Below are 72,089 nucleotides of genomic sequence, written 5' to 3'. Positions count from 1 at the left end.
TATAAGGGTGCACTATAATTGTGAGAACAATATTAAGAAACACTACCTCAAGTTATTGTAATAGGGAGCACTAAAGAGGAGGAACATGGAATGAAAGGTTAAACAAGGAGGCCGTTACAGTTAATAAAGTTTTTAACCACACATTCTTTTAAGAACAATGCCCCATGCAAAATAAATAAATAAAACTCCCTCTGCTAATATAGGGGTTCCCTGAGATCCAAAAAAAATATTTCAAGGATTCCTCCAGGGTGAAAAGATTAAGACAGCTCTACAGGGTGCATGAGGCTCTACAGCAGGAGTGTCAAACTCAAATACAAAGTGGACCGAAATTGAACACTGGGACCTAGTCGCAGGCCAACCCTTATTGTCTTCTGGACACTTTCCTCCATTATAAAGTTCCCTGGTGTTTAATGCCTCCTCTCCAACCCCTATACAGTTCCCCGGAGTCTAGTCCTCCCCAGTACAATTCTCTGGTGTCTAGTTGTCCTCCGTCCCCTATACAGTTCCCTGGTATTTAGTGGGCCCCAACGACCCCTATACAGTTCCTTAATGTTTAGTGCTTTCCCCCTACATCCCTCAAATGGCTTTCCTGGTGTTCTAAGGCTTCACCACAATTATAGCTTCCCTGGTGGTCTAGAGTGGGCCAAACACAATGCAAAGTAGGGAAACCATTTGGGGGCCAAATTTAATGACTCTGAGGGCCATATTTGGCCCACGGGCCAGAGTTTGACATGTATGCTCTACAGGTAATTATCTTTGGCAACAAACATCTAGGGTCTCTGTGTAGCTAAAGGGTAAGCAGCTGGGGGAATAAGAACAATCTGACATCTGCAAAGTAGTGAGGATCAGTTTTACAAGATGCAATATTTTATTAGATCTGGACCTTGAGGCAATAAGCTTTTTTCTTTATTTTAATCAATAAAATACCATTTCCAACCAGAGCATACAACATTTGCTCAAAATAATTGTCATTTTTTTAACCAACATCAATATTAACATTAACATTGTAATATTACCTTTATTCATCTGTGGAATTATACTACTGTAAATTGTAGTTCTGGTGAATTGATTCGAATGTCTGGCCAATTTCTGATTTGACTTTGCCCGCTGGAAGTCTTAACTAGTTACTACATCAAGTGTGGTATATCTATGTCCCGCAGGACTTCCTCTGAAGTCCCAGGGACATAGATATTCATCTTCTGCCGCTGCACACTCCTACTCGTTCCCGCACTCACTCACGAGTGCTCTCTCATCATTTCCCATTAGGGGGGAGATCAGTGAAAAGGAAAAAGCAGTTTCCATTCATTGATCCAAGTCCCCATGTCAATGATCGTCGACATCAATCAGGTGCCTGTGGTCATTGTAACAAACACGGTAACACATACACCCGTTACTTCCTGTTCATGTACTAAATAGTAAAATTACACCTACATACATTTTTTTTATAAAAATTGCATATATCTCCCACTACAATTAACCCCTTACCACCCCCACTCTCCCATAGTGACTAAAAAAATAATAGTTTGCATATTAAAAAAAAATGACATAAAAATAAAAAAGTTACAATAGGGACTCAAATTTAATTTAAAATGTATGTCATGAGGGTATATTATATTATTACATAATTATAACATCATTTAAATGGTGGAATGACCGAGACAAATGGGCAAATAAAATATGTGGGTTTTAATTACAGTAGCATGTATTATTTTAAAATTATAATAGCTGCAATCTGAGAAGTAATTAATTTGTTCAATTTTTATTATTATTAAAATGCATGTAGAATAAAATAATTCTTAGCATAATGTACCACCCAAAGAAAGCCTAATTGGTGGGGGAAAAAAAATATAAATCATTTAGTTGAGATAAGTAGTGATAAAGTTATTGGGGAATGAATGGAAGGAGCGCTGAAAGGTGAAAATTGCTCTGGTCCTTAAGGAGAAAAAACCCTTCAGTGGTCAACTTGTTAAACATTATGCCCCGTTTGAGCAGGCAAGTCCTAATTGATGGGCCCCTTTAGAAATAAGTGACGAGAAGAGTTCATACATAGCACAAATGCTACATGACGACTAAAGGACAAACTAATTGAAAATGATTAAAAACTGGCTGCCATAAATAGATTCAGTTTTCTTTTAATAAACGTTTATATAATACTGCGTTTGACTTCCTGTCCATTTATAAGCCTTGAGATGGATAACCATAAAACTATCCATATGCAAATGTAGACCAAGACTTTAGTGTCCCGGCTGCGTGTTTGATTGATAGGTCTCTTCAGTGTAATCAGAGTTTATTGTAGTGTGTGCAGTAATGAATTTCAGGAATAGTTATAGCGTCAAAAAGTGTTTCCGCCATATTTCTTCTAGCCATTAATCTTTTACACAGGACTGCACCGCGTTCCATGTCACAATGTCACTTTTCAAAGGAAAGTCATCTCCGGCAAACATGAAAAGAAATGCATTACTTCTGTCTGAGTGGCTGATGACCCAGACAGGTTCGGTGTACAAGGCTGTTGTGTGTTTTGCTGCTGATATTTTTCAGCAAGACAAACAGGATCATAGAGAAAGTAAACTGTTTATCATGCAGCTTTTCTTTTACTCTCAGGCTAGCGAGCGTGTGGCATGTCATTATTTTTCCTTATGTTTTGCCAATCCTTGTTAATTGGACGACTGGAAAGTATTTTGCTTTGGAACGCGGGGTAAAAAGTTTATTTATTTGGTGAGCTGTTTGACAACTTTTCATCAGTGTCTTAAGCTGGCCACTAACGGTCCAATTTCTAGCGAAAAATCGTTCGAGCGATCAGAAATTCTGATCGGACGAAAAATCGTTCACTACACCATCAACTAACCAATCATTGCTTCCTATCTATCACGATCACCAAGAAAATCCAAATTTTCGTTCGACGAAAATTCATTCGGGCGACATTTTTTTCACTCGTTCATAATCGATTGTGTCCACCAATGGAGATTATTTACAACCAATCCGATCAGAATTTCTGATTGCTCGAACGATTTTTCGCTAGAAATTGGACTGTTAGTGGCCAGCTTAAAGGTGACCACCGATGCTACAATTTTACAGTTTGAGCTTACTGCAATTCAATGATGAGCAAAAATGCCGATATTCTTTTTGCATTCATTGTAATAAATAAAATAATGTAACATTCGACTTTTGAGTGAAAGTTGTCATTAAAAAATTTTTTGTAATGAGCTTGTGATTTTTTTATGAATTTTTGCCCTGAGATTAATTTACCAGTAACAATTTTCATAATTTTTTTTCACGGTAAAAATAAAAATTTTTCATGTTTTCTGTGAATTTTCCATATTGCAAAAATACAAATTTTTTATGATTATTTTCACAAAATCAAAATAGTGAGAATTCACAAGCAACATTTCTGCAATTCAATGAAAACTATCGGTAGTACAGAAAGCTCAAAATGTTTTTTTTTTTCAAAGCGACCAAGAAATCTGATCGTTTTTCCTGTTTTTTTTCTTAATTTTTTTTTTTAAATTAGACATCTTGGAAAATTTAGACAAATTTTACCAATAGTTGTGTGGAGTGGGATAGGTTGTCAAATCGTATTCAATCTTAATACATTTTATGTAACTATTCAGTACATAGTATAAAAACAAGGAACACCAAGAGCCCCAATAGTGTAATATGTACTGGTAAATGGTTACTAGATAGAGTAAATATTAACACTCACAAACCATAGTTCCCATTAGGCAACCACTGTAAAGGCAGGTGGGGAGATTTTCCTGACCCCACTCAGGAATAAGAAGTCGCTCTCTGTAGATGAGAAAAAAGGGGGTTCAACCCTCCACCCAGGATGGACTCAATATTATGCAGGAGAACAGAGGCGCCAAAGGGATAAAAGGAAGCTAAATGAGCTTAAAAACCAAATTACTGTATTAAAGACAGTCAATATATTTTATTTATGAACTCCAAATATGCAAAGGCAATAACAACTAGAGATGAGCGTAATGACCTAATTACGATTTCGCGAAATTTCGCGTAATTAGTGTAATTACGATTATGGCCGTAAGTACATAATCGTAATGAAGAAGGATTTCGCGAAATTTCGCGTAAGCGTAATTTTCGCGTAATTTTCGCATTACAATGGTTATTTGTTCATGCCGTAATTTCGCATTAAACGCTACCGTAATTTCGCGTTAAACCGTAACGCTCCGTATAATATAAAAAAGCCGCCGACTTTAAGGGTTAATAGCAAAGCCCCCTTAAATGCTAAGAGCCTCAAATTTGGAGAATATATTAAGGAGATCAGGAGGAATAAGAGGAAATTTTTTTTTTCAAAAAGACCTTATAGTTTTTGAGAAAATCGATGTTAAAGTTTCAAAGTAAAAATGTATACATTTAAAAACCCGCCGACTTTAACGGTTAATAGCAAAGCCTGCTTAAAGTTTAGGAACACCAAAATGAGAAAATCGATTTTTAAGTTTCAAGGACAAAAATGTCTTTTAAATGCGGAAAATGTCAGTTTTTTTTGCACAGGTAACAATAGTGTATTATTTTCATAGATTCCCCCAAGTGGGAAGAGTTTTACTTACTTCGTTCTGAGTGTGGGAAATATAAAAAAAAAACGACGTGGGGTCCCCCCTCCCAGACCTCTTTAACCCCTTGTCCCCCATGCAGGCTGGGATAGCCAGAATGCGGAGCACCGGCCGCGTGGGGCTCCGCACCCTGACTATACCAGCCCGCATGGTCCATGGATTGGGGGGGTCTCGGAAGGGGAGGGGCAGCCAAGCTTTCCCCTCCCCCTCCGAGCCCTTGTCCAATCCAAGGACAAGGGGCTCTTCTCCACCTCCGATGGGCGGTGGAGGTGGAGGCCGCGATTTCCTGGGTGGGGGGTTCATGGTGGAATCTGGGAGTCCACCATGAACCCCCCACCCAGGAAATCGCGGCCTCCACCTCCACCGCCCATCGGAGGTGGAGAAGAGCCCCTTGTCCTTGGATTGGACAAGGGCTCGGAGGGGGAGGGGAAAGCTTGGCTGCCCCTCCCCTTCCGAGACCCCCCAATCCATGGACCATGCGGGCTGGTATAGTCAGGGTGCGGAGCCCCACGCGGCCGGTGCTCCGCATTCTGGCTATCCCAGCCTGCATGGGGGACAAGGGGTTAAAGAGGTCTGGGAGGGGGGACCCCACGTCGTTTTTTTTTTATATTTCCCACACTCAGAACGAAGTATGTAAAACTCTTCCCACTTGGGGGAATCTATGAAAATAATACACTATTGTTACCTGTGCAAAAAAAACTGACATTTTCCGCATTTAAAAGACATTTTTGTCCTTGAAACTTAAAAATCGATTTTCTCAAAAACTATAAGGTCTTTTTGAAAAAAAAATTTTTCCTCTTATTCCCACTGATCCCCTTAATATACCCTAGGAATTTGGTGTTCCTAAACTTTAAGCAGGCTTTGCTATTAACCGTTAAAGTCGGCGGGTTTTTAAATGTATACATTTTTACTTTGAAACTTTAACATTGATTTTCTCAAAAACTATAAGGTCTTTTTGAAAAAAAATTTTTTCCTCTTATTCCTCCTGATCTCCTTAATATATTCTCCAAATTTGAGGCTCTTAGCATTTAAGGGGGCTTTGCTATTAACCCTTAAAGTCGGCGGCTTTTTTATATTATACGGAGCGTTACGGTTTAACGCGAAATTACGGTAGCGTTTAATGCGAAATTACGGCATGAACGAAACGCGAAATTTCGCGTTGAAAATTACGCTTACGGTATTTTCAATTACGATTTTAATGGCAATTTCGCTACGCTAATTTCGCATCGTAATCGCAAATTTCGCATGCGTAATTATAGTAATGCGAAATTACGAAAATTTCAGCTCAACTCTAATAACAACGGAGCAATAGCATATGTGGTCAGTAGAAGAGCCAGGCACCTCTGAGAGAGCCAGGCACTTAAGAGGTGCCTGGCTCTTCTATTGACCACATATGCTATTGACCACATATGCTATCCACATATGCTACTGACCACATATGCTATCCAAGTAATGACAGGATAACTACGCCCACTATTATTTGGCTGTATGGATCAAGGGGTGAGTGGATATGTACTTGTCAGATTTCTTTCCTTTTAAGCAATTCCAGTTACCTGGCTATCCTGCTGATCCTCTGTCTCTAGTACTTTTAGCCTTTCACCCTGAACAAGAATATGCAGATCAGGTGTTTCTGACATTATTGTCAGATTTGGGAAGATTAGCTGCATACTTGTTTCTGGTGTTATTCAGACACTACTGCAGCTAAATAGATCAGCAGGGCTGCCAGGGAACTGGTATTGTTTAAAAGGACGTTATATATACCTACATCGAATAAACGCACACCGAAATTTGGGTGCCAGATATCCCCAGATTCCGCAATACCATAGCAAATATCAGTAATTATACTGACATTCTACTACACCTAATTCTCAAACGAAACCCTCCCCTATCTATGCCTAAAAATAACCACCCCCACCTACTCCTAACACTAACCCTATATATGCCTAACACTAATCATCCCCCAGAGTTCAGCTTCAATGTAGGCAAACTCTGGTGCACTACTGCTCCTAGCGATCGGCTATACAGCCACTCAACCTCTGCAGCAGCCCAATAATTAAGACGCTCAGTGTTCAGCTGTAGTGTAGCCGAACTGCAGTGCAACACTGGTTGCACTCTTACTATAGGCACCATCCACCACTGCTGTAGTGTAGCCGAACTGCAGTGCAACACTGGTTGCACTCTTACTATGGGCACCATCCACCACTGCTGTAGTGTAGCCGAACTGCAGTGCAACACTGGTTGCACTCTTACTATGGGCACCATCCACCACTGCTGTAGTGTAGCCGAACTGCAGTGCAACACTGGTTGCACTCTTACTATGGGCACCATCCACCACTGCTGTAGTGTAGCCGAACTGCAGTGCAGCACTGGTTGCACTATTACTATAGGCACCATCCACCACTGCTGTTTTTGGGCCACAACAGTAAACTTAGGCACCATAGTTCCTCCCCACAAAAATAAAAAAAAGAAATAGCTGGCTCCTCTGTCAACAAAAACAGTGGCTGTAGTGTATACATCTCTTATTTGTAGCCACTGCTTTAGGTGCCAAATAGGCTTGATTATTGACATAAAAACAAAAGTTTGCTTTCTTAAAACAGAAAGAATTTTCGATAATTCAGTTTGGAGTGAGCTTGAGATGTCTCCCAGGGCACCAATGCTGAATATATGCAAATTAACCATTGTTACCCTTAGAAGATTGGGTTATTCTGGCTCTGTACAAATTAACAAGCTGAAACATCATTGCATTCCAGCGGTTCTGGAGGTGTGTTTAGCTTCTAAGGGTAGAATGGTTAATTTGCATATATTCAGCAGTGTTGCACTGGGCGACATTTCAAGCTCACTCCAACCTGAATTATCGCAAATTCTTTCTGTTTTAAGAAAGCAAACTTTTGTTTTTCTTAGCATCGTAGTAAGGGGGCTTTTAGGACCATTGTAGTCCCTTACACACTCCAATGAGTTCTTGGTCACCATGAGCTTGCTGGTTAGTCTGTACCTCTCGGTGTTACAAGCCCTACTCCATAGAGCCAAATGAATACATGCCATGCACTGATGAGGATCAAACAATCTAAATCAGGCTGTGCATCACTGCTCAGCTTTTTGGCTAGGACCAAGTGTGTTGGTACTTGCTTGGTTTTGGCCAGAGGGTTTAGTGTGGGGTCTCCTTTTGGGGGCCCCAGGAAGATCAGAGAGGCGAAGGTGGTCTGGTGTGCTGTGAAAATGACAGACTTTAAAAAGTCGCTGAGGATTCGTTTCCAAAAGGAGATCGGGATGAGAATGGTGGCTGTTGATGTCGTGACGGAGATTCTTGGTGTCCAGGTAATGAATATTTATGCGATGCTAGATTTTTTGGATATGGGCCAATACGTTATTTCCTTTTTTTCAGAGGAACGCTGCCTGGCTGTTTTTGAAAATTGGAAGATGGTGAAGGCTGAGGGGAGATATCCTGTATTGGAGAAGATTGATGTGGATTTACTGTTTGATGCAAGGGTTAAATACCTGACTGTTCACCTGTTTAATCCTTTCTTGGAGACTCATGTTATTAGGTCTTTCCTGAAGCAATATTTGCAGTGAGATAGGAAATACTGTGAAGCTGAAGAATTTGTATGGCATGTATTGCAGTAAATTGAAGTTTGAGGTGAAGTTGAAGCCAGATCCGGATGGTTATGGTGGTACTGTACACCCCCCTGCAGCTTTTACAGTGGCGGGTGAAATGTGCACCATAAGCTACCAGGGGCAGCCAAAGTACTGCCGTTATTGCTATATGTACGGGCATATGAGGGAGCATTGCCCTAACGAGGATACCTGCAGGTTCTGCAGACAGAGGGGTCACCAGGCTTATCAATGTTCAGCCCCCCCCCCCCCCGTATGTGTGATCTTTGTGGGGCGGCTGAACATCTAGCCAAGGACTGCTCGCTGAGTAGGGGAGGAGTCTCTTCTCCTATGCTGAGGCTGCGAAGGAGGGGAGGAGTTGGTTTGGGAAGTGGGGTGAGCGTTCTGTACCTACCGATGTTACTACTGTAATTACAGAGGATATGGAGGTGTCTGAGAAGGTGGCTGAGGAGAGTGTGGGTGTGGCTGAGCTGGCTGCAGAGCCTGTGGAGTTGCGTGACAGTGTTGTGGGGAGTGGAGTGACTGTTGGGGGGATTGGTGAGGGGACGAGTGAGTTAGCTGCTGATTTCAGTGTGGCTGCAGTGAGTGAGGAAAGCAAGATGGCGCCTGAGGAGTCTGGAGATGGCTGGGGGTGGGGCCAAGGCCCGTGTGTTCTGGTGATTGATTCTGTGGCTGTAGAGCGAGTGGAGAGTCCTGTGCGTGGTGAGGATGTTGGGGTGAGTGGGGCGAGTGGTGGAGAGAAAGGTGTGGTGGATAAAACTGTGTCTGACAGTGTGGAAGTCTCTGTGAAGCCGAGTGGAGATGGCGGGGGCGTGGTCTGGAGCGAGAGGCGTTTCCTGATATGCAAAGTGGTGGGCGTGGTGATGTGACGGTCTCAGATGCTGGTGTGAGCAGTGTGGAGGCATCTGGTGAGGGGATGGCTGCCCGGAAAGCTGGTGAAGATGACAGGGTGGTTGCAGGTGCTGAGGAGTCTGTAGAGAAAGCCAAGATTGAAGTGCAGCAGGTGGGAGTGCTGGGACTCATAGTTCCACGGAGGAGAAGGGGTTGGAGCTAGGTGTCAGAGTAGGCAGGAGAAAGGGAAAGTGAGTGATAGTGATCAGCAGGGGGCAGGAGAGGGCTGATCTGGTGTAGTGAAGGAATCTGTGCAGATGGAGGAGGTGCTTCCGTTCTCTAGCAGCAGGGCCGGCCCGCTCATGAGGTGGGGTGAAACATTTGCCTCAGGCGGCAGATCTGGGGGGGGACGGCACCCGCCTGTCCATGGATGCTGAGGGCCGCCCGCCGAGCTGGAGGGGTAGCTGGCAGAAAGGGGGTATTGGGCCGAGTGGTGGGGTGGGGTGTGGTGGGGTGGGGTGGGGTGGGGTGGGGGGGGGGGTCGGACCCCCCCCCCCTCGCCTGGGTCCCCCGATCTGCGCTCCTCCTCCAGCATTAAGTACCAGCCTGCATATGATGAAGAGGCAACGGGCGGGGGAATCACTCACCTCTTCCGCGTTCCATCGTGTGCTCCACTGACGTCACTTCCGGCAACACCGCCCCCTGTATTGTAAGTGGACGGCCTTGCAGGAAGTGACGTCAGTGGAGCGTACGATGGAACACGGAAGAGGTGAGCGATTCCCCCGCCCATTGCCTCTTCATTATATGCAGGCTGGTACTTAACGCTGGAGGAGGAGGAGCGCAGATCGGGGGACCCAGGCGAGAGACCCCCTTTCTGCCAGCTACACTCCAGCTCAGCGATTTTTTCTAATTTTGCTTCAGGCGGCAAAAAGTCTAGGGCCAGCCCTGTCTAGCAGTCTTGGAAGTCCATCAAATTGAGGAGAGATTATGGAGTTGGTAGAAGCTCAGTGTGTTGAGGCGGAGGTGAGTTTTATGGAGTTGCAGAAAGATTTGGAGGCGAGTGATTCTAGTGAGCAGGAGGGGTGGCAGAAAGTGGGAGGGAGTCAGCTGACTCCGGGACAGAGAGGGAAAGTGAGAGAGCAGGCTCAGAGGGTAGAGACTAAAGTAAAGAAAATGAAGGTGGGGGAGGGGAGTGAGGTTTTGTTTTCTCCTAATCCCTTTGAGGTGCTGTCTTCATCAGAAAGTGAAATGGAAATACAGCAATCACCGTGTCTGAAAGTCCAGCAGCAAGTCCGGCTAGTGTGGTGAGGAAGACTGTGAGAGTGAGGGGGCGTTTGTAGGGTGTGTGGAGAGTTGGTTCATAAATCTTGAGGGTGTCCTGTCCAGAAGCATAGATACAGGTATGGGCATGAGGGGGAAGTGGAGGTTTTGATGAATAGAGCAACAGATTATTTTAGAATTTTGAAGCCTGAACAAGCGAAGATTATAAAAAAAGAAGTTTTGGAGAGGGTTAGATATAGTGCTGAGATGTTCTTGAGGGGTGTTGGTGTTCCAAGATGGTTAGAAAATAGAGTGAAAGAATATGAGTCAGAGGGGCGTCCTTTCTATGAAGTTGATACTTCATGGTGGATCTTGTTTATAGTGTATAATGATTGGCTTGCAGAAGAGAGGAGGAAGAAGTGATTCTTCCTGTGTATTCATGTATTATTGTAGTTTGTGATGTATGTAAATAGTTTTTCTTTTAATATGAAAAAAAAAAAAGCCGATGATGTGTTGGTCCAGTACGCTGAGTCTTGGTGAACAACTTGGAGGTTCAGGCTGTCTCGCCTTTTGGGGTGGAGTTAGTCTGGACCATTACTAAGGTAAAAAAAAAAAATCCAAAACAGTCTGTATGCATGTTGGATTATTATGGCTCTGTACAAATTAACAAACTGACACATCATTGCATTCCAGCGGTTCTGGAGGTGTGTATAGCTTCTAAGGGTAACGATAGTTGAATTATCGCAAATTCTTTCTGTTTTAAGAAAGCAAACTTTTGTTTTTCTTAACATTTTAGTAAGGGGGCTTTAAGGACCATTGTAGTCCCTCACACACTCGAATGAGTTCTGGTTCACCATGAGCTTGCTGGTTAGTCTGTACCTCTTATTGACATAAAGACAGCCAATTGTGACTTTTTTTTTTTGTAGGTAATTATGTAAACCATTACCTTACATTTTTTAATGGTTTCAACTATTATATCAAATATTGGGCTCTATTCTCAATGATTTTCCGCATGCGGAAATGCACTTGCGGTAAATTCCTGACTGAAAAAAAACCATCTTGACATTCACAAATGTTTACGCATGAAATTTACCGCATGCGTAAAATTTTACGTATTATATACCCGCATGCGTAAAAAATGCGATAAAAATTCCGCAAAAGTCGGTAGTTTCAGCAAAAAAATCCAAATTCACGAAAAAAAGAGGCGCCTTATTTCTGACTTAACTACCGAATTTTTATCACCTACTAGTACTTGGTGATATATTTCGCTTCCCATTGACTTAAATCAGAGGTCTCAAACTTGCGGCCCGCGGGCCGTTTGCGGCCCTCGCTACAATATTTTGTGGCCCTCACCGGCAAAAGCTTCCTTATAGTTCGCTTCAGTGCTCCCAAGTAATCCGCCGCATCCCCGCCGCTAAACGAGGGCTGCAGAGCCCCCAAATCGCCCGGGGGGGCAATCCGCCGGCATTTCCTGGAAGGGGCAGAGCTTTCAGCTTCAGCTCTGCCCCTCCTGACGTCAATCGCCGCCTCTCCCCTCTCTGTGAAGGAAGAGTGAGAGGGGCGGGCAGAGGCGGCGATGCGCCGCGATTGTGAAATTCCTTATGCGGCCCAGCCTCATACTGACTTTGCCTCCTGTGGCCCCCCAGGTAAATTGAGTTTGAGACCCCTGACTTAAATGGAGTCTGGAGCCTTGAGTGCTGTATTTGGTGGACTTAAATTTTTTTTTTTGGACAAGTTGTTTTGTGCAACTTTTTTTCCGCATGGTCTCCGCATGTTTACTATGTAATTACGCATGTTTCCCAAATTTTTTTACGCATGGTTCCCGCATGCGGGAAACATGCGGAACATTTTTAGTGAATGTGGAAATTTTTCGGTGTTTTCCGCAGGCGGTAAGTTTACGACCAAAAAAACATTACCGCACATGGTTTTGTGAATAGAGCCCATTGTCCTTGTTTTGTTTTTGTTTATACATGTTGTACTATGTTGAAGGTCCTTAAGGATTATTACTACTGCCATTAACATTAATTACCACAATAATTAGGTTCATGTTTTACAGTATATTTTTTCCTGTTATTTTTCTTAATTGGTTGTAAGTACATATTTGAGTGTCTGAGAAAATGAAAATAAGCAGCGAATAAAATCAACTTGATATTTGTGCGCAAGTTCCTTAAAGCTGTGAAGCTTACAAATCCGAGTCTGCCGAAGCTTTTACTGAAGATCAACAGCATTAAGATCAAAGCCCCCCATTCCCAGCTATGTACTCAGCGAAGTCGCTAATTAGGAACAGAAGGGTGCTTAGCTTATGTTTCTAGTGAAGTGTGAGTGATAATGTAGTAAGCGAGAGGTTGCTTCATACTTGAGTTATTCCACCCTTTTGTCATCTGGTCTATTTGCTTACAACTTTAGGCTTTTGGTTTAAAGTTGATAAAAGCAAAGCACTGCAAAAAAAAAAGAGAGAGAGAAAAAATTAAGTAAGGTATACTGACAGTGCAAACTCTAAGATCTAATAAAAGAAATATTTTTTAGTTAAAGATCCAACCAAGGCTCCCATTTTCCTTTTTGTGTTTAGGCAATTGATTTGTAAGCTGCAAGTTGTATACTATTAGCGGTTTGCATTACGTGATACTCGGCTGAGCTCAGGATTATAGATGAGATGCCCCTTTTTCTGCCTTGATGCCAATTTTTGTTGTAATTTGTATACAGTTTGAAATTAAACCAATCAAATGCGATTTTGGTTGGGATTTCGATTAGGTGGTGATTTCCGGACCTAGGCAATCCTTCACTCCTATTCACTTTGTGTACGCTATTAAGTTCACCTTTGCAATGTTTTTTTTTTCTTGACTTCTTGAAGCACATGGTACTTTACTCTTCTGTGTGGCCATTTCAAACTTATGGGTTTGTTTTATGAATTCCAGAATATTTTTTTTTTAGTACCTTAATGCTGACTGCATTATGCATTGAACATGGTGTCAAGTTGCCACTTGCCAATCTTTAGATTGTTGAACCTGTAAGGAAAAAAGTGCCCTGGGGAAGGGTGGGCGCTTACTTCTAGAGGGAAAAGCCTCTGGATCCTAAAGAGCCTCCCCCCATTGGTTGCAGCAGAGGGGATCCAGTGCTTGATCCCCCAAAGATCTCCTTTTCAGGGGCTTGTCGGTGCACGCATGCACACTAGCGGCTCTCCTCTTGAGGTCCAGTGGAAATAGACGAAGCTCGATTGGGTATGCTCCACTGCACATGCGCATACCGGCATTGGCTGCAAGTGTTGTTGTTTTTTTCAGGGGCTGCCAGTGTTGAATTCCCCACGTGAAGAGGACGGGGGAAGCCTCATTGGGATTGAGAGGCTTTTCCCCCCAAAGGCACTTTTTTCCGTACAGATTTTCTTTAAACACCCTCTCCAAATGTACTGGATATAAGCATCCCTGGACATCCGCCGATAACTCTGTAATGTAATGAATGTAATGATTGGACATGCTGGAAGACCATACATGGCCATTACTGTTCTACCAACTGCAATGGCTGCTTGCTCCAACATGACAATCCCCTCCATAGCACAGTGCACCCAGCTTGACCAGGAGTTGAGCATTGTGTCTCTACACCTCTCCAAATCTGCCACCCAAGATGATCTGTAGAGATTATTTCAGAGGAGAAATGTTTAAAGCATACATGTCAAACTCTGGCCCATGGGCCAAATCTGGCCCTCTGAGCCATCAGATTTGGCCCTCAGATGGTTTCCCCACTTTGTATTAAGTTTGTCCCACTTAGGATCACCAGAGAAGCTATATTGGAGGGCAAGCCATAGATCACCAGGGAATCCATTTGGGAAAGGGGGAAAGCACTAGACTCCAGGTAACTGGTATAGATGAGGGAGGTGGGCCACTAGACACCAGAGAACTGTATAAGGGAAGCAAGGGGCACTAGACATCAAGGAACTGTATAGGAGATGGAGGACCACTAAACTGTATAGGTGATTAAGGGAGACTATTAGATACCAGGGGACTTTATAAAGGAGAGATGTGGCCACTAGACATTGAGATTGGCCTGCAACTTGATCCCAGAGCTCAATTTTGGCGCACTTTGTATTTGAGTTTGACACTTCTGGTTTAAAGTGTGTAAGGACCCTTTTTTATAAAGTGCCTCCCCTGGCCCCAGTGTAGCACCGCCATTGTTTTTATTTATCATACAGATGTCAGTGGGGTGGAGGTGTGGGGAGTTGGAGAGAGGTGTAAAAAGTTTGGAAAACTGCCCGCACTCTTTATACAAGACAATGTTTAGAGCAAGGGATAGCTGTCTTTTTTATCCTGCAATTTAACTTTCTAGAAGGCTCCTCATTACTTTTTAATGTCATTCTGAAAATAGGAAAAATAAAACAACAATGAATGTCAGGGAGATTAAATTTGTCAGAGTTAGTGCCAGCCATTTGGTGTCACAGCAGCGTTGCTAAGAAAGGAACATTATGCACCAGGGAATATTTATTGCAGGAACCAGTAGAATACTCTATCTTTAGTGCTCCATTTTCCAATCATTTTCTCAGTGATGAAGTCATTTGCGATGTTTGGAAATTATCATAATGTCATCTAAAAGTTCTTTGGGTCTTGCAAATTAGCTGTTATCTGAAGATAATTATAATGCTGTATACCTGCGGATAGAGAGAGAGAGTACCAAAAGAGCAAATACAACTAGCGGGCATACTTTTTCTGTTTTGTTTTCTAAAGCCAAAAGTACTAATTAAAACTTGAATTTCTAGACTTTTTTTTTGTAGAATGCCTATGGTTCTTTTTCTTTAAAATTGAATGTCATCCTGAGCTCAACATGAAAGCCTAAATGTTTTCCTGGACCTTTGTAGGCAGAACTTGCTCATCATCTGTGTAGACTTTTTTGCCAGGCTGTAGAGATAAGCCAGGCAGCAGCAACTGCTTATACATACCTGGGGCTTCCTCCAGCCCCCTGCACACCGATCGCTCCCACGCCGTCTTCCTCCATCTCCTCATTAGGCTGGAGGAAGCCTGGTTAGCTAGGCCAGTTGGGGCCAGTCAGTGCTGGTGCAGTTCGCCCACGCCCACCCATCTTGCTCCTGTGGCTGGGAGTGTTCTGCGCCTGGGCAGTAGTAGCCTTGGGAGCACGGTGGGGTGTGAAAGTTGCCGGGCCACGCATGTGCAGTATGCCCGACTGGCCTAGCTAATGGGGCTTCTACTGTCCAAATGAGAAGGCGGAAGAAGACGGCGTGGGAGCAGTCGGTGTGGAGGGGGCTATAGGAAGCCCAAGATATGTATAAAACTTTGATATCCTTTTATCTCAGGTTTCCTTTAACCCCCCTGGTGGTATGATTGCTGCGGCTGCGCGGCCGCCAGGGTTTTTTTTTAACCTTTTTTTTTAGCATGTAGCTAGCCTAGCGCTAGCTACATGCTTCCCCCCTCCCTGCGGCGTCCCCCCGTCACCTCCGATCACCGCCGGCGCCGCTTGCCCATAAGGAAATCCCGTTCTGAATGGGATTTCCTTGAGGGCTTCCCCCGTCGCCATGGCGACGACCGGAGTGACGTCACACGGAGTCCCGATCCACCCCATAGTGCAGCCTGGCGGTGATTGGCCAGGCTGCGCAAGAGGTATGCGGGGGGGGGCCTGTTTAGCGGCGGGTAGCGGCGCATCTGCGGCGGGCGGCGGCGATCGGACCAAACACGCAGCTAGCAAAGTGCTAGCTGCGTGTTTGAAAAAAAAAATTATGCAAATCGGCCCAGCAGGGCCTGAGTGGCACCCTCCGGCGGCTTACCCTGTGTCCAGCACAGGGTTACCGCTAAGGAGGTTAAGGCAACTCGAAAAAAACATCTGAGACTTTTTCAGAGGCAGAACTAGAATGCACAGAGCCCTAAACCCTCCTGGTGGTGCCTAACCTTAAAGGACAACTAAAATGAGAGGGATATGGAGGCTGCCATATTTATTTCCTTGAAAACATTACCAGTTGCCTGGCTGTCCTGCTGATCCTCTGCCTCTAATACTTTTAGCCATAGTTCCTGAACAAGCATGCAGCATATCAGGCGTTTCTGACATTATTGTCAGATCTGACGAGATTAGCTGCATGCTTGTTTCAGGTGTGATTAAGACACTACTGCGGCTAAGTAAATCGGCAGGGCTGCCAGGCAACTGGTATTGTTTAAAGGGAAATAATATAATATGGCAGCCTTCATATCACCTCTGGTTCACTTTAACCTTTTTTTCCCCATTTTAACTACCTTTTTTGTCATGTAAAAAATATTCTATACTAGCCGTAGTACATCTTGTTGAATGATGCATATTAAAATGGTTACCACAGCCTCTACAGTTGTCTATTTGCACTTACTGTATATTCATCACTTTACTGAATGGTTGACAAACAGAAATAAAGAATTCTGATCTACTTTTAAAATACAAAGCAAACCTGTAAGGAGAAAAAAGTAAAAGTTAGATACTTACCTCAGTAGAAGGATAATCCAGAGAATTCCTGAGTCTTCCTTGACCCCTTCACTGCTGACTCCACCACTCCAGTCCATGTACGAGTGGGGCTGTAATATGCAAGCATGAGTAGCACAAAGTGGCACAGACCATACTCATGCATGCACAGTATGGCTTCAGTCATATATAGATGGGATCTCAGCCACAAAAGCATATCCAACAAGCCCTTGTTGGATTGGTTAGAGGGTTTCAGTGCTAGATTGGTGGGATCAAGGATGATGGGGGAAACATCTAGACTATCCCAGCTCCTCTAAGGTAAGTATCTAACTTTTAATGCTTGACCCACTTCAGGTTCACTTTAAATGGATTTAAGCATGTGTATGCTAGTAATGGACCAATGAACGTTTTAAAATGCCCCCCCCCTCCCCTCGCCACCGCTGCCGTTCCTGCCCCCCCCCCCCCCCAACACCACCACCACGCTTACTGCCTGGGAACAGCAGGGCCATGATTGGGGAAAGGGAAGAAGCCTTCCCTGAACCAATAATAGTGTCCATAAGCAAAGATCATGGCTTCAATGAGAAGCCATTGAGATCTACTCTTCCAACACCCTCTCTGTCTCACAGAAACAGAGAGTATAAGGACATCTAGTGGTGGAAAAAAATCCATGCAAAAATAGAAAAAAAACACATTTCACATTTATTAAATTAAATAAAAATAAATTAATACCTCCTTCCCCCCTCCCTGAACACCCCCATAGTTACTCCACTTTTCTACTATGTATGGCATGTTGTAATAACCGGGACAAATGGGCAAATAAAATATGTGGATTTTATTCACAGTAGCACATTTATTTTAAAACTAAAATGGCTGCAAACTTTTTTTAATTTTTTCTTTATTATTCCTGTTGAAATGCATTTCAAATAAAATAATTCTTAGCATAATTTACCGCCCAAAGAAAGCCTAATTGGTGGCGAAAAAAACAAGGTATAGATCGTTTTGTTGTGACAAGTAGTGATAAAGTTATAAAGTTATTGGTGAATGAAAGAGAAGGGCACTGACGGGTGAAAATTGCTCTGGTCTGTAAAGGTAAAAACCTTTGGGGGTGAAGTGGTTAAAAAAGGACAGAGACAACATGGTTGAGTAAGAACCAAAAGATGGAGGTGGAGAAGGAAGCGTAGTCACAAAATAGGGTTACTGAAGGGAGTAAGAAACCAGTAAGTCAGGTGGAGATTTCGAACCCATCCCTACTTGGGTAGTCTTGGAGTCTTCCTAATGTAGTTGCTCTATTGTGAAAGAATAAGGAGCCCATCTGCAGCATAAGGGGCTGGGGACTGGTGTCCCTCCAACAGAGGGTGCAAAATACAATGGGGTAGAAGAGGCAACCAAATGTACATAAAACTCAATTAGGAACAGATAAAATATCAAAAGGAAGAGGGGGCTTACCTCAAATGATGACACACAAGGTATTTACTCTATTTAACCACTTCAGGTTCCCGGACGTGAGTATCACATTCAAATTAACTACTCTAAAGGTTCCTGGTCGTAGGATTCACGTCAAGCAATAAAAGCCACCACTGCCATTATGCATGCGCACATACCTGTACACCTGTGTGTTTTTGTGGCTTTTTTTGTGTGAACTGTTAACCTTTACCAGACTAATTAACCTCTTGCATCACCTATACGTGGCCTCAAGATTCTTGGACATCTGTAGTGGCTGCCGCCCATAGCGATCGAATGCGATCATTGGGCCACAGCTCAGGGACCCAATACTTTATAGATGCATCAAATGTTGTTGCCTAGCAATATGCTAGCAAAAATGGTTGAACAGTGGCTCTAGACATGTTTCTGCCACTTCCTCAGGCCAACAATTGTGCCAAATTTGTAACAACAATGATGAGCTCTGAGCACTTCCAAATAAATACCTTTTTGCATTACCTTTTGCATTATTTATTTGCATTTCCATGTGGGCGCCTCTTCCCCATTTTGATCTACTGTTGGAGGTTAAAATAATGACAGTTACTACATTACCTTTATAAACAATTGGCACAACAGTTGGGACAGTACAGTTGCCAAGGGAATTCCTAACTGGGGCAATTTCAAGCCCATTACATCCCTAGAAACCACAAAAGTTACCCTAATAGTGTCTTGCCCATTGACTAGAATGCATTTAAAGTTATTTCCATGTTATCCTTAAAAGCTATATTTTTTTTTCCTGAAAGTACGGAAATCAAACTCATCATCTTCTTAGATCAAGGATCCAAAACTATTAACTGTTAGGATCCAAAACATTAATTATTAAAGAGTACTTGAATTCAGTTTACATTTTTTAATGTAAGCACCATTTTTTTGTAATTGTTTTCTATTGTGTCCCCACCCCGCAAATTATCAGTACTTATTTTATTTGACTGCTTTCTTCAGCAGTGCTCTAGTACCACAGTCATGAGTCTTTGTACTGAGCATGCTCAAGTTCACAAACTGAAGCATGCCCAGTAAAAGGAACCGCTCATGCACACATCTACTTTCCTTCATGCACGAGCGGCTTCTTTTACTGGACATCAGTGGTTTCAACTTCAGTTCTCGGACAGCACACCTATCTTGCTTCAATGGCTGTGCAAGGTCTAGTCCGTGTGGCTACTGGCTAGCACAAACTTGATATAGACCAAAAGCAAAAAAATTACCAGCACTTGCCAAATTCTTAAAAAGCAGATTATTTATTCACAAAAAAAATTGTGAACAAAATGTAGCCATAACATCCGGTCTTCCAGAATGTAATTATAGCTCAGTAGTAGTAGTAGCTCTTAGCTGCATACAGATGCATGAAGACCTCCTCAGGTATAGGTTACGCCTTCATTGCAGCCCAATTCTGCTCACACAACGGACTGTCGCTGTTTCGAAGACCGGATGTTATGGCTACATTTTGTTCACAATTTTTTTGTGAATAAATAATCTGCTTTTTAAGAATTTGGCAAATGCTGGTCATTTTTTTGCTTTTGACTGGACATCAGTGGTTCATGAACTAGCACGTCCACAGTACAAATATACTCCTTCACTGTCCCCAATGCCTTGTAATAGCCATATGTATTATGGGATACATTTTGGGGGTCTTTTACACTTCAGGATTGCTTAACCACTTTACCCCCGCCCGTACGAATTTCTCCGTCCCTTATTCCATCCTTCAACCCCCAGGGACGGAGAAATACGTACTTTCCGCGCTCCCGCCGCTGCCTGCGCTCCCGCTCGCTCTAGCGCGCACTCCCGCCAGTAAACACGCTGCCAGCCGCCTGCCCGGAGATCAATGAACGGGAAAATCCATTCCCGTTTGTTGATCTAAGCCCCACAATGATCCGCTGCTTATCCGATAAGCAGCACGATCATTGTGAAAAAAAAAATCCCAGCCTCCTAGTACTTCCTGCAAACGTCCGGAAGGACGCTTGCAGGTTGTATTAAACAAAAAGTTACTATTGCCATCTTGTGGCCAAATAGTAAATTACACCCTAAAGCATTTTTTACATAGAAATAAATTAGTGTTACACAAAAAATTAACTCCTTACCTCCCACACTCCCCAATTTTATTTTTTTTGTAATTAAAAAAAAAAAAAAAATTTACTATTAAAAAAAATACATAAATAGTTACCTTAGGGACTGAACTTTTTTAATATTTATGTCAAGAGGGTATAACACTGTTACTTTATAAACTATTGGCTTGTAATTAGGGATGGACGCAAAACTGAAAAAAATGCACCTTCATTTCCAATTAAAATATTGGCACCAAACATTGTGATAGGGACATAAATTAAACGGTTTTATAACCGGGACAAATATGCAAATACATTTAATGGGTTTTAATTACAGTAGCATGCATTATTTAAAAACTATAATGGCCGAAAACTGGAAAATAATTAATTTTTTCCCACATTTTTCCTACTTTCATTGCAGCCCAATTCTGCTCACACAACGGACTGTCGCTGTTTCGAAGACCGGATGTTATGGCTACATTTTGTTCACAATTTTTTTGTGAATAAATAATCTGCTTTTTAAGAATTTGGCAAATGCTGGTCATTTTTTTGCTTTTGACTGGACATCAGTGGTTCATGAACTAGCACGTCCACAGTACAAATATACTCCTTCACTGTCCCCAATGCCTTGTAATAGGCATATGTATTATGGGATACATTTTGGGGGTCTTTTACACTTCAGGATTGCTTAACCACTTTACCCCCGCCCGTACGAATTTCTCCGTCCCTTATTCCATCCTTCAACCCCCAGGGACGGAGAAATACGTACTTTCCGCGCTCCCGCCGCTGCCCGCGCTCCCGCTCGCTCTAGCGCGCACTCCCGCCAGTAAACACGCTGCCAGCCGCCTGCCCGGAGATCAATGAACGGGAAAATCCATTCCCGTTTGTTGATCTAAGCCCCACAATGATCCGCTGCTTATCCGATAAGCAGCACGATCATTGTGAAAAAAAAAATCCCAGCCTCCTAGTACTTCCTGCAAACGTCCGGAAGGACGCTTGCAGGTTGTATTAAACAAAAAGTTACTATTGCCATCTTGTGGCCAAATAGTAAATTACACCCTAAAGCATTTTTTACATAGAAATAAATTAGTGTTACACAAAAAATTAACTCCTTACCTCCCACACTCCCCAATTTTATTTTTTTTGTAATTAAAAAAAAATAAAAAAATTTACTATTAAAAAAAATACATAAATAGTTACCTTAGGGACTGAACTTTTTTAATATTTATGTCAAGAGGGTATAACACTGTTACTTTATAAACTATTGGCTTGTAATTAGGGATGGACGCAAAACTGAAAAAAATGCACCTTCATTTCCAATTAAAATATTGGCACCAAACATTGTGATAGGGACATAAATTAAACGGTTTTATAACCGGGACAAATATGCAAATACATTTAATGGGTTTTAATTACAGTAGCATGCATTATTTAAAAACTATAAAGGCCGAAAACTGAAAAATAATAAATTTTTTCCCACATTTTTCCTATTTTCCCATTAAAACACATTTAGAATAAAACAATTCTTGGCATAATGTCCCACTTAAAGAAAGCCTAATTGGTGGCAAAAAAAACAAGATATAGTTCATTTCATTGCGATAAGTAATGATAAAGTTATAGACGAATGAATGGAAGGAGCGCTGAAAGGTGAAAATTGCTCTGGTGGTCAAGGGGTAAAACCCCTCAGTTGGGAAGTGGTTAAAGGAATTGGTAGAAACTCTGAAATCGGACATAAGTAGAGCATAAGTGCTTGTTTCCACCAGCACCCAGCATGCATTTCTGAATCTCATGCCGCAACTTGTTACAATGCTTGTACACATGTGATTCCCTCTAGTCATGCCATAAATGGCTATAGGGAATTGCATGCAGGATGTAAAATTATGCAGCATGCCATCTGCTTTTCCCTTTACATGCAATTCTGACGCAGCCTATTAATTTCAATAGGGAGCGTTTTTCCTGTCCAAATTGCATATGGGGAAAGGTTGCAAATTCTTTGCTATGGAAATGGGCTGTAATGCATTGCATGTAATGTATTGCATTCTGCTCTACTCATAGCACGGTAAGACTTTAGTACATATCCCCATAGTTCACAATTGCTCAGAATAAATCTTGAGGGAACGATTTTAGCAAGGTAAAATGACATTTACGCAATCTATGTGAAAATAACCTTTTAACCACCAGTCTGGCTTCTCATTTGGGCCAATACCACCCTGCCTGGTTGACTGCCTCCCACGCTTACCACATTCAATGCTGGGGATTTAACCCATACCAGCCGGGTACACACCTCACCCAGTACCTTTCCATCTACCTACACTGGGTCTGAGGATGGAACATCTTCTGGGATTCCTCCAACCCATCACTGAGGACATCGCTTTAGGCCAACAAGTCCCCGCTGCAAGTGGGACAAAAGTGCAACAGCTGAAGGACTTCCACGTGTTACCTCAGTATTAATCACCAGGTAAAATCTATTTGAGCCTCATTTGGGTTAATCTTCAATCACATTTGTTTTTTCAGTAGTGTATCAGCAGCACCAGAGATTCCCAAAGGATCCTGTTGATTGCTCGTTGATTGCTTGCTAAGAGTTAATCTCACCATTCATACTCAGCTAGCATGATAAAATGGCATCAGTCGGAGCAAGGTATTATTTTATGTTTCCCCCCTGTATTGATAGTGTTAGGATCAAAACATCAAACATTTCTCTTGCCCAACCTCTGATATCTCATCTACATTACTGTGTCTTTGAGAAAAGCCTGCCGGGTCTGTCCCTGCGCCAGCTACGAGTTACAGTTGTGATTACAGACTTGAAATAAACTCTTCGGGGCAGGTGTTTTATATAGATAATGTTAAACATGACCAGCCAGCTAGAAACAAATACACTTTCGGTGAACCCAATCATTTCTGACACTGTGACCTGTATAAAACTTCCATTACCTTAGAAAGCCTAAGGGTTCACTTAGAGAAACCATACAGTTCCCCGTCACGTAAATAAGCCTAATGATCCTAATACAAGTGAAGAGGTAGCCAAAGTCATTAGGATGTTTAGTACTAAACCAGCAGGACCAGATGGTCTTCTGGCCAGCCATCGTGAATCATTTTCCTCTTGCCTTCATAGCTCATGTAGCAAATATTTATTTTGAATTGCTTGACTTTGTTCACATTAAAGTGCTTTTCAAACACAAATAAAACTTTGAGAAATGTTGATAACTGTATTTTTCGGAATATAAGACAATCTTTTCCTCCCCAAAATTGGGGAGGACACAGGGAGACAGAAGAGGATACATGGTGGACAGAAGAGGACACAGGAGGGCACATGGGGACACAGGAGGACAATGATTGGGGTTGTAAATCTACAAGACGCTCCTCAAACATGGACGCATCAGGTTTAGTATAATTTTTTCCATGGTTTTTGCCCTCTAAGTCTAGGGGAGTCTTGTATTCTAAAAATATGTTACTTTTCAGACTCTTATTTACATAGTCACATAGTTATTTGGGTTGTCCACTGAGTTCAACCAGACAAGCTACAACACTAGCCTGAACCCTCACACATCCCTGTTGATCCAGAGGAAGGCAAAAAACCCTCACAAGGCATGATTCAATTAGCCCCGAGAGGGAAAAAATTCATTCCCGACTCAAATGACAATCGGATAAAATCCCTGGATCAACACCCCCGGGAATTACCTCGTAATTATAACCATGGATGTTTTTAATTACAAGGAAAGCATCTAAGCACCCCCCCCCCCCCCCTTAAAAGCAGGTATAGAATTTGCCATAACTACTACTGGTAATACATTCCGCATTTTAATCTTAATCTTTAAGCCCTTCCTGAATAAATGGCCAAAATGTTTTTCCTCCATGTGCATATCATGTCCCCTAGTCATTTGCACAAGCATAGGGACAAAAAGCCTATAATTATTTTACACCTTTTTTTTATTAAACTGACACATACAAGGACTGACAGCAGCAGGGATTAGGACTCATTTAAGAAATTACTTTTCAGTACAGAAATAAAAAAAAAAAACTACTAAAAAGTAGGTAAAAGATAATACCAAACTTGTTTTGAATAGTTTTTTTGCTTGGTGGGCGCTTTAAAAGGTTATTTATTGGTACCGATTATTATTACTGTATTTTTTGGACTATAAGACTCACTTTTTCTCCCCCAAAAGTGGGGAAAAAGTCACTGCGTCTTATAGTCCAAAAGCAGGGAGTTCCTGATTTGTGAACACCTGCAAATACCAACCTCCAACCCACAGCAATGTCATGGACTCCCTTTTATTGTGCCCATGTAGATGAGGACACAGGGGGACAAATTGAGGATACAAAGGGGCATAGAGGAGGACACAAGTAGGACACAAAGGGGCATAGAGGAGGACAAAGGCAGACACCGGGGGGACACAGGACACAAGGGGGGAACATTATGACACAAGGAGACATGAGAGGTACAAGGGGGCATGATACACAAGATGCCACTTCACCATAGATGCATCAGGTTTAGTATATATTTTTTCCCATAGTTTTTGTTCTCTAAACCTAGGTGTGTCTTATGGTCAGGAGCGTCTTACAGTCCGAAAAGTATGGTATTTAGTATTTATGTAGTGCCTTCATCTTCTGCAGCGCTGTACAGAGTATATTGTCTTGTCATTAACTGTCCCTCAGTGGGGCTCACAATCTCATCCCCACCATAGTCATATGTCTACCCCTACCATAGTTATATGTCTAGGTATGTATCGTGTAGTGTATGTATCAAGGTCTAGGGCCGATTTAGGGGAAAGCCAATTGAATTATCTGTATGTTTTTGGGATGTGGTAGGAAACCAGACGTCCTGGAGGAAACCAACCATAGACACGGAGAAAACCTATACAAACTCCGTGCAGATAGTTCCCCACCTGGGATTCGAATCGTGCGGTCTCATTTCAATTGTGTTAGGGCCAATTTTTCACCAATTTTCTGGAGCACTCCAGAAATGGGAAACATTGGATGCTATCCCCAGCTTCAAAAAAGGACATTTTCATAGGCTCAACCATGCACTTTAATCATAGGCTCCATCCATCTCCTACATACCTTCCAATTGAAAACAAACTCGCTCCTCCACGAGAAGCAAATGGCGCACCCCATATGTTAGCACTCTGTGTACATCTGCTAAACTGCGCACTAAACTGCTCAAATGAGCAGGAACTCACAGCAAGCTTTATAGTGGGTGAACAAAATTACATTTTAATTAAAGCTGCTTTAGGATTGACAGTCTTCCTAGCACTTTCTTTCGGTGGAAACCAGAACAGACATTTCGTAATGAATGGGTCCGCTTCTTCGCTTACGCAATCCAACAGATGTACGAGTGAAGATCATTCCAATTTCCAGTTTCCACCCCACTAAAGTTTAGCAATTTCTTTGAGAAGAATAATTAGTCCTCTTTCTTATTATTGTTTCTCGTGAGCTGGAAGAAGATCAGCAGAGTCCACGTCGTTCATCAACAAAAGCAAGCTGCACTATTCCAGCAGCCACCATAACTGTCTGTTTCCAAATGTCCTGTGTTCCGTCTCAGAAATAGCTTTGTCCTTCCAAATGGCTGGCTTGCATGCCCGTCTCCTAATGCTGCCAGAAGGGTCAAAGCAATAGGCTGGCTGTTGGATCACAACTGGTATTTGATTAAACTGTCTCTCTACAACAGACAAAAGCTCATAAATTCTTCAGCACACATTAACCTCACTGTAGCTTACAGAAGATGGATCCTGGCACTCACAGCACAGGGCTACTGGCTGATCGATGCACTTCTTGCTTTCTAGCTGCTCCTGCGCTTACACCTTTTCCTACAGAAATGTGCTGGATAATAGAATATATGACAGTTGTTGATCTATCCTCACCAAACTACTTCATGATTGCATTTGTGGATGCAGTGAGGAACTGTATTTACAGACAGTTGGGATTCAATGCAGTGCTAAATGAGGGTCTGAAGACTGACCCAAAAAATGTATGTATAATAATCGAATGGTCTAGATGGAAAATGGTTTGGACAAGTACAACAGACTACCCAAGTAGTTCATGGTGAATCAGAACAACTAGGAAAGTATAGGAGACTAAAAGAGACCGAAAAGCCTTCCTACTAAAAAGCAACGCTCAGTGTAATTTGTCTTCTTTAAAGGACTTCTGAGTCCAAATTTACAAAAAAATAAATAAAAAAAGTTAGATACCTGCATCACTTTGGAAGACATGGAGGACGCCGTCCGTGCTCTCCGTGCCGTTCCGCTGGGTCTCCGCCGCTCAATAGTCCCCCGAAAGGCTCCAGACCGCACGGCCCGGGTCGGGCTCTCCTGCCTGCACAAAGATGGCCGCCGGAGCTGGCCGCGGCTGCGCAGTCCGCATAGCCACGAGTGCAGCTGCGCAGCTCTAGGGCCAACCCCCTGATCCACTCTACAGGAAACAGCCTGTAGCGTGGATCGGGGGGGGGGGGGTTGGCCCTAGAGCTGCGCAGCCGCACTCGCTGCTATGCGGACTGCACAAGCCGCCGCCAGCCCCGGTGGCCATTTCTGTGCAGGCAGGAGAGCCTGACCCGGGCCGTGCGGTCGGTAGCCGTTCAGGGGGCTATTGAGCGGCGGGGACCCAATCAGAGTGTTTATTCAGGCAGAGGTCGGCAACAGATCAGATAGGCAAAGGAACAGAAACGTGAGGCAAGAGAGTAGTGAGTAATCAGGCTGAGGTCAGCAACAGATCCGATTGGCAAAGGTACAGAATCGTTAGGCAAGAGAGTAGTAAGAGACAAGGCAGAGGTCAATAAATACAATCACAATAATATGTTTTTCCTGAGCTAAGTGCGAATCCCCGGGGTCCTGCCGGTTCAAGCACACACGGATCTGACTAAGGTCTGAAGCCTTCACTGTGAAGTGTTAGCTAGAGCAAACAGTGAGCAAGTGTCAGCACAGCTCTTAAATAGCCCGGGTAAGCAGGCAACCACGCCCCTAAGCCGCTTGGCCAATCAGGAACCAGAGGTGGAGCCATGCGTGTCAGCTGACAGGTGATCAGCTGACACGCTTCCTTAGAGTATAAGAAGGGCGTCGCCAACAGCGCATGTGTCCACCCTCATTTGCAGTCTGAGAATCATGCGGCCGGATCTCCGCATGAATGTTGCTGACACCATCACTGACAATGCGGGCAGCCGCACCAGAAGTCCCAGATGCGCTGCCAGCGGAGGAAACCGCGATTGAGCTGGTAAGCGCAGAATTACTGACAGTTTGCTTCCATAAATCAGGAAGTAGAAACAGTGCAGTTTTATTTTAGGATTTGTATAAGGTGTAACAAAGAAATGTTTTTTGTTTAAAGGTTATTATGCTGTTGTGTATCTTTTAGAGCAGAAAAGACGGTCTGCGTTCAGATCCGCTTTAAAAATAGTTTGAAGTGAAATTTAAAAACATAAACAGATACTCACCTAAGGAGAGGGTAGGCTCTCACAGTCCCCTCACGAGCCCAAGTGCTCCTGAAGATGGATGGCTAAGTACTGCACGTGCACGAGCACAAGAGAGGAGCAGTCCGTCTTTGGGAGCACTTTGTCTCCTAAAGACTTCGGAACTCCCGCAGCGGCAAAGAGCAGTCTCCAGCTCATTGCACCGAGACTGCTAATGGGGGGAGCCAGCGCTGGAACATGGGGGCCAGGAGAGGAATGGGAAAGATCTATAGGACCCAGAGCCTTCCCTCTCCTTAGGGGACTGTCTGTTGTTTTGTTTTTTTTAGTTTCAGGGTGCGTTTCCACTTGTGCGGCGTGATATGCTCGCGGAAAACGCGTCAACGAATCCACATACGGTTGCGGATTCGTTGACGTTTTCATGCGGATTTTCACGCGGAATCGTTCACGATTTTAACAATGCGATTTTAACCATGTCAATGCCGGCAAACATTGACATGGGTTTTTAAACGAAATCGCACGCGGAAACGCCGGGAAAACCGCAAGACTCAAGTGCTTGCGGTTTTCCTATTTAGTTACATAATCGACGATTCGCGTGCGGGTGTGCGGCGTGCGAATTCTGACGGCTCTGCTGTGCAGATTTTTTCTGCAGAGTGAGCCGCACAGAATTCCTGACAAGTGGAAACGGCGCCATCCACTTGTATTGGTTGAGCGAATCTGCATGCAGGAAACGCATGCAGATTCGCTCTAGTGGAAACGTACCCTCAGACTCACTTTAAGTGAGCAACTGTGGCTTCCCATGATGCAGAAGCTTTCTTCTAAATTAGTAGGCATACATTGGCGTGACTTCAGTAAATGTGAAATCTGTTACAGGGGTGGTGTTTAGGGCACTCGACCTTCTTTGCCTATAGGCTCATCTGACCCTGGAAATGAAAGAACGTTTTATGCTCCCATCCTTTTTAAATTACATTTGAACCGTTAAGCTTTTGATCAGCTACTCCGTAAAGCCGACTTGTCACTGCACAGAGCTCGTTTGTTTAAAGAACCTTTGACTTTCCGACTCATTATGTTGTAACATTGCATTAACAGTAGTAACAAGTTCTCCTATTCATTCACAAAGGTTGAGTTATTCTATGTGCTGCGCTATCAGCCGGTTTCATCAAGTTCTCCGATGGACTATTATTTGGAAACAGCTTTGCCACTTTGTTAAGAGCACAGCTGCAGACAGAATGAATCCCTTGTTTGCCCATATTTGAAAGGAGGTTGAGGCATTCTCATGTAAAATATTTTATATCACCGGTTTGTGGTGAAGATTATTGAAGCTTATGTCGATATTTTTGTTCTGCCTCCTTGCACGCAAATTTTGAATCATTTACATGAAAATAGTAAGCAGGGAGCTATTAGCATTTGAGAGCCTGGTTACCTGCTTGTTCGGGATCCTTTGTTCCCGACAGCTCTTGCAGTATCAGTTGACCATAAAAACATCTTACAAAAATATTAACATTTCCATGTTCTGGTCTCTGAATAGTGTTTAAACCTGTGAAACCAATTTCCATTTTTGTGCAAAAAAAAAAAAATCAACCTTTTTCAAAGGAACCCGAGGTAAGAGTCATATGGAAGCTGTAATATGTATTTCCTTTTAACCCTTTAGCAGCCAATTTATTCAGAGGCTTGCTAGTGCCAGGCCAATTTATTTTAGCTCATTTTTTATTTCTTATTTGTTACATTTCCTTTGCTTTTAATTACCGTAGTACTGCTGTAATGTGTGTTTATGGCCACGTGTCACTAGGGAGCAGTGTGAGACAATAACAGAGGACTTCTTCTTTCAGTTTCTATATGTTCTGCTAGTAGAGAGAGATCAAAGCATTCCAAGAATTTACAGCACAACGAGTTCTGCTGGCTGAGGTCAAAAGCAGTGCATATATCTCAAATGAGATAACTCTATTGGCGCTGTTAATGGGTTAAACAATACCAGTTGCCTGGCAGTCCTGCTGATCTTTCTCTTCAGTAGTGTCTAAATCACACCCTTGAAGCTAGCATGCAGCTAATCTTGTCAGATTAATGGCAGAAACATCTGATCTGCATGCTTGTTTATGGTCTATGGTCATTTTACCGAGTTCACTGTTCTTTTTGCATTTTTAAAATTGATTTTTTTTTTAAACTACAAGGTCTTTTTGAAACAATTTTTTTTTTCGTTTTTCTCACTATTCTCCTTACATACATAGCGATTTTGATGATGATGGCATATTTGGGGGCTTTGCTATTAACTGCTGGAGTCCACACAAAATTGCATGAATTTAGCTTTGCTATGAAATTACGCAAAATTACATAAAAGAACGAATGAAAAAAATGAATAAGAAGTCTCAAGCCCCATTAACATGGGCAACTGACTGGCAGTGAATTCACCGCCTGTCAGCTGCTGCCCTGAACCGGCCGGGCACTTGATAGCGCTCAACACCAATGGAGTCAGATCTGAGTGTGGCTGCAGCGTGGCAATGTGGTATCACTACCGCTGTTATTCAGCTGCATTTAAATTGCACCTGAATTGCAGAGATGTCGCCAACACCAAATCTTGGGTTCGCAAACAGCGAATGCAAACATCCGCAAATATTCGCGAACATGCGAACCACCATAGACTTCAATGGGCAGGCAAATTTTAAAACCTAAAAAGACTTTTGTTCTGGCCACAAAAGTGATGGAAAAGTTATTTCAAGGCGCCTAACACCTGGACTGTGGCATGCCAGAGGTGGATCCATGCCAAAAGTCTCACCAACAATTACGGAGTTGGCGTAGTCATGATTTAATTACTAAAGGGCAGAAATCACACTACATTCCTACAAATAATGCACATGAGTGATACTCTGTGCCTGCAACTTAATGTGGCCACAATAGAAGTAGTGAGCACAGCTCTGGGTGTCAGTTGGCTGTGGAGTGTCACTCACAGATAAATGCAATAGTACTATTAAAATACAGTGAAAAATAATGCACTGGAGTGGTACTCTGAGCCTGCAACTTAATGTGACAACAAATAGCAGTAGTGTACGCAGCTACTGTATAGGTGTCAGGGCTGTGGAGTGTAACACACAAAAAAAAGAAAAAAAAAGAAAAGGAGACTGATGTAATAGCCCTCAAAATGGCTATTTTGGGTGCTTTCAGCAAGTAGTCATTGAGGAACAAGAACACACACAGGCCTAGCTAATGCTTTCCCTTCCTATCTGCAGCAAGTCTGACCCTGCTCTCACTATAACTGCAGCCAAAGAATGAGTCCAATATGGCCACCGCAACTGCTTTTTAATAGAGGGGTGGAGAGTCCAGGAAGGGGTGCTAGCTGATTGTCTGCCATGTGTCTGCTGACTGTGAGGTAAGCAATTAAAGTTTAGCTCAATGATGATGTATAGGGGGCGGGTCGAACACACCAAGGGCTTTATTCACAAAAGCGTGATAACTCAGTTATCACGCCTAAAAGCTTTGCACGTAGAAACCAGGGTGCTAAGTAGTTTGCACGTGCAAACTACTTAGCACCGTACTTAGCACATGAAAACTGCTTAGCACCGTAGTTAGCACGTGCAAACTACTTAGCACCCTAGTTAGCACATGCAAACTACGGTGCTGACATGCTTTGTATGTGCTAACTAGGGTGCTAAGTAGTTTGCACACGCTAACTACTTAGCACCCTAGTTAGCATGTGCAAAGCATGTTAGAATGTGCTAAGTGGCTTTTCACTGGCGTGCTAACACTTTTTACGCTTTAGTGAATGAAGCCCCTAATGTTCGAAGTTCGCCGAATACTCTCCGCCAACGAACAGTTCGGGCCATCTCTATTGGTGAGTGACAGACGGGAAAGTGAACTGCTCGACAAGACCAAAGTTCAGCCTCCCATTCGAAATAGGCCGTAGGAGTCTTTAGACCCTCGTAGGAGTAAACAATGTTGCCAATAACAAGAGCTGAATGGAAAAACCTTTCTTTGTAACGTGTTCTATGGTTGCACGTGCTGTTATTGTTACAGGAGGCATTGAACACTAAGGAATCTCACTTATAAAGGGATTATTAAAAAAAAGGAGCAGCCAGCCATCAATTCAAATCCAGCTGTCTGCTTTTATATGCATAACAAACAACCTACCAGATTCTATAGCTAGGCATTAAAATACCTAAAGCTCACTTCAGAAAAGTGCAGTTTTCATCTGTGAAGGTTAACCCCTTGCTGACAGTGGTGGATATACCATATTTTTCCCAAGAAGACACACTTTTTTGGACCAAAAGTGGGAGAAGAAGTCGGTGCATCTTATGAATCTAATTCAGGGAGTTCCTGTCTTACAAATGGACGCCGATATGATAAGCCGCCGATCCGCCGTGATTATTTGACGAGGACTTTCTGCTCTGAAGTAAGAGTAATGCACAGGGAAGCAGAAGCATGTATGTCACCTGCTCTGGACATCCCCAATGAGCGGCTTATTTCTCTCCCTCACGGCTTCCCCTACTGCATGTCATGTGTAATTATGTGATCTGGGAAGCCAGCGTTAGAGGAAGCTGTGAGGGAGAGAACACATTGTTTATTGTGTTGAGGTGCCCGGAACAGGTGAGACACCCACTGCTGCTTCCCAGGGCATTATACTCGGAAGTGTGCATGGGGAGAACAGGAGGGGAGGAGGACACAAAAGGTACACGGGGGATACAATGGGTACACAAGAGCTACAAGGGGGACACAAGAGCTACAAGAGGGACAAAAGAGGTACAAGGGGACACAAAAGGTACAAGGAGGACACAGGGGACACAAGCAGTATAAGTGGGACAGGGGGACACAAGAATTAAAAGGGGGGCACAAGGGGAACGCAAGAGGTTCAAGGGAGATACAAAAGGTACAGCGGGGGGAGGGGGGGCACACAAGTTACAAGAAGGACACAGGAGAACAGAAAAGGTCCAAGAAGGACACAAGGGGTACACAGAGGGATACAAAAAGGTACAAGGGTGACACAAGAGGGACATAACAAGGCACAAGGGGGATACAAGAGAAACAAGGGTGACATAATAATTGGTGGGGGATTGGGAGCACAGTGATTATTTATTATTAGTATTTATATAGCACCGACATCTTCTACAGCGCTGTACAGAGTATATTGTCTTGTCACTTAGCTGTCCATCAGAGGAGCTCACTATCTAATCCCTACCATAGTCTTATATCTAAATATGTATCATAGTCTAGGGCCAATTTAGGGGGAAGATAATTAACTTATCTGTATGTTTTTGGGATGTGGGAGGAAACCCACTCAGACATGGGGAGAACATACAAACTCCTTGCAGATATTGATCTGGCTGGGTTTCAAACCAGGGACCCAGCACTGCAAGACGAGAGCACTAACCACTACACCACCCTGCTGCCCAAACACTATGATGAAAAGTTATTTTAAGCAGAAGATGAAAAATGATCTCCTAGGAGAAAACTCAGAAGAAAATGTTAATTGAATATGTCTCTTAAAGTGCTCTGGGAGGAGAATTCTAAACAGCCTACATCACTAGGAGGATAGGGTTACATGTATGTAAGACGTGTTTCTGATGCTAAAACTAGTGATGAGCAGGTATTTAGCATAATAGTAATTTTGCATCGTAATTTGCAATTGTTTCTAACCATAACCAAGACCAGTAATTTCGCAATTTTGGAAAACTTCGATTAGCCCTCATGCATGCTATCATTGCCAAAACAAAGTGTGTTAAGGGGACTAGTGGCAACAAGTTAAAAAAAATCAAAAAGAGCTTGTAATGTTTTTTATTACATTTTAAAAATGCAAATGAAAAGTGTTTTTTAAAGTTTAATTTTTCAGAGTTTAAAAAAAACATTTTTCTTTTGCATTTTTCTACATTCTGCTATATGTCAATTTTTTTCTCTTCAAGTTGGGCACCAATCACTTGTTATTGCGACTCACCAGGCAGGAGGTTAGGCACCATCCTAAAAATAAGCACTAGGTTAAGGAAAAGTTTGAAGCAAGAGGTACAACATTAGGTTTGGATAAAGCAGATTAACCTTTTTAAGTTTTAAGCAGTTACCTTGTGAAGGTAGCTTAAACCAATAAGGTAGGTGAAACTCTGTCTCTGAAGTACTCAACAAAGATGTGAACTTTACATTTTTCCCACTTAGGCCCGGTTCACACTCTATTTTGAATTCAAATGGCTCCACTAAAGTGGATCCGGTCCAGTGGCGTAGCTAAGGAGCTGTGGGCCCCGATGCAAGTTTCACATGGGGCCCCCCCAAGCACTCTATACATAACAATTGATACGGCACACCAAAACCTGCCAAGGACAACTACAGTGTCAGAGGTGCAAGAAGGGGATGTGGAACAGTGTGTTAAGGATTACTACTATTCAAAGCATCTATAGAAGTGATTATTACCAGCACAGGACCAATAGCGAGCTAATACTGTGATAGAGGGTGGACCCTTCGGGGCCCCTCTGGCCCAAGGGCTCCGATGCGGTCGCTACCTCTGCACCCCCTATTGCTACGCCCCTGATCCGGTCTCTGCTTCACCGGATGGCTTGGTCCACACTGGCAAACGAATCCGTGAAAATGGATCTGATCATTGGTCGATCTGATCTGTTTTCACTCCATTGCCACCCGTTTTGCTGAGCGGTTGGGGGAGGGAGGCTTTCTTACCCAGGCTTCCGACTCTTCCCATTGCTTCACGTGTACAGCCTCAGAGCCGCTCGCTGCCTGCTAACAACCATCCGAGTGAAGGAGGAATCCAGCTGCCTTTGTGCCTGATCCCTGGCTAGAGGGATAATAGCCTACACGCTGGCTACTCCTGTCCAGGCTCGCCAGCAACTTCTAGAGGTAAGATTATTCTGAATTCACCCAATCTACTGCTGTACTGTTCCCCTGAGTGCGCTCTGTCTCTTCTTGTCTCAAACACAGATTCATTGAAGTATACCAGAGCTAAAATGTAAGAACTATTGACCCTTTTTATCTGTTTCCTGCTCTCAGAAGCCATTTTCTGCTAGGAAAGTGTTTTATAGTTGGAATTTCTTATCAGTGAGGGTCACACTGTAGTCACTTCCTGTCTGAGTCAGGACTTAGTCAGCCACTTACATACCTCATAACTCTTTCAGGCAGAGAAAGAAAAAAAGGAACACAGCATAGTTATTTGTGTTCTGGGCACTGTACATTTATTTATTTATTATTTATTTATTGTATTTATAAAGTGCCAACATATTATGCAGCGCTGAACATTAGTTTAGGTTACAGACAATATTTAGGGGTGACATACAGCAATATAACAAGACAGGAATACAAGAAAAACAGATCACACAGCACAGTATGAGTACAAGGTAATGCTTAGTCAGTCACTGGATGGAGCATGGAGATTAGACAAGTTGAGTTTGCTCAGATGCATAACATGGGTGCACAGTAATGGAGATGCATGATCAGGTAGGACACAAAAGGAGGAGGAGAGGTAAGGACACGAATGGTAGGGGACCAGAGTTCAGCTGTAGGTTTAGAGCACTTGTGAGGGGTAGTAGGCCAGAGTGAAAAGGTGAGTCATCATGTCACATGTCCCCTCGGGTATCCTATAACATCCTGTGTTTAGAAATTAGATCCTTTGCCAGACAGCCAGCTGAGGGATCAAATTACAGTTGTGGGAGGTCACAGATGAGGGAGGAGATGAAAGAGAATTGGACAGGCTAAACTCTCTAAATAAACACAGGGTGCATTTCTCTATGTTTTCTTCAGTCCCATGCAAGAGTTCAGGTCCACTTTAAACTTACCTACATTAGTTACATTTGAAATCCAGCCACCTGATACCACACAAAGCGCCTTATCACATCTACTAGAGAGCTGTAGCTTACTTAAAGAGACTCTGAAGTCTCCCTAAAATGAGGTTTTTATTTTAAAAACCTCATTAACATTACAGTCTCTCTTAAAACGCCGCAGAACCGCGGCTGAAACCCCCTCAATCACCCCAAACTCACGGGGGTACACGGCAGTCAAAATCCACGACTTTCTTGGTCGTGGATTTTGCTGCCGCCTCTATGCTCGTCAATCAGCACGTAACTCCGCCTCTCCCCCGCCCCTCTCAGTGAAGGAAGACTGAGAGGGGCGGGGGAGAGGCGACGATCCGTGCTGATTGACGCGCATAGAGGCAGAGCTGCGCTGCCCGTACCCCTGTGAGTTTGGGGTGATCGAGGGGGTTTGCAGCCACGGTTCTGCCGCGTTTTAGGTGAGACAATAATGGTAATGAGGTTTTTAAACTAAAAACCTCATTTTAGGGAGATTTCAGAGTCTCTTTAATGACTCTGCATGTCACAGCTTACAAACTCCACTAGATCAATTGTGTGAATTTGCATTTTGTGTCAAAAAGTTTGGTAAGGATAAAAAGAGATACTTGATATTAGGCAGACAGCAAAACACGCCATTGAATTTACATAAACAAACATATTTCTAATAAACTATCTCTTTATGCAAATCCTGCTTCATGCAGATCGCTCTTGCTTCCCATAAGGACACTTAAAATAAAATCTGAAAGCTCCTGTCAACATATTTTGTTTATTATACACTTGTGCCTAAATTATGTATAATCTTAGACTTCCTGAGAGTAATATGGATACGAAGTGGAGCAGTCATTGGTATAAATATCTATATTTACTGCATTCAATATATATCCGTCAGTAAAAGTAAAGTAACAACACCAGGCGTGTTGGTACTTTACTGGCCAGGAGCATCCTAGGCAGATGCAGTACGAGAAAACCTCTACTGCGCTTGCGCAGTATGCTACCGGTGACAGGAGTGTGAACAAGGACGGTCGGCCAGGGCTGCACTGGTGCAGTGGACGGTAACTGCCAGAAGAGAAAGTGAGCCACGGCGGGGGAACGGGGGAACGTTTGGTAACTTAGTGGGCACAGGTCGGCTGCAGGAGTTTGGCAGAAGCAGGTAAGTGAAACTTTTTTTTTTTTTATATGTTCAGGTCCACTTTTAGTATGAACCAAGGTGGTCATGGGGACTGAAAATTAGGGACAGAAATAACAACTTCAAAGAGGTTCTAAATATTCCACTCTCTGCAATAAAAGGTTTTGTTTGTTGATGTCTTTGACCCTGCTGGAAGCTGGAGAACCCCCCCCCCCTCCCCTTCCCTGGTCAATGCCCCTTTCCTCTCTAAAAACAGCATCCTTTCTCTTGTACATGTGCTATGGTTTCTTGTGGGTTTGGGTTCAGGATATTGCTGAAGTTTCTTTCTTTGGAAATATCCTTTCTTTTCTAAGCCAAGTGCACCCTACCTACATAAGTCAAGTAGCCATGTTCACTAGATAACAGAATTAATCTGATCTGAGGTCTGACTGGCGGGACGGCAAGGGCCAGACATGGCGGTGCAGCACAGTTGAAGGCATGGCGTCCATGGTGCTGTGGCACCCATGGCATGGTACATGGCTGTACCCCTCTAGATACGCCACTTGCTGGAAGTATTTATCCACTTCCTGTTAAGAAAGGAAGCAAGGGAATTATTACCAAAGGGGCAAAATCTAGAAGGGGTTCTAATCCTTCTCTGCTTTATAGAAAAATAACATCACATTGCCTGGAATGACTCAGAAATAGTATGTCCAAGGAAAATCAAAAAGAAAGGACAAGACCAGGAAGATATCTATAGGGATATTGAGGCTGCAATATTTATTTCCTGCCTGGCTGTCTGGCGGCTTGGCTGATCCTGTGCCTTTAAAACTTTTTGCCATAGACCCTGAACAAGCATACAGATCAGATGTCTATGACAAATCTGAAAAGATTAGCTGCATGCTTGTTTCAGGTGTGTGATTTAAACACTGCTCACCAGATCAGCAGGACTCCCAAGGACAGCTGCAGTATCAGAGAGGTGTATTTAGGCTGGGTGCACACATAGCAGAAACGCTAGCGTAGCGGGAAACGCTGCATTTTATGCAACAAAGGTAGTCTATGGGACACAGAAGAAGATATGTTTCACTGCGTTTGTACAGTATGCGTTTCGCAAACGCCGGTAGTGTTGCATAATATTCAGGCTGGCTGCCAAAACGCACATAATGAAAGTCTATGGTAACGCACATGCATTGCGTTTTTCATACTTTTTTATGCGTTTTTAATAAAAAATTTAAGTGCTCTGATGTGTTTCCTTTTCCTATTGTCTTCCTAGTGATTTGCATAAATAAAAAAAAAGCATAAGCGTTTGACATTTAGTGAATTGCAAACACATTAAAACGCACGCAAACCGCATGAAAATCGCATCTACTTAAAAAAACGCAAGCGCAAAATGCACCATACAAAACGGCTACTTTTTCACGCTATGACATATGAGAACCCAGCCAGAGTAAAGCAACAGTTTGTTAAAGTGTACCAGAGACGAATATTAGTCAAAGTTTTATACATACCTGGGGCTTCCTCCAGCTCCATCTGCACGGTTCGCTCCCACGCGGCCGTCCTCTGCCTTCTCCAGCTCAGGTACCGGGTCCCGTAACTTCGACCAGTCGCGGCCAGTCTGAGCAAGTGCAGTGCTCTCCCTCTGTCTCTCTCCAGCGGAGAATAGTACTGCGCCTGTGCAGTACTATTCTCTGCTGGAGAGAGAAGGTGAGAGCGCACTGCGCATGCTCAGACTGGCTGCGACTGGCCGGAGTTACGGGAAATGGGGCCCTAGGCAAGATAGCAGTCTTTTCCGATGACTGATGATCACCTGGCTTTTTTTTTTTTTGAATAAGATTTGGTGGGGGATAGCATCCACCAGGCACCTAGACTCTCTCCAGGCCCTAGGCTATAGTTCCCCAACCCTGTCCTCAAGGCCCACCAACAGTACATGTTTTGCAGGAAACCACACACAATCACAGGTGGGGTAATTAGTGTCTCAACAGAGCTGATTAACTACCTCTGTGGATTTCCACAAAACATGCACTGTTGGTGGGCCTTGAGGACAGGGTTGGGGAACACTGTAGGCAACTGCTTAGGCTTGCCTTGTGGATGATCCAGCTCTGTTTGGGGGCAGCTGGAATGGATATGGAGCAGACATTTTTATGCTTAGATGGCCTCTACATTTTTTGAACAGACTGCTACTGCTAATTTGCTTTCAACATCACAAACAGATTACTAGTGATAAGGATATGCAAGCAACTGCGAAGTAATACTATAACAAAACGTCAAAGTAATTTCATTCTAAATGAGGAATTAACACTGCAGTGAAAATCACATGCGCTGAGGTGTTTCAGGTGAGAACGTTCCATCATAAAAGCGTTTCTGCTGGAAGAGTCTCAGCTCTCCATGGCTGTAATAGCAGCAGCTGCATTCAGTGCTCCTCAGTGAGGGACCCTCGGAGCAGAACCTGCGGCCTGCCTTCAGTCAGAGATGTGCGCCGTTATTACGCAGCTCCTCTGTCACTGTGTGCTGCTGGGATGTGTGGGGCTGTGCTGGCCTATAATGCACAATACCAGTTTCAGTTCCACACGGAACGCATGGCGGATCTGTAATACGTTCGGTAGTGGACTGCGACAAAGAGACGGCTTGTGAATAATAATAAAGGTCGTTTACTAGAACACTGGAAACTGGGCTGAATCCTGCCACAGGCGGTGCAATTCTTCCCATAAGGCACTTTACTCAGCAGTTCCAAGAAAATCATATAAATAAAATAACGTATGTTGATTGTATGATTTTGCCTAAACTTAGATGAAAATTTGATCAGAAAGATCTACAATGAGAGGATTTTATGTTTAAAGAGGAGCTGTCAGCACTACTATCTCAGGAAAAAAAACACATATATAAGTATATAAATACTTGCTCTACTTACATAACATATGTATTGCACTGTCCACGTTATGATTCCTGTGAATTTTATAAAGGAAAAGTAGAGAATCCTATTCTAGACAGTTTCCATATTTACTGTGGCTATTTTGAAGCCAGTCATGATGTAATATCCGCCCTCAGTCTCCTCTGCCTGATTTGCCTGCCCTTCACTATAGAAAGTGCATTGTTTCAGCCTGAGAAATTTTGGCCAATCAGAGAGGAACAGAGGTGTGGGAGGGGAGAACAAGAGGGAAAGAGACTTCAGCCAATCAGGCTGCATTAGTTAAGTCTGAGGGTAAAGTAGAGAAGCAAAAAAAGACAACCCAGCATGCCCTGCAACTTCTCTTTTGTGTACCAAATTTTCTGTGTACCAAATAAGAGTCATGTAAACTGGGGAATTATCATTTATCAACAAGAAAAGTAATAGTGATTTTAACTTTTGGATTGCCTGATTAGCATCCTTATTACTTGTTTACCAGATAAAAATAAAGAATTGATTTTTGATTTTATGCCTGACAGTTACTCTTTAAAGAGGTCCTGTAGTAGTATATGAAAGCACAATTGTACCCAGGGGCGCTTCTTCCTTTTATAGACGTTGATCATGTGCTTAAGGGCAGCAACAATTAGAGGACTGCAAGAGGCGGCTACCTTCCCCAAATGTCCCCCTCCTCACACTCCCCATCTCCCCCTCTCTAGATGCGCTGTGCCGCCTCACTCACCTGCTCTCAGCGTTCCAGCGATGGGATCTCCATCTGCCATCTCCATGATGAGCCTGTCTCATTCCCCCTCATCTGTGACTAATCACCCCTGTAAGTTGATCTCTTAGCTGTGTCAGCTGGTTACCTTGGCAAAGCAGCTACTTTGTAAACACAGGATGTTAACCCTATGTCTGCTTCCATGAAAGCAGGAAGTAGACACACTGCAGATTTATTGCAGGGTTTATATTAGCTGTACCAAAGAATTGTTTTGCCTTAAAGTTTTTTATACTGTTGTTTATCTTTTACAGCTGAGAGGAAGTTCTGAATTCAGGTGCACTTTAAAATGGAGAAGTGTTGACTCAATCTTGTTTTTGGTTGCCTGTGTGTACCACACTGAGCGTGGAGAAAAGAAAAAAGAGTAAATAATCATCAGAGGATTTGAGAATCAAAATTGAAGAAAAACATGGACAATCCCAAGCTACAAGTCTACAAGTGCAGGAGCGCCAATATTTTTGGCCATGGCAGTAAATAAGAGAGTCTGTCTTTAAATGTGGGCAGCTATCCAATCAGCATTAATCAAAGCAATCAAGCAGTCTGCAGGGCAGGGCTGGATCTTGAATGGATCATTGATGAAATCACTGAGTGGAAAAAAGGCTGAGAAAATAGCTCACAGGAAGATAAATTGAGTAGTATTTGTGTTTGTTCACTCAACTGCATAGTGGAGCCATTAGGCATCGTGCACAAGCGTTTTTTTTTTCTTCTTCACGACTTTATGAGGTATTTCACCTTAAAATAACTAATTTAAGGACATGGATGCTGGGAGCACTGTGGGGACTGAGGGTTGGTTGTGTTATGTTATTATATACATATAAACAAAAGAGAGGGAGCACCGTTTCCAAAAAAGAGTATGCAGCGTGCCCAAGGTCTCTCCCCAGTGCCTCCTGGGAAGTGCAGTCCAGATAAAACAGAAAGGACCGGCACCGCTGTCTTGTATCAAAGCTCTTTTAATAGCACCAAAGTGGCAGCAGACTGCTGCCACTTTGGTGCTATTAAAAGAGCTTTGATACAAGACAGCGGTGCCGGTCCTTTCTGTTTTATGTTATTATAGATGCATATGCTCACAATGTGGTTACCAACTTGCCAGGCTACCTTTTATCTTTCTATGCCAGCCTTTCTCAACCTTTTTTACCCTGGAGGAACCCCTTTAAATAATTTTTGAATCTCAGGGAACCCCTACAATAACGGTGGGAGAGGGGATTTATTTTATAGTAGAACTGGTCATTAAAAAGGGGTGAGGATAAACACTTTCTACTATTGTAATAGTCCCCATTCCATACAGGGCAGCTATTTCATGCAGGGCCGGATTTAAGCCAAGGCCGCATAGGCCATGGCCTAGGGCACCCTAGGATCAAGGGTGGGTAAGCATCAGGCTATACTAGGGGGAAGAGAAGCGTCGCCTTGCTACCTATACTTAAGGGGGTGGTCATCAGGCTATCTATATGGAAGGGGGGGTACATCTGGCTTCTTATACTAGAGAGATGGGGGAGCAGGGCTCACCAGGATACCTATACTGGAGGATAGGGAGGGTCATCACAGGGACGGATCAAGACCAAGTTGTGCCTGGGGCAAGGTCAGGTTTTGGCGCCTAAACTGCCATTCATTTTGCTGCCTTTTTAAGAATTCAACAAACTGCACCTGGGGCAAGATACCCGCCTGCCCCCCCCCCCACCTAGATCCGTCCCTGGGTCATCAGACTATCTAAACTGGGGGATGGGGGTAGGAAGGGACATCTGGCTACCTATACTGGGGGGGCTCATCTGGCTATCTATACTGAAGGGGGGCGGCTGCTGACAGTGGCCTTGGGCGGTAAAAAGTACAAATCATGCCCTTTATTTTTGCACTCCCCATTGTAGTTGCCCAGTGTTTTGGTTTTCTCTCTTTCCTCTTCATCTGCTGCACACACATCCTTAGTTCTGGCATCCCAAGTGCCACAATGTATTAATCCCCAATCTAACGTGTCATTGTGTCAAGGTCATTGCACCAGTGATGAACAAGTATGGAAGCTAGAATTCAGGTGGGCAGAAAATAAGTGGAGAGGACATTGAGAAGCTAGGGACATCATTTTGAAACTTTCTCAACCTGCCAGCTGAGACAGCTCACTAGGGATGGTCGGAATTGCTGATTTCGGATTCTGCGGAAATACCGCATTCCGCCATTGCAGATTTTTGCTACCGCTGTATTCCGACAGTATTTAGCAGTATTCCGACGGTATTCCGATTTCCACGGATTTACGTGGAAAATTCTGTCTAATGCTTACCGCATTACAAATCCTCATTCTCTGATTGGCTGATTCATCCCGAGTCTTCTGATTGGCTTAAAATTACCAATTATCGGTATAGCGGAAATTTCCGTGATTTCCAATGAATTCCGCACACTAATTTCCGCGTGCCGCATTCCGATGCGAAACTGTGATTTCTGATCGGAAATGCGGAAATTTCCGTTCTGTGGAATTGGCATGAGCTCACCTCAAAGGGCAAAAATGCCAGGGACCCCCACAAAGTCCTCAAGGAACCCTGGTTGAGGATGACCGATCTATGCAGTATTGGGTTTGAAAACCCAATAATGCATAAGAGATTTCCTCCTAGGTCATATTTCACATCTTATGAATAAAATGCCTTTTAAGCCACCAGTAATCAAGAAAATACTCAGAATACTTTTGGCAGTACTTTTTCACCTACTATTTAGTACTTTCTGTGCTAAAAAATTAAAAATGATCTCCTAGGGGTAAAATTAGGGGGAAAAGTGAATTGGATTGGGCACAATGTGAATATCCTTGGATGGCATAAGTAATGAAAAAGTTATTGCTGTATTCAGTAGCAGCGTGTAATGAATAGCGGAGATGCCGCCGTGCGGTCTGGCGGCGGGGCGGCTGTCTCCGCGTTCAGACCGGCGGTTTCCGCACAGCAACATGTGTCTGGTTTGCCTGGGCCTTCTAGTTCACGGAGATGGAGAGCTACGCATGCGCACGCCAGAAGACAGGACCTTTATGCCAGCAGGAGAGGTATCAGCTGATCAGGACGATCAGCTGATCCCAGCGGAACCCCTGAATGGCTGAGTGGCTGGGGACGGCGCTGCGGAGCGCTGTAGTATATATAGATCTTCTTTGTCAGTTGCTGGTTGTCTGCCGTTGCAAATACTTATGTGTGAGCACTCAGACCTCAGTCAGATCCTACAGTTTGTTAGAACTAGTTGGAACTGGGAATTCACACTTAGCCAGATTCCGCTCTTGATGTTTTCTTTCTCATCACTGTGTTATACTTTAGATCAGTTCCAGGGTGTTGAGACCAAGGACCTCACACCCAAGCATAGGATTACTGTGTCATTACTGCGTTATACTTTAGACCAGTTCCAGGGTGTCGGGACCAAGGACCTCACACCCAAGCATAGGATTACTGTGTCATTACTGTGTTATACTTTAGACCAGTTCAAGGGTGTTGAGACCAAGAACCTCACACCCAAGCACAGGATACTGTGTTATTCTTTAGACTAGTTCCTGGGTGTCGAGACCAAGGACCTCACACCTCAGACTAGGATTGTGCTTGTTATCCGTTATGACCTCTGGCTCTGCTGACCTCGCTCTTGCTTTCTGATTTGGTACCTTTGCCTATCTGTCTACTAGTTGCAAACCTTGCCTGTACTCGGTTACCGAATCAGCCTTCTGTCTCTGTACCTTATCTGCTCGTGTATTGCCGACCTGGCCTGTCTGACGCTTCTGACTGTAACTCATCCCTCGAGTGATCAGTCTGTCTGTACTACCTGTGACACTAATCCACCAGGTGTCAGTTAGCTGCAAAGACCTCCTGCTCCTCAGGGAGTCCTTCCTGCAGTTCAGCCAGTGGCCTCTACCCCTTAGGAGTCCACTGGCTGCAGTACAGTCTGATTCCCAATCCACCGGGGAATCACTGGCTGCAAGACTATCTCTATTGCCTCCTCTTAAAGAGATAGTTCCTGCACAGCCCGAGGCCACCTGCCCCTCAGGTGGTCACTGGCTGCAGTAGTATCTGTGTCTCTTGCTCCACGGGAGATAGCCTACAGTTGCACCAAGCACTTACACTTCATTAGGTGTCCAGAGGTTAGTCATACTTGTATTATTGGTGATTCTGCAGATCATCCATAATCAGATTCTCTCTGTGTGCTGACACCAATCGTTACACAGCGCAGGTGAAATGTTAAAATCGTCTGGGACATCAATGGGTAAACAACAAGAAATACAAAGTGGGTAAAGTTAGCCAACTAATGGTATCACCTTGATCCAACACTTCCAAAGCAATGTTATGTAAGTAATCATATTTCATGATGCTGAAATAATTTATCTTAGATACATTTTTATGTTATGAACATTCCTAGCTTCACACTGACACAAATTGTACAAAATAATCTGTAAAGTGCTGCAGAGAATATGTCAGTACTTTCTATATGAACAATATTAATCTGGATATCTTAAAGGGAACCTGAAGCGAGGAAAATTATTTAAAATAAACACATGACAAAGCTGCAAATGAATATTACATACTTGCCTCACTGTTAGTTCCTCTCAGAAGCTCACCATTTTCTTCTTACAGTGATCCCTTCCAGTTCTGACAATATTTTGTCAGAACTGAAATATACCAGTTGCTATCAGTTATATATCAGCAGCTGTCAGTTACAACTGAATGTGCAAGGTAATGTCCATGTTTCCCTATGGATCAAGTGGGTGATATTACAGTTTAATAGTGTGCTGACCAGGAAGCTGGTAGGGGGTAATGGCTATTTTTAAAATGGAGGACCGAGAAATCCATGGATAATAGTGGACAAATAGGATGCAGGAGAGGAGAAAGAGACTGAGTAGTAGACTACACAGGAGGTAAGTATGACCTGTGCATGATTATTTTAACTTTTTATTTTTAGTTCAGGTTCTCTTTAAAGTGACACTGAAGTGAAGAAAAAAAAAACTTATGATATAATGAATTGCACAAGTAGTACGGATAATAGCTGGTGGATAGTGTAAGGTGGCTGGATAGTGTAATGGTTAAGGGCTTTACCTCTGACACAGGAGACCTGGGTTCGAATCTCGGCTCTGCCTGTTCAGTAAGCCTGCACCTATTCAGTAGGAGATCTTGGGCAAGTCTCCCTAACACTGCTACTGCCTATAGAGCGTGCCCTAGTGGCTGCAGCTCTGGCGCTTTGAGTCCGCCAGGAGAAAAGCGCGATATAAATGTTCTGTTTGTTTGTTGTTGTTAATAGAACATTAGAAGCAAAGAAAAGTCTCATATTATTATTTTCATAGTTTTTTTTATAACATTTCATCATTCTGTCATATTTGCAGTGTACAAACTACACTGTGTATTGTAAACTATGAAACAGAGCAGAGCTAATGGCCCTTTAAACTCTCCTGCAGTAAAACCTTATCTGAAGCTGTCTCTCACTGTTTCTTTGATGTATACGTGCTTCAGAAAGCAGCACTGTATTTGACCCAAGCTGGTTCAGAGAGCTCAGAGGAGCTCTTTTGCATTGATAACAACTGCAGTTTCTTAACTTTACCTGTACTGGAAACAGTATGAGATTTCTTTATTTGCTACTATTGTTCTACAATATTTCTTAGCTGTACTACACATACAATTCATTAGCTCATAAGTTTATTTTCACTTCAGATTCCCTTTAACAGACAAATAGCAAGATTGCATGAGATACTCATGACGTGACATATTTTGTATATGAGGACACTCCTTTCTGAAGCAGCAGAACAGGTACTGTATATGTAAAGTGACATACCGGTATTACATCTCTCTACATCAGAATCAAATGACTACTAAAGATGTAACCGTCTCACACATCTGCCCCGGACTTATCCCAAAACTGCCGCCTTACACTCATGAACCATAAAGACAAAAGTTTGCATTACTTTCTTTAAGAAAAGTTCACCAATAGTGGAGAAACCCTATGTAAGCAATCTCTGCTCATTTGCATTCATGGGGAATTAGGAAGAGTTGTAAAACATTTAAGCTTCAGTCAGATCTGGAGGGAATTGTGGTGTAACAAGCAATGCCAAGGTGGCAGAGACAAAGAGATGAATATTTCATGGATTGGTTTTGTTTCATGTGTTTTAGGAAATGAGCGGAATATATAAAAATGACAGGCCAGCACGCACCATTTAAAATGCAGTAGTACTTCTTCCTCTCATGGGAGAGCATGTAACAGTATAACCTTCCAGCAGTGGTCAGCAGTTACTGGAGGATGTGCAATATCGGAACTTCTGCTAACTTTCCATGGTCCATCTGTTTTATTCAAGAAATTCTCAATGTATGATAAGGCTGCAGTGTAATGCAGAGGAGTAGCTATGGGGGGAAAGGGGTACACCTGTCCCCGGGCGCAGCATCTGGTGGGGGGGCGGCACAGCTACAGGTTTTACTTTCCCTGATGCGTCCCCGAAGAGTCTATGAAAGACAGCGGAAGGATGCAATCTTCTCCCCTGCTTCCTCCTGCTCTGTGCCCCGGAGTTTTGTTTTACTTAATCTCCCTGCTGTAATCAGTGCTTGCCATGTTTGCATCAGCAAAGCAGACCACGTGTATTTCTGTGTACCTCCCAACTTTCTAATGCCTGGTACACATGATGCAATGTCCTGCCAGGTGGATGGGTAAAATTGATCATTTCCAACATGTCTGATCTGCTACTCATGGAGAACAGGATCGATTTCGTGCAGTGCTGATCTGAAAATCGATTCTGTTCTTAATCGATGCAGATCGGAGATGCAGAAAATTATTCTAAATCTCAAACATCTCTGGGAAAGCATGATGGACTCCTTTATGGTTCACACCTTGTCACGGGGGGAGGGAACGCAAAAACTGACTTTGTCCTCAGGTGCTGGAAACACTAGCTACATCTCTGGTCTAATGTTTCACATACCCTAGAAACTTAAATACGAACTGTGATTTTTGTAACGAGCGAATATGGCCATTTTGTTTTACCACCATTGTTAAAGGAAACGTAAAGTGAAATAAATCTGCCCAGTTTAACTCATCTGGGGCTTCTTCCAACCCTCTGTACTCCTCCTGGTCCTTCACTGTTCTGTTCAGCCGCTTGCTAACTGGGCTAGTCACAGGGTACAGCATATGTATGGCCCCGACGCTTCCTCTATCAGGCTCCTGCGGCTGGGGGCGTTTGGAGCTTGCGCAATTGCATTTCATACAAACTGCTCAAGCATATTATAGCAATGGGAGCACAATTGAGGAGGGGCGTAGCCAAGGGCCTCACATGCCGCTCCACTTTACCCCTCCTAAAACTGCACCAGGGCTGGATTCATCATAAGGCACTGTAGGCACGTGCCTACAGGCACCTGATGATGGAAAGGCGGCCCACTCCCCTTCCCAAGTGCCTACCTCCCTCCTTCCCTATGCATAGTCCTGATGATAAAGTAAATAAGAGATTACGTAACCTGCTCTCAGCATTCAACTGATTAGAATTCCCTTCAATCAGGGGCAATTCTAGCTACCTAATACTGGGGGACAACTCTAGCTACTTAATATTGAGGTTCCTTTAGCTACTTAACCACTTGAGGACCTAGCCTTTACCCCCCCCCCCCCCTTAAGGACCAGCGCTGTTTTTTCAGATCTGTGCTGGGTGGGCTCTACAGCCCCCAGCACAGATCAAATGACAGGCAGAGCGACCAGACCGCCCCCCTTTTTTCCCCACTAGTGGGATGATGTTCTAGGGGGGTCTGATCACTCCTGCATGCTGTGGGTGGCGGGGGGCACCTCAAAGCCCCCTCCACCGCAGGATTCCCCCTCTCCCTCTCCTCCCTCCCTGCCCCGGAGATCGGAGGCTGCACAGGAACGGATCTGTCCTGTGCAGCCTCTAACAGGCTCCTGCCTGTCATGTGACAGCGATCCCCGGCCGCTGATTGGCCGGGGATCGCTGATCTGGTACAACGCTGCTACTGTAGCAGCGTTGTAAAAATGTAAACAAAGCGGATTATTTCCGCTTGTGTTTACATTTAGCCTGCGAGCCGCGATCGGCGGCGCGCAGGCTATTCACGGAGCCCCCCGCCGTGAAATGACAGGAAGCAGCCGCTCGCGCGAGCGGCTGTTTCCTGATTAATTCGCCTGCAGCCGGCGACGCAGATGTGCGTCGCTGGTTCTGCAGCTACCACTTTGCCAACGCGCGGTATGAGTGCGCGGTCGGCAAGTGGTTAATACTGGGGGGCAATTCTAGCTACGTAATGTTGAGGGTACCTCTTGCTACCTAATACTAAGGGGCACCTGTAGCTACCTGGGCAAGGGAAGTAAGGGAGAAGTGACGGCTGGGGCAGCCAGCACACTTGCGGTGCGGTGCCGTTCAGCAGGGGTTTGTAGATTCCTAAAGGGCAAAGACTAGGGTGCCAGGACATCTGTGCCTTTAGGCTCCTCCGAGGTAAATCCAGGCCTGACTGCAGCTGTTGGATCGATTGATCTTCCCAGTGTATCACTGTGCTGGAAACTGTTCCCTATCTACTGTTTACTTCATTTTCAACTTGCACTCCTGCTTATTCCTAACTTGCACTCCTGTGGCATCGATTGACCTATCCAGCATATCACTGTGGTGGGAACTGTACTCTGTTCACTTCTTTTATTTTAATTTGCACTCCTATTTATGTAATTTTTGATTTGCACTTCAGTTTATGCTTATCCTGTTATCTACAATTTCTATCCCTACCCTGGGCAATTGTATGTTCATGTTTTGGGTTCAAGGTATGTTTTGGGTTCAAGGTGCGTTTGTAGTTCCTGGGGGGGCTCAGCGCATCTCTGATGGAGGCCATTCGGAGGCGGCCTGGTGTTGCGCTGATCCACCTTTTGCGCAATTTTCGATTTTATTTGATTAGCCGCACCCAGGCTATGCATATACATAGGTTAGGATTTAGTTAGTGTTAGGCCCCTCCCATGGAGGATTGACTTCTTCGCAGTGGGAGGGACGAGTACTTAATAGGTTGCATGCAAGCTGTTAATGGAAACCAACATCCTCCTCTAGTGGTAGACTGGTCATGTGTATGCTCGGTGTGTATTCGACCCCACAAGTGGGGCTTGCACTCTTTTGCAGGTAGGCACTAGACTGTTTTTAAGTAGCTATGCTCATTTCCTTGCTATGTACTAATGTAATTCGTTTTTGGTCAGCTGCTCCCACTTAACAGCCATGCTTTTAGTGTATATGCAGAGCTTCTGTTTGGGTTCAAGGTGCGTTTGTAGTTCCTGGGGGGGCTCAGCGCATCTCTGATGGAGGCCATTCGGAGGCGGCCTGGTGTTGCGCTGATCCACCTTTTGCGCAATTTTCGATTTTATTTGATTAGCCGCACCCAGGCTATGCATATACATAGGTTAGGATTTAGTTAGTGTTAGGCCCCTCCCATGGAGGATTGACTTCTTCGCAGTGGGAGGGACGAGTACTTAATAGGTTGCATGCAAGCTGTTAATGGAAACCAACATCCTCCTCTAGTGGTAGACAGGTCATGTGTATGCTCGGTATTTATTCGACCCCACAAGTGGGGCTTGCACTCTTTTGCAGGTAGGCACTAGACTGTTTTTAAGTAGCGCTGCTCATTTCCTTGCTATGTGTTTACATTTAGCCTGCGAGCAGCGATCGGCGGCCCGCAGGCTATTCACGGAGCCCCCCGCCGTGAAATGACAGGAAGCAGCCGCTCGCGCAAGCGGCTGTTTCCTGATTAATTCGCCTGCAGCCGGCGACGCAGATGTGCGTCGCTGGTTCTGCAGCTACCACTTTGCCAACGCGCGGTATGAGTGCGCGGTCGGCAAGTGGTTAATACTGGGGGGCAATTCTAGCTACGTAATGTTGAGGGTACCTCTTGCTACCTAATACTAAGGGGCACCTGTAGCTACCTGGGCAAGGGAAGTAAGGGAGAAGTGACGGCTGGGGCAGCCAGCACACTTGCGGTGCGGTGCCGTTCAGCAGGGGTTTGTAGATTCCTAGAGGGCAAAGACTAGGGTGCCAGGACACCTCCGAGGTAAATCCGGGCCTGACTGCAGCTGTTGGATCGATTGATCTTCCCAGTGTATCACTATGCTGGAAACTGTTCCCTATCTACTGTTTACTTCATTTTCAACTTGCACTCCTGCTTATTCCTAACTTGCACTCCTGTGGCATCGATTGACCTATCCAGCATATCACTGTGGTGGGAACTGTACTCTGTTCACTTCTTTTATTTTAATTTGCACTCCTATTTATGTAATTATTGATTTGCACTTCAGTTTATGCTTATCCTGTTATCTACAATTTCTATCCCTACCCTGGGCAATTGTATGTGCCAAACCCAATTCCGGGCACAACCCAGTCGTGCTTGGTAGTTAAAATTATGTTTTTCTGATTTTGAACTGATGTACAGTCCAGTGTCCATGTTTCCCTATGGCCTCTTACACACTATACGCTGAAAAACTGAAGCTTTTTCACAGTGCACTGCTATGGAAGAAAAAAAAACACATTACTACACAATGCACCACAATGCATTGAGTATAAAAAGGGTCCTAATTTTAAAGGTCATGCTGGGCATTTTAACGAAAGTTTGTCGCCAGCAAATGCAAGTAATAGCCCTTGAACTCCAGCTGTTTTGAATGCGCAGATTATGTTGCAAGCGTGTATTGGTAAACACGTTTGCTGGGGCGAACGCCATCCATAATCTATTGCAATATTTTATTTTATTGACATGCTGAGCTCTTATGGGCTAAGTTCCCTCTCCTCTTCTATTGTGTTTATGTAATGATCCATATTTCAAATATATGCAGGCCCGAATTTACATCACAGGAGCCTATAGGCACAGATGCCCTGGCACCCTAGACCGTGCCCTCCATGAACCTATAAACACCCACCAAACCACACCGCCAGTGTGCTGGCTGTCCCAGCTGTCACTTCTCCCTTACTTCTCTTGCCTGTCATAGCTACAGGTGTCCCTTAGCATTAGGTAGTGAGAGGTGCCCTCAGTATTAAGTAGCTTGTGGTGCCCCCGACTGAAGGGAGATGTCATTACTGGAATGCCAAGAGCTGGGTGAGTAAGCTCAATTTATGCTCTGCTTGGGACTCTGAATAGGGAAGGAGGGCGCAAGGCACTGGAGGAGGGGAGTGAGCTGCCTTTCTATCATCGGGCGCCTATAGGCACATGCCTACAGTGCCTTATGGTAAATCCGGCCCAGAATATACGTGTGCATGATCATATCCTTTGATTTGTTATCCTCACATTTTAGCCTCACAGGAGAAGCTGCTATTTATTAAAATAATCCCATATTTTATAATAGACATAAAACTACAATAATAATATTAATACGAATAATAATATAAAATTAAGAGAAACAAGTCATTAAGATGTAAAGCGCACATTTGATTTTCAGTTGCCTTTAGTTACTTTACCACTCTGCTAAAATGATGTGTAATTAACTGCGAATGATCATTAGGAGGTGGAATTATGGGATCCTTCTGCATAATTGCACATAATGTGAGTTTATATTGATTCAGCACCAACTTACGGGCAATGCGTCATCTGAGAACAGAATGTTATAAAAGTTTAACCCCCGAGACACTCTTAATTGCACTGATCTGACCCAAAGTGACCTTAACGCTTTAGATTAACATAACACCACCTCTTACACTAACCTAATACCGTACTAGCTCCCCAACTGTTTTCCTTACATTGACCTTAAAGAGGAGCTGTTAGCCATACTATCTCAGAAAAAAAACACATATATTAGTAGATAAATAGTTGCTCTACTTACATAACAAATGTATTGCACTGTTCACATTTTGATTTCAGTAAGTTTTATATCGTAAATAAAGAGAATTCTGTTTCTGTTAGTTTCCATCTTAGAATCCCTGTGTTTGAAGCCAATCCTGGTGTCATTTCCTCCCTAAGGCCTCATTCACATCAGGTCCGTATCTGTGCGCTTTTCACAGCGCACTGCCCTGTGCGATCAGCAAGGTATTGATTTTCCCATGTAACTAAATGTAGCTGGTTCACATCTATGCGCTGCGCTGAGCAGCATTACAAAAACGTAGTGTTGCATGCATTTCTGTGCGCTGAGCTGTAAAGCGCACATCAATGCAAGTGAATGGGTGCGCTTTTTTAGCGCATAGAAGCGCATACAAGCGCATAGAAGCGCATGCGTTTTTTACCCCTAATTGGAGAAAAAAATACATGTACATAGAAAAACAAAGTTTTATTGACAACTACTGCTACAATAAGAAAAACGTGCTTTAAAGAAGCGCAGCGCAACACACAGAAACATGCACTAAAGCACGCACAAGGGCATGCGTTTTTTTACCACGTGCTTTCACACGTTTTTCAGCGCAGCAGATGTGAACGAGGCCTTACTCTGTTTCTTCTCCTCTGCCTGATTGTGTATGTATGTATGTATGTATGTGTGCAGAGCCGGCCTTTGTGGGGGGCAAGTGGGGCAATCGCCCCAGGCCCCGCTCCTGAAGAAGGCCCCGCACCCTCTGAGACCGGAGAGCCTAGATATACACTTATACAGGGAAAGTTCTGCCGCACATTGATTTTACATCCTGTACTCTCACAGGCACAGATGACCACAGGCAGCGCAGCAGTGAAGGGAGCCTCTAGCCAATAAAAGCAGCATAAGCTTCCCTCAGCCAATCGTAGTGCTGCTGAGGTCAGCCACTGCGAGACCTCCTCTCTCAGTGGCTGACCTCAGCAGCACTACGATTGGCTGACAGCGTTTGAAAACAGTGCCGGGAATGTCAGGCTCACTATGGCTGCGTGTCTCAGAAGAAGCCTTATGCAGGGCTGAAGATTCTGAAACATGCAGCTGCAGGGAGGCAGAGAGGAGAGAGGCTTCCACTTGTTATCAGCCCGCTCTCTGCTATTAGACAGTTGGAAGGAGCGGCTCCAGCTGGTCTGACAGAATCATGATGGCTACTGAATGCCAGGAGCAGATTCCTTCACAGGTCAGGTAAGAGGATCAAGTTCATCAGAGTGCATCGCAGTGTGCAGGGACCAGCCTTTGAAGTGGACACTGCAGGAGTGACAAGTTGCTGGAGAGTGGTGAGGTATACCTTGTGCAAACAGCTCTGCTAAACTATTATTTGCTCCAGATTGTTTTTTCTACCTGATGTTATCAAAGCACAATTTAAATTCCCTCACATGCTAACTAACTACATTTACACTTGATCCATGTGAAGTCTGTACCAGGTTGTTCACATCTGTGGTAACGGTTTCTTTATCTCACATCCGTGGCGTTACATTTCTGCACCATACATCTGTGGCATAACTATTCTGCATCTCACATCTGTAGCATAACTATTCTGCATCTCACATCTGTAGCATAACGATTCTGCATCTCACATCTGTGGCATAAGAATTCTGCATCTCACGTCTGTGGAGTAACGTTTCTGCATGCTACATCAGTGGTGTAACGTTTCTGTTTTGTACATCTGTGGAGTATTTGGAGCAATGTTTGGAAATATTGCCTTATTATATGTGGGTTTTTTTTGGGGGGGGAGGTAAATGTCTTATTGCACTATCTAACCTATACTGGGGCACCTACCTATCCAACCTATACTGGGGGCACCTACCTATCTAACCTAGTGTGTGTGTGTGTGTGTGTGTGTGTGTGTGTGTGTGTGTGTGTGTGTGTGTGTGTGTGTGTGTGTACACAACATGTAGACGTGTATCTACAGCATATGTCTCTAGGCCCCGCATATGACACTCGCCCCAGGCCCCGCATACTCTAAGGCCGCCTCTGTATGTGTGTACAGTATGTATGTATGCCCCCCTTATGCTAGGCATACACGGTTAGATAGTTCTTATCAATCGAGCCGCTGATGGCTCCATTGATAAGATCCAACCTGTCCAATCACCGCGGGCGTAAAATAGAAAAAAGCGAAGCGCTGATAAGAACCGCCCGCGGGGACGAGTGGGAATCGATACGCATGGGTATCCTCACAAATCATTGTGTGACTTTGCAGACCTGGTTTATCTGTATGGATCGGATTTCACTTTCTCAGCTTCTCAGCACAAGAAATATTGGCCAATCAGAGAGGAACAGAGGTGTGGGAGGGGACATCGGCAGTGAAAGAAACTTAACCACTTGAGGACTGCAGGGCTAAACCCCCCTAGTGACCAGGCCATTTTTAGCAAAATTGGCCACTGCAGCTTTAAGGCCAAGCTGCAGGGCCGCACAACTCAGCACACAAGTGATTTCCCCCCCCCCCTTTTCTCCCCACCAACAGAGCTCTCTGTTGGTGGGATCTGATCGCTCCCCCATGTTTATTTTTATTTAAATAAATATTATTGTTGTTTTTTTTTCTAAAAACCCCTGTTTCTTTAAATGTATTCCCTCCCTCCCTCCCTCCCCACAGCCGGCCAATTATGGCGATCGGCTGTCATAGGCTTCTGCCTATGAGAGCCGATCGCTCTCTTGTCCCCCATGGGGACAGCCGTGTCACACGGCTGTCCCCAGTGCTGCGCTGCTGCTCATCGCAGCGCTGCAACAAGTAAATAGACGGCGTGATCGCCGTCTAACAGTCTCTCGAGCGGCAATAGCCGCTCGGAGACTGAAGGCGGGGCGGAGCTCCGCCCTCCGTGCATGAGATGCGCGCACACCATGCGCGCGATCTTATGCAAAATAGAGCCCCAGAACTTTACGCCAATTGGCGTTAGGCGGTCCTGGGGCTGCCGCCGCGGCCACGCCCACTGTCGTGACGCGGGCGGCAGAAGGTTAAGGCTGCATTAGTTATGTATGAGGAGAACGGGAGGAAAAAAAAAACAACCAGCATGCACTGCAACTTATCTTTTGCAGCAGATGTACCAAATAAGAGCAGGGGACATGGTAAATGATATCCTATTGAGAAGAAAATTAAGTGAGATTTTTAACTTTTGGATTGCCTGGTTAGCATCCTTATTATTTGTTTACCATATACAAATAGAGAATTGATTTTTAATTTTATGCCTAACAGTTACTCTTTAACTCTGTGCTAACCACCACACCCTAACTCTAATTCTCACATTACAACTGGGCTCAACTTCAAACCTAACCATTTAAACAAGTCATAACTCTAACCTATAGATGCAGGAATGATTCAATTAAACTGTACATAATCATTCTACTTAACCTCCCTGGCATTCTGATTCGGCGCAGCCGCACGGCCGTGGGTTGTTTTTTAAACCTAATTTTTTTTTTAAATCATGGAGCTAGCCTATCGCTAGCTACATGATACCCCCCTCCCTGCCGATTCCCGCCCACTCTTCCGATCACCGCCAGTGATCATGCCCATCAGGAAATCCTGTTCTGAACGGGATTTCCTTCAGGGCTTCCCCCATCGCCATGGCGACGAACGGAATGACGTCATCGACGTTGTGACGTCATAGGGAGTCCTGATCCACCCCTCAGCGCTGCCTGGCACTGATTGGCCAGGCTGCGCATGGGGTCTCGGGGGGGGGGCCCTATTACGTGACAGGTAGCAGCAGATCGGCGGCAAGCGGAGAAAGCTGCGTGTTTCAAACATAAAAAAAAATTATACAAGAGCGGTGCCCTCCGGCATCACTGGACGAGCTCAGCTCATCCAGAACGCTAGGGAGGTTAGAGTGTACCTGAGGCGATACATGACATGATGAGAGAAACATGGGTATGTACTGTACAAAACATATTAATAACCAGGCTCTTTTACTTGTTTTATATTACTGCCTGTAAGAGTTAATTTCTAGGCATGGAAAGTGACAGCTTCTGTCTTGTTCGTACCTTTTCAGGAACATAGTAAACATCACCGATAAGCAGCCATAAAAATTTTCCTGGCAGAATACAAGTTCTGAGGGCAAAGAGAAATAAAATACATGAACTATTGGCCTTTTTCTTGCTCTGAGACACTTAATAGGCTGCCGCTAACTGGAAAAAGTAAAACATTCAACCTACTTTGTAAATGTTTAAAAATAAAATAAAGCCATGAGATATCTTTAAAAAAGTTAATTTATAGGAGTAGTATGATACATTTAATTGTTTATCTCATCAGTTTATTTTCACCTCGGGTAAACTTTAACACTAACTGACAAACGCTACAATAACCCCCAACTGGTTGCCAACACTAATAAAGAAATCTTCTGTAACTCTAAAGAGACGAGCAGAAATTGCATAGCCATGGCTTACCTGAAATAAGGGTGCAGTTAGTGTGGGTAAACATTTCCCTAGATTGACTTAGGTGTTGATCTGGTGCAATAAGACCTATTCAACTCTGTATACATTTTTAAACCTGTCTGCTACAAAAGCCTCACCACTATGATCTACAAGCCACACCTCCCAATACAGAGGTTTCTCTTGCAAAGTTTCAATTGTATTATATTTGGATCAATAAGAACCATTAGCAGTAATACAAAAAAGCCCTAGGGGGAACTTATCTGAACATTGTACCGTGTATTACCACTAGTTCATTCATATTAAAAGGTTTACTATGCCTCTTTACAAGATAGACCACCCCCTTTTTTTAAGAACCACATAGGTTGGTATTTAGTTAGGAGGTAGTCAAGCAGCGAATGAAGCAGTGCATGTTGAGTGTGAGGCCTATCAGGTATGCAGAGGTCCTGGCTGCAGGCTACCTTAAAAACCACTTAACGACCGCCTAATGCCGATAGGTGGCGGCAGGTCGTAAGTGGATTTGCATGGAAGTTCACAAAGGGTGTCTCAGTGAACAGCCTGCAAGCCTCCGATTGCGGCTCGCAGGCTAAATGTAAACACGCTGCGCTGAAGCCTATCTGAGGCGGTACAGGATGGATCGCTGTCCTGTACCGCCCATAGGAAGGAGGGGAGGGAGGGAAAGAGAGGGAGGCCGAATATCGATCCGGAGGGGGGCTTTGGGGAGCCCCCCGCTAGGCCACACAGAGCGGCGGCGATCAGACCCCCCCCCCCAGCAGGACATTCCCCTAGTGGGGAAAAAAGGGGGGAAGTCTGATTGCCCTGCCTCAATCCTGATCTGTGCTGTGGGCTGAAGAGCCCCCCAGCACAGATCTGTCAAAAATAGCCCGGTCCTTAGAGCAGAACTGTGAGTGGAGAATGATAGAAGGATAACACAACTGTCCTGCAGGCACATTTCTCTTTCCTCCAGTCAGATCAATGTCTCTGGTCTCCACAGCTTTCAGCATGTGTGTCACTCTTCCCATGACCTCCTAGTATAGGCCTGGGCAAACTTTACACGGCCCGGGACGCATTGTGTGGACTGCGGGCGGCATTCCTATCATTTTTGGCCTCCTCCCATTCCCTCCCTGCAGTGCACGTGATGCCGTTACCATGGAGTTCATAGGAGTCAGATAACCTTAGACTTTTACCGGCAAATGACTTGCCGGTAAAAAAAATTCCGGCGCCGGCTTTCTAGTGGAATTTCTGGCTGAGCCGGCCAGATTCCGGCTGGGTGGCAACCCTATGGAGATGTGACGCAGGAAGCCGAGAGTGCGTAAGTATTAACCCCCTCTAATCGCCCACTCACAACTCTGCAGGGAGGGAGAGGGGAAAGAGAGGGATCTGGCCGCCTGTTGGTGGGCCAGATGAACAGCACACGTGATCTGGCCCACGGGCCGTAAATTGCCCAGTGCTGTCCTAGTATGTGGCATGGATTTGAACATGTCAGTTGGAAACCTGTGACTTTGAGCAGCAATGACACATTGGGGAGACATCGGGAATCCTGGGAAAATTGACAAGACTAGAAGAGGGACAAACATGGTAGTAGGAGGCTTGCGTGAACAACTGTTACAGCAAGTTCTGCTTATGGCATTACTCTTCATTTGGAGGAGGTAAGGGCTGGAGATGGGGGCAATACAGGCCAAACTCGAAAAATGAGAATATCGTGGAAAAGTTTATTTATTTCAGTAATTCAACTTAAAAGGTGAAACTAATATATGAAATAGACTCATAACATGCAAAGTGAGATATTTCAAGCCTTTATTTGTTATAGTTTTGATGATTCTGGCTTACAGCTTATAAGAACCCCAAAATCAAAATCTCAGACCATTAGAATATTATGAAAAGGTTCAATATTCTAGGCTCAAAGTGTCCGACTCTAATTAGCTAATTAAACCAAAACACCTGCAAAGGGTTCCTATTTCATATATTAGTTTCACCTTGTAACGATTGGTGTAAAGGTGGCCACACACGATACAATAAAATGATCCGATTTTACAGCAATTCGATGAAAACGATCCTATCTCTCGAAAAAATCAAAAGCTTTTTTTTTCATTCGACTGAAAAATCCGATCGGAATTTCCGTTTTTTTTATTTAAATCGATCCGGAATGCCAGATATTTCTGTTCAATTTCTCTAAAGATTGTATGGGGTGTGTTGGATTGCAAGTTTATTAATATACACACCCTAGCAATTTTCTCAGAGTTTCCAATCATTTTTATCATAATTGGGGAAAAATTGAACATAGGTGTGTGGTACATTGGTCATATTTTTTAATTTGTTACAATCAGTCAGAAAAATTGATTGCAATTCTTAAATTGAACAGATATTTAAAAAATTGTATGGTGTGTGGCCACCTTTAGACAGAGAGGATCTGATTACCGGTGATCTGCAGTATCACCGAGAATGCAGTTATATACCCGATTATTGATGATCTGCAGTATCACCGATAATCAGATATATCTCTAACCTCTGGACACCTGAGTGATGAGAGTGTTTTGGTGCAACAGTAATACTTTGAGGACCGCACCTGAATATCAGGTGCTAGAGCAATAAGGAGTACTGCTCCGCAGCAAGTTCCTTCCGTTGGTCTGAAATCTCCACATGGAGGAGTCAGGCCAAGAGTGGGAAGGACAGAACGTGAGTGACACCAATGAGGGAGTGTCACTGACAGATCTGTGAACTGAATCTCTCAACAGGAGAGATAGTTCTCGAGGTCGGGCAGGCCAGGTCGTTAACACACGGACAGATAAAGTACAGAGACAGGAGACAGATGCAGAATCCTAAGACTAGCCGTATCAGAATGACAAAGGTACAAAATCAGAGATCAGAAGAATGGTCAGGAAAGCAGAAGGTCATAACAAATAATCAACAATTCCTAGACTAAGGTGTGAGGTCCTTGATCATCAACCCCTAGGAAACTGGTCTAATGTAACACAGATACTGACAGGGTCTGAGTGCTACCACGTAGTGATCGCAACGCCAGACACCAGAGGAATGACCAGCACCCAGTATATATACACCAGCGCTCTCCTGCGCCTCCCCTAAGTGCTGGACCAATGAAAACTGAAAGAATTGTCAGCTGACCAGCCTGGTCAGCTGACACCCTCCTGGCTATCATAAATGCTCTGCCTCTCCGCGCGCGCACGCGTCCTTCTGAACCTGTGTTGACTATCAGTCCCAGCCACACCAGACATGTGTTGTAATGCCTCTGTTGTTTTGGATGCGGAATCCGCCGCACCGCTGTCCGAGTGTGCGGCGTTTTCTCCGCGTTCAGCAGTACTGACAGAAGTAGGCCTATGCGTGCAAACCGCCGCGTCGGACGAGGAATCCGCCGCCCTGTTCTCTGGGAATGCGGCGGTTTCTCTGCGCTCCGTCAAGCCAGTGAATGCAGGTCTCTGCGCGCAAGCTGCCATGTTGAACGCGGAATCAGCCGCCTTACTCTGAGTACTTGCAGCGGCTTTTCCGCGTTTTCTCACACACCTTTTAAGTTATTTCTGAAATAAATGCAAAATATTATAATTTTTTGAGTTTCACCTGTAATTGAAGTCTTAAAGTGAACCTCCGGACTAAAAATCGACTCAGCAGCACTAAAAAGGCCTGGTGTTTCTTTAACAGTTTCACAGCATCAGAACTTTGTTTCTTTTATCCAAGCCTCATTTTTAGCTGCACAGAAGAAAACTGCCCGGACTTTTTTCCCCTGATGCTGTGCAAAGCATGATGGCATTTTTGATGTTGTTGCTCTCGTCCTACTGTTTTGGTGCACATTTTTTTTTACACATTTTGAATTTGACATTTGAAGCCTAGCGCGTGCATCTGGGAGGGGTGAACAGGACACAGGACAGTTGGAACTGTGTCTCCTGCTCCTTGTCACCTCCTTTCAACCAAAAAGATGGCTGCCCCCATGACAAAGATGGCAGCCCCCATGAATCACAAACATTTGCCTGTTCTTTTAAAACAGGGTGGGTAAAATAATTATATTACCCATCTATTCTAATTAACATAACTAATGTAACTTAATGACAGTATGTTTGTTTAGGCTGAAGTTCCCCTTTAAGGGGTGGGAATAACTACCTTATTTTTTTTTATCTGCGGCACATGGTTACTTGATCCTGGTACCAGGGGAGCACATAGCGGCTTATTTTTTTTTTTTATCTATAGTCATGCTACTATGCAATCAGTCTAAAAGTGGCCACACACCATACAATTTTTTAAATATCTGTTCAATTTAAGAATTGCAATCATTTTTTCTGACTGATTGTAACACTTCAAAAATATGACCAACGTACCACACACCTATGTTCAATTTTTCCCCAATTATGATAAAAATGATTGGAAACTCTGAGAAAATTGCTAGGGTGTGTATATCAATAAATTGACAATCTAACACACACCATACAATCTTTAGACAAATTGAAGAAAGGTGTTCCGGATAGATAAAAATCGGAAAAAAAACTGGAAATCTGATCGGATTTATCAGTTGCATGAAAAAAACCTTTTGATTTTTTTGGGAGATCTGATCGTTTTTATCGAATTGCCGTAAAATCGGATCATTGTATTGTATCGTGTGTGGCCACTTTTAGTGATTTTACTTGTTTAACGTTCGCTGTTAAGCTTTACACAATATTGTGCAGCTATGTATGTAAATGCTGGAATGAAATACCTGCAATGAATAAAAGTAAGAAATCTACTTACAGTCCTCTCTTTGTAGCAACCTTACCTTTAAAAAAAAGGAACTACGGTAGTTGTATTAGGTATTCATATATAAGAATATATTGCTTTTACACCATAGCTGCAGAAAAAAAAACCTTAATAACTACGGTTTATTTCTCATTATAGGATTCCTCACATCCTAGGGTAAATTACAAAATAAATCCAAAAGGTTACATGCCGCACAACTCTCCTGATAGCAGGGGAAATAATGGACTGTGTGCCCTTAAATATACATTTCACTATCCTTTTATTAGTGACTTTGACATATGATATATTTTCCCTGTGATTACATTAGGAAGGAACCTGACTGAGTTTATTATGATATACTTAACATTATAAGATTAGAGAGAGGCAGTATCTATATGAAATTCCTATGCAATTTCAATAATCTAGTGCTGTGAGCCTACCGTACAAGTGAATAAGCATTATATCATGGAAATGTCATGCTAACATTGTACTGCAGTGTAATGTGATATAAGAAGTACAGAAATGATTGCTTTATAATAAAAATGCCGGAGTGAACCAAAGAAACAAACAGAGAAATAAATTAACTACAGTAGAAGAAAACGTTTGTAGCTCATTTTTGAATGGTAAAATAGAGCTAGGATGTTTTTTCAGTGTAACATGGTCTGTCCACACTTAAAGCACAAGGGGCAGCCATACTATTCCAGTAAAAAAAAAACACATACAGAAGTAGATAAATAATTGTTCTACATACATAACACATGTATTGTCCACGTTTTGATTTCAGTAATTTTTATATAGTAAATAAAGAGAAAACTGTCTCAGGCATTTTCCATCTTTACTGCCTCAGACTGAAGCCAGTCCTGATGTAATTTGCTCCCTTACACTTTTTTTGCTCCTCTGCCTAAAATGGTGTATGCATTGCAAGCCCTGCTCCCCACTGAGCACTGTAAAAATTGCACTGTCATATCTAGCTTGCTTTGTAAACACATGTGAACACAACATATATCGTATTTCAGCAGGTGCAGTGTCACACTGAACTGCCCTCAGCCAATCAGCGAGGAGCAGGAATGTGAAAGGCAGATAACAAGCTTCCCTCTCCTTGGCAATGTACCAGAATAGTGCTAGGCTAACTAAGATAAGATTCATTACAGCCGACACATTTATGATTATATTGGAATGCTTGCAATGCAGGGTCAGGATGTAGACTCCATAATAAACACAGAGCGGTGGGTGAATGGAATTTGGTTTTATGGCTGACAGTTCCGCTTTAAAGGGAACACGAGGTGAGAGACATATGGAGGCTGCCATATTTATTTTCTTTTAAACAATACAGGTTGCCTGGCAGTCCTGTATCTGGTCAGTGGTGTCTGAATCAAACACCTGAAACAGCTAATCTTTTGAGATTTTTGTTAAAAACATCTAATCTGCATGTGTCTTCAGGGTCTATGGCTAAAAGTATTAGTGGCTGAGGATCAGCAGGACAGCCAGGCAAGGAAATAAACGTCAGTTTCCAAATTAGTTTCCATATTATATAGTCACTCACCTTAAGTTATCTTTCTGTGCATACACCCTGGCAATTATTGTTGCTTGCAGGGTTCAAGACTTCATTCCTTGAGTGGCAGTTCTGTATAGATGTAGGCTAGTGCTGTAGAGAGGTATGAAGCAGTGATAAACTGAAATTTCAAATTTCCGTAATTATGACATAATTTGCAATTACAACACAAAATTGTAATTCACAATTATCAGTAAAATCGAAATTTGGAATTTTGGAATTCTGAATTTTGTGTCGTCATTTCATGTTAAATCATAATTTCGTGTTTCATTCGTAATTCGCAAATGTATCATAATCTATTATGTATTATAATATTTTAATAATTATTTCTTGTTCTTGTTTAACATGAAATTACGGGTTACAAGAAATCGTAATTTCATGTACTATACGTAAATTCGTCTTGAAAACAATCGCAATTGCGGAAACAATCCTAATTTCTGAAAATTCATGTATGGTCGTAATTACACTAAATAAGTCTCATTATTTTTCGTGATTACAATTTTTCCATCACGTTCCTAATCATAATTACAAATATTACACAATATTTTGTGAAATCATAATTACACATTACAATCATCACTGGTGTGACGCAGTTACAGTACGTCACATGACGAAGCGGCACAGAGGGGGCAGGGTAAGTAGGAAACTAATAGGGTTAGCCTTCTCTCAGTTAAAGAGGAACTCCAGTGAAAATAATGTAATAAAAAAAGTGCTTCATTTTTACCATAATTATGTATAAATGATTTAGTCAGTGTTTGCTCATTGTAAAATCTTTCCTCTCCCAGATTCACATTCTGACATGTATTACATGGTGACATTGTTACTGTGGGCATGTTATGTAGCTGTTTCTAGCTGTTCTGGCTGTTAGACAGCTCTAAACAGCCATTTCCTGTCTGTGAACATTGTTACATTGTGGCAGTTTGCCAGGAGTACCGCGGTATTCAGAGCCTCTAGTGGGAGTGGTTTCAGCACAAAATCAGTCACACAGCGCCCCCTGATGGTCTGTTTGTGAAAATCATTCTATTTCTCATGTAAAAGGGGGTATCAGCTACTGATTGGGATAAAGTTCAATTCTTGGTTGGAGTTTCTCTTTAAGACGATCCACCTGTTACATAGTTACATAGTTACATAGTTATTTTGGTTGAAAAAAGACATACGTCCATCGAGTTCAACCAGTATAAAGTACAACTCCAGCCTGCTTCCTAACATATCCCTGTTGATCCAGAGGAAGGCGAAAAAACCCTTACAAGGCATGGTTCAATTAGCCCCTAAAGGGAAAAATTCCTTCCCGACTCCAGATGGCAATCAGATAAAATCCCTGGATCAACATCATTAGGCATTACCTAGTAATTGTAGCCATGGATGTCTTTCAACGCAAGGAAAGCATCTAAGCCCCCTTTAAATGCAGGTATAGAGTTTGCCATAACGACTTCCTGTGGCAATGCATTCCACATCTTAATCACTCTTACTGTAAAGAACCCTTTCCTAAATAAATGGCTAAAACGTTTTTCCTCCATGCGCAGATCATGTCCTCTAGTCCTTTGAGAAGGCCTAGGGACAAAAAGCTCATCCGCCAAGCTATTATATTGCCCTCTGATGTATTTATACATGTTAATCAGATCCCCTCTAAGGCGTCTTTTCTCTAGACTAAATAAACCCAGTTTATCTAACCTTTCTTGGTAAGTGAGACCGTCCATCCCACGTATCAATTTTATTGCTCGTCTCTGCACCTGCTCTAAAACTGCAATATCTTTTTTGTAATGTGGTGCCCAGAACTGAATTCCATATTCCAGATGTGGCCTTACTAGAGAGTTAAACAGGGGCAATATTATGCTAGCATCTCGAGTTTTTATTTCCCTTTTAATGCATCCCAAAATTTTGTTAGCTTTAGCTGCAGCGGCTTGGCATTGAGTACGATTATTTAACTTGTTGTCAATGAGTACTCCTAAGTCCTTCTCCAAGTTTGATGTCCCCAACTGTATCCCATTTATTTTGTATGGTGCTAAACCATTAGTACGTTCAAAATGCATGACTTTACATTTGTCAACATTGAATTTCATCTGCCATGTATGTGCCCATATAGCCATCCTATCCAGATCCTGTTGCAATATGACACTATCTTCCTGAGAGTTGATGATTCTGCACAATTTTGTATCACCTGCAAAAATAGCAACATTGCTCACTACTGCATCTACTAGGTCAGGGCTTTTCAACCTGTGGTACGCGTACCACCAGTGGTACTTTGCTGTTTGCCAGGTGGTACACACCAGGTTTGTCTGCCACTTATCATCCCATCTTGCCTCCACAAAGTTCAGCTCCCCTCGTTTGCTCCACGCTGTGCTGCCCTGCGGCATATACTTCAGACCTCAGATCAGTGGTGAAGAGACAGCCAGGCAATCGGTGCACAGTGACAGTCTGGTTACTGCTGATCTGAGGTCTGAACTATTCTGCAGGGCAGCACAGCGAGGACCTCGGCGGCTAAAGAGGCTTCCACCTTCCTCCACAATAGAGGGGATCCAGCAAAAGGACACCCAAAGATCTCCTTGTCAGCATACGCCGTAGCAGCTCTCCGCTTTGATTTTGGTGGAAGCAGCTGAGCCTGATCGGGTCCACTCTACTGTGCAGGCCCACGGGTGGTACTTCTAAATTTTCAGGTGATAAAAGTGGTACAATTAGTGAAAAGATTGAAAAGCCCTGTACTAGGTCATTCATAAATAAATTGAAGAGCACTGGACCCAGAACAGAGCCCTGTGGGACCCCACTGCTAACAGTCTCCCATTTTGAGTACGATCCATTGACCACAACTCTTTGTTTTCTGTCCATTATCCAGTTCCCTATCCATGAACACAGACTCTTCCCCAGTCCTTGCATCCTCAACTTTTGCATCAGACTTTTGTGGGGAACAGTGTCGAAGGCCTTTGCAAAGTCCAAGTATATCACATCTACAGCATTCCCAATATCCATATTAGCATTCACTACTTCATAAAAGCTGAGCATGTTAGTCAAACAGGACCTGTCTTTAGTAAACCCATGTTGATGCTGAGAAATAAGATTATTTTCTAGTATGAAGTCATGTATAGTATCTCTTAGTAACCCCTCAAATAGTTTGCATACAACTGATGTTAAGCTTACAGGTCTATAATTTCCTGGATCTGATTTTTTGCCCTTTTTAAATAATGGGAAAACGTGGGCTGTACGCCAATCCACTGGGACTCTGCCAGTTGCAAGAGAGTCACAAAAGATAAGATAAAGGTGTTTATCTATAACTGAACTTAATTCCCTTAGGACCCGAGGATGCATGCCATCCGGGCCAGGTGCCTTGTCTATTTTTAATCTATTTAGTCTTGCCTTAACTTCTTCCTGTGTTAAGTATTTAATATTACAGTTAGAAGATTGAGACTCTTCCGCCTCTGTAGTTTGCAACAGTGCTGTTTCTTTTGTGAAGATAGAAGCAAAGAAAGCATTTAATAACTCTGCCTTGGTCATCCACCATTGACTTCCCACCCTCATCCTTTAGGAGTCCTATACAGTCAACCTTTCTTTTTTTTAGAGTTAATGTACTTGTAAAACTTTTTTGGGTTAGATTTGATATCCTTAGCGATTTGTTTTTCAGCTTCAATCTTTGCCTGCCTAATTTCTTTTTTACAATTTTTATTGCACTCCTTATAATTGCTTAGTGCAGCCTCGGTCCCCTCCTGTTTTAAGACCTTATAGGCATTCTTTTTGATCTTCATTTTATCTTTAACCTTTCTATTCATCCATAGAGGCCTTTTTTTTATTCCTAGATATTTTGTTTCCATATGGGATATACATACTACAATATTGATTGAGTATAAGTTTAAAAGCTTGCCATTTCCCTTCAGTGTCTTCCCCTTGTAGTACATTATCCCAGTTCACCAAACTTAGTGCCTGCCTAATTTGATTGAACTTTGCTTTTCTAAAATTCATAGTTTTAGTGCTCCCGCTGCCCCGTGGTTCTCTCACCAGTGCATCGGGAGGAGGCAGCCGCGCACACAGGCCCGGATTTATCTCACAGGAGCCTATAGGCACAAATGTCCTGGTACCTTAGACTTCAGCCTCCATGAACCTACAAACCGCCACCAAACTGCACCGCAAGTGTGCTAACTGTCTCAGCTGTCACTTCTTCCTTTGGTGTTTTTAGCAAGTAAGTGGGCTTTGCTATTAACCGCTAAAGTCGGCAGGTTTTGGCGGTTTTTATTCACAAATACTTTTTTCATTTGAAACTTTAAAATTGATTTTCTCAAAAACTATTAGGTTTTTATTTGAAAAAAATGTTTAAGTTGTAGTCACTGATCACTTTTATAATCCATGCAATGTTGGTGATTGTTGCATGTATGGGAGCTTTGTTATTAAAGTTAAAGTCAAATCCAGATTCTACATGAAATCACGGCTAAAATCCAAATCCAATCCAATCCGGAGCTCCGATTCAAATCCGGATCACAATCACAATTTGTGTTTGGGGGGTATCTGAGCATCACTAGCTAGAGGAACCTCAGTATTAAGTAACTAGCGGTGCCCCTGACTGAAGGGAGATCTTGTCAGTGCAGGGCCGGCCCGCTCCTGAGGCAGGGTGAAACTTTTGCCTCAGGCAGCACTTCTAGGGGGGCGGCACCCGCCCGTCCGTTGGTGCGGTGGGGGGGGGGGGGGTAGGGTGGCCGCCAAGCTGGAGGGGTAGGAAGGGGGTATTGGGCCTGGGTCCCCAGATCTGCGCTCCCCCTCCAGCTTTAAATAGTTAAGAAGCAGCCGATAGTAAGAGGCACGGGCGGGGATTACTCACCTCTTCCGCGTTCCAGCGTGTGCTCCAACGACATCACTTCCTGCAACGCCCTCCACTTACAATACAGTGGCCGGCGTTGCAGGAAGTGACATCAGTGGAGCGCATTCTGGAACGCGGAAGAGGTGAGTCATCCCCTCCCGTGCCTCTTACTATTGGCTGCTACTTAACTATTTAAAGCCGGAGGGGGAGCGCAGATCGGGGGACCCAAGCGAGGGAGGGGGGGTCCGATCCCCCTCCCCACCGCTAGGCCCAATACCCCCTTCCTGCCCGCTACCCCTCCAGCTCGGCGGTCCCCCACCCACGGCTTGGGGAGGGGGGGCGGCAATTTTTTCTAAGTTTGCCTCAGGCGGCAAAAAGTCTAGGGCCGGCCCTGTCAGTGGAATGCCGAGAGCCGGATGAGTAACCTCTCATTTACACGCTCATTAGGACTCTACGTAGGGAAGGAGGGAGTGAGGCGCTCTGGGAGGGGAGTGAGCCGCCTTTCCATCATCAGGCGCCTGTAAGCACGTGGCTACATTGCCTTACGGTAAATCCTGCCCTGCGCACCCACTAGCTTGTCGGCTAAGTCAACCTTAGCCAATAGTCATCTTCTAGTGTGTTTGCAATGTAGATTGTATTTAGATGTGTGAGGGACTGCACAGATGTAATTGATACAAATTATACATTTTTTTTTGTTGCTAAAAACGTTTTGTGAAACTGTGGATGCAAAAACATACCGGTAAACTATTTTTCCCATGGGCTCCCCAAAAATGCATTGACAACAAATATATGGCACTAGTCATTTATTGAATTGTGATAAGATAATAATAGTAATTGATATGAGATAACTTCAGTGTAATATGCCAACACTTCAGACTGATATGCGTACACCAATAAATATATAATAATATTATTAATAATAATAATAATTTCTTCCCACCCAGATGTTAGAATTTTTATATTGTGTAACAAACCATGATAAAAGATTTGGTGATACAGCTACTCCAGCTTAAAGAGGAACGCCAGTGAAAATAATGTAATAAAAAAGTGCTTAATTTTTACAATAATTATGTGTAAATGATTTAGTCAGTGTTTGCTCATTGTAAAATCTTTCCTCTCCCTGGTTTACATTCCGACATTTATCACATGGTGACATTTTTACTGCTAGCAGGTGATGTTACTGGAAGGAGGTGCTGATTGCATTTTTTGGCAGTTGGAAACAACTGTTATTTCCCACAATTCAATGAGGCTCCCACAGTGTGATGTCAGGGCCCAGTGCTGTGAGGCACTGACATCACACTGTGGGAGGGGTTTCACCACAATATCAGCCATACAGAGCCCCCTGATGATCCGTTTGAGGAAAGGAACAGATTTCTCATGGGAAAGGGGGTATCAGCTACTGATTGGGATGAAGTTCAATTCTTGGTTACGGTTTCTCTTTAAGTAATGTATGTCCGCAAACAGAGGTGTGAGAGAAATGCTAAATGCTTATTAGAATTGTCGGCATACAGGAAAATACATACTGCCTCATATATTATTAAATTCAATGGACACTCGAGAATCGGGCCTTGTTGCCCTCAACTGTGTTCCATTTTTCTTTTTTTCTGCAGTAAAAAAAAAACTGGACTCCTTTTTTTTTTATGCTGTTACCTGAGGAGGGGAGGATAAAGGGGACACTTCATGCCCTAATTCTATTTGAGGGAGTGGGGCAAAAGGACCACCTAATGCTGCTATCTGAGGGAGAAAAGGGGTCACCTGGTGCTGCTATATTGGAGGGGGGGGGGGTAATTCTGCTATTTGGGGGGGGGGGAGTGTCACCTAATGCTGCTAACTTGGGAAAGGCCACCTGATGTTGTTATCTTGGGGGGGGGGAGCACCTATTGCTGGTATCTGAGAGGGGGGCAAAGACTGCCACCCAATGCTGCTATCTGAGGGGGCAAGGGGGCAACCTAATGCTGCTGTCTTAAAGTGGGCAAGGCGGGGGCACCTATTGCTGTTCCCGGGGGGTTTAAGGTAAGATGACCATCTATTGCTTCTATTGTGAGGGTGACAAGGGGGCCACTTAATGCTGTTGAGAGGGGGCAAAGGCTGCCACCTAATGCTGATTTCTGGGGGGATCTTGCACATAATACTGTTAAATTGGGGATAGGTCGGGGGCCCCCATGTAAATATTTGCCCATACCATATTTTCCCTAGAACCGCCACTGCCTGACCCCAGGTCCTCTTCAGTGATGAGGATGGTGGGGAAGCAAATGTTACGCCTATACATTCAGTTTATTTGCTAGGATTTGTAGTCAGCATTATTTTAGCACATAAACCATCGCACAAACATAAAAACCAGCACAAAACATAAAATGTGCACATAAACTATGACCATTGGACTGTATTCCTAGCAAAAGACAGCATACTGTATAGGGGATGTCAAAGTTTGCTGCCCTGTGCAGCTAATTACCCAAGATGGTAATTGCTAGGCAGCCTCTGCTTCACAGGCTACTGTTGTCATGGCAATCTCTAGGCAGTCTGTATTTCCCAGGCTTACTGCTGTCATGGCAAGATCTAGGCAGTCTCTACTTCACAGGCTTACTGCTGCCATTGCAATCTCTAGCAGGCTGTATTTCCCAGGCTTACTGCTGTCAAGGCAATCTCTAGGCAGCAGTTTGTACTTCACAAGCTTACTGCTGTCATGGCAATCTCTAGCAGGCTGTACTTCAGATGCTTACTGCTGTCATGGCAATCTCTAGCAGTCTGTATTTCACAGGCTTACTGCTGCCATGGCAATCTCTAGGCAGTCTGTACTTCAGATGCTTACTGCTGCCAAAGCAATCTCTAAGCAGTCTGTACTTCAGATGCTTACTGATGTCATGGCAATCTCTAGGCAGTCTGTACTTCACAAGCTTACTGCTGCCATGGCAATCTCTAGGCAGTCTGTACTTCAGAGGCTTACTGCTGTCATGGCAATCTCTAGGCAGTCTGTACTTCACAAGCTCACTGCTGCCATGGCAATCTCTAGGCAGTCTGTACTTCTCAGGCTTACTGCTGACATGGCGATCTCTAGGCAGTCTGTACTTCAGAGGCTTACTGCTGTCACGGCTATCTCTAGGCAGTCTGTACTATACAGGCTTACTGCTGCCATGGCAATCTCTAGGCAGTCTGTACTTCAGAGGCTTACTGCTGTCATGGCAATCTCTAGGCAGTCTGTACTTCAGAGGCTTACTGCTGTCATGGCAATCTCTAGGCAGTCTGTACTTCAGAGGTTTACTGCTGTCATGGCAATCTCTAGGCAGTCTGTACTTCACAGGCTTACTGCTGTCATGGCAATCTCTAGGCAGTCTGTACTTCACAAGCTTACTGCTGCCATGGCAATCTCTAGGCAGTCTGTACTTCTCAGGCTTACTGCTGACATGGCGATCTCTAGGCAGTCTGTACTTCAGAGGCTTACTGCTGTCACGGCTATCTCTAGGCAGTCTGTACTATACAGGCTTACTGCTGCCATGGCAATCTCTAGGCAGTCTGTACTTCAGAGGCTTACTGCTGTCATGGCAATCTCTAGGCAGTCTGTACTTCAGAGGCTTACTGCTGTCATGGCAATCTCTAGGCAGTCTGTACTTCAGAGGCTTACTGCTGTCATGGCAATCTCTAGGCAGTCTGTACTTCAGAGGCTTACTGCTGTCATGGCAAACTCTAGGCAGTCTGTACTTCACAGGCTTACTGCTGTCATGGCAATCTCTAGGCAGTCTGTACTTCAGAGGCTTACTGCTGTCATGGCAATCTGTAGCAGGCTGTATTTCGGAGGCTTACTTCTGACACAGGGGCAAAATGAACAATTTTTCTGCTTTGGAAGTTCTTAGCAGGATGTAAATTGAAATGGAAAGATGATTTTAATACCCTTAGTAAATATGCGATAGAGGAAGTAGAAGTCCCCTTTAATTGGCTATTTCATGGTAATATGATCTTTCTGTATGTGTGAGCGAGCATGCTTTGTATATTAGTCTTTCTATTGACTGGGCAGTTTAACTGTTTTCAGTAAGCAGTGTCATTTTAAATTAGTGTCATAATTATCTGGTGTTACAATCTAAAGCCTCCTGGTTTGCGTTGTATGAAACGGTAATGCTCATTACTAGACCATTTCAGTCAATGCTGCATCTAAGATCTTTGGCCAACTGCCCTATAGTTAGATTGTGGATCTAGTCCCACAGGCATGGATGGAATCGGGAAAAAAGGGCTCAGGAGCTGTGAGGTTGTGATCTTATCTGCTGCAAAAAAAGGAAAAATTGGGCGCACGGCACCATAATGTACCCTCTTTGCCACAAATTGTGGCTTTTATAATAGGCGCTTATGGCAATAACAATCCGTTATTCTCAGGGACGGACTATAGGCACGTGCCTACAGGCGCCTGATTGTGGAAAGGTGTCTCACTCCCCAAGCGCCTCTCTCAGAGTCCTGATAAGAGTGTATATGAGAGGTTACTCACCCAGCTCTCGGCATTACACTGATGACATCTCCCTTCAGTCAGGGGTATCTCTAGCTACATAATGCTGAGGTTCACCTAGGTATGAAATACCTGGAGGCACCTCTAGCTACTTAACATTGAGGGTACTTCTAGCTACCTAATACTGAGAGGCACCTGTAACTACCTATGATGGGCAAGGGAAGTAAGGAAGACGCTGCAGCTGGGACAGCCAGCACACTTGTGGTGCAGTTCATTGGGGGCTCGTAGGTTCATGGAGAGCGAAGTCTAGGATGCCAGGATATCTGTGCCTATAGGCTCCTGTGAGGTAAATCCGGGCTTTGTTATTCTCAAGGTGCACCTATAGTTTCTTTTGCAGGCCGTT

At 43.7% G+C, this 72,089-nt stretch overlaps 1 long non-coding RNA gene across 2 annotated transcripts; it reads right to left on the bottom strand.

Moving 5' to 3' along the window:
• Positions 1–12,302: 12,302 nt before the first annotated feature.
• Positions 12,303–69,930, bottom strand: LOC137570410 (uncharacterized). Of its 2 annotated transcripts, none has more exons than XR_011031025.1 (4): positions 69,797–69,930; positions 62,472–62,573; positions 55,826–55,892; positions 12,303–12,703 (listed from the first exon to the last, which is right to left on the bottom strand). It is a non-coding gene; the product is annotated as an uncharacterized lncRNA (long non-coding RNA). The 2 variants fall into 2 exon arrangements; XR_011031026.1 differs by lacking the exon at positions 12,303–12,703 and adding an exon at positions 18,643–18,679.
• Between the last annotated feature and the right edge of the window lie 2,159 nt (positions 69,931–72,089).

This window comes from Hyperolius riggenbachi, chromosome 4 (assembly GCF_040937935.1).
Source record: "Hyperolius riggenbachi isolate aHypRig1 chromosome 4, aHypRig1.pri, whole genome shotgun sequence".
Lineage (NCBI taxonomy): Eukaryota > Metazoa > Chordata > Amphibia > Anura > Hyperoliidae > Hyperolius > Hyperolius riggenbachi.
This window is presented reverse-complemented; position numbering and strand designations above follow the sequence as displayed.